Raw genomic sequence first — 72,089 nt, 5'->3', positions numbered from 1 at the left:
AGAGAATATTTCCATCTATATTTGCAGCTGTGAAGCATCTCCTCCCCATGGCACATACTTTTCTTAGATTGCACAGGAGAGTTTCAATAACTGTAAAATTCCTAAAACTATGTGGTTCATTGCCAAGAAGACTTTTTGGGCCAGGGTCCCAAGTGGGGGGCAAGGGCTACCTTTATGGGAGCCTGTTCCCAAATGGCACTCTTCCATTCTTCCTAATAAATGGATTGAACATCTAAAGAAGCCACAGAGATTCCTGGCATTTGCCAGAGGAGGAAATCCGCATGGCAGACCGAGAGACATAAAATCTTTGTTTTAGTCTGGACTCATTTAAAAACTGGAATGAAATTAATTTTTTTCTTTTGTGGTCATAGCATTTTCCTCTTATGAGGTGGGAATCCTACCAGGATATGACATGTAGGGAAAAACCACTCTGGAGTTTTTGTTTTTGTGATTTGTTTTGGAAGTAGAAATCTTCTAGATTTGCAACAATGACTTTTGAATTTCTTTTTTTTGGTAAGCCTTATTTTATTTAGCAATTACGAAAGTGGGGTATAGTATATGATCTGAAGATAAAGTCTGTTTAATTTAACAAGCACAAGTGGTTCATGAGTGTAATCCTAAACTATTCACAAAGCTGGGATCTGAGGATCATGGTTCAAAGCTAGCCTATGCAGGAAAGTCTCTGAGACTCTTATCTCCAATTAACCAGCTAAAGGCCAGAAGTAGAACTGTGCTTCAAGTATCACTACAGACTTTTCTGCCCAAAATGGCTTCAAATTGTTATCCTCAGATCTCAGCCTCCTGAATAGTTAGGATTACATGCTTGAACCACCAGTGCCCAGCTTATAAGTTTTATAGTATTCCTTTTGTACTGTGGGCTGCCTCTGAAAGCAGCTGTCCTTCCGAAAATGCCTTCAATTATATGCAGGCATTCTCCCCCACATTCTTAGGCTCATGGATTTTCTGTCTTTTGGAAACCAAGGGTTTATCCAAAACATCAGATCAGAAAAGTGTAACTTTCGGTTTGTGGTCTCTTCTGTCAATGTCCCTTATAAAAACACACAGAAACTCAGAGAGATCTGCTGAAAAGGGAAGAAAAGTCCTTGCTTTCCTGTTCCCTTGGTTGCTCTATTTTACACACATTCACTGGCAGCAGAATAGAAGTGCTTAGTTCCTGGATGATACTAAGACACCTTATGGCCAAGAAAGCAAAAAAGAGAAAGATAGAGGGTCTCATAGTCCCCACCAATTACCCAAAACCTTCCCTACCGGACCCCACTTTAAATGATTTAACACCTCCCAATAATGCTTAGTGGGTTAGACTTTTTCATAGACATTTTTGAGGGCTACTCCAGACATAAACCAAAGAACACATAGTACACATAGGCAGTAGCCAGAGCAGTTTAAACATTCGTGTTCTGTCAGAATTGCAGAAAGTAAGCACATACACAATGCTAGAACACTGTATTTTTACATTTGCCCTACAGTATGCAAAATAAGTTGCATGTAGTCCTAGCCACTCAGGAGGTGAAATCTAAGGATTATGGTTCAAAGCTAGCCTAGGCAGGAAAGTCCAGGAGACTTACATTTCTAATTAAACACTCAAAAGCTAGAAATGGGGCTCAAGTGGCAGACTGCCAGCCTTGCGTGGAAAACTAAGGGACAGTGCCTATGTCCTGAGTTCTAGCCCTAGTACTGGCATGTGCCTGTGAGTACACACACACACACACACACACACACACACACACACACACACCTACACACACACACACACCTACACACACACACAGAAGTTAGTTATCAACTTGTATCTATTCTAATTATTAGTCAAAGTTGTCTGACAAGCTTAATTGGTTCTTTCAAGAAAGAGTTATAAATTCAGATGTTTCTTAGTAGTGAAATTCACTCCACTAGCTTTCCAAATCGCTATTTTCCATCTTGCACAATGTAAACCAGTAAAACCTGCATCCTTTCCAACATTTCTTGGACAATATCTAGGAATAGCTTCACTTTTTAGTTTACCTCGGATTCTAAACTAGAACCATTCCTAGTATCTATTGGCTGTCTATAATGTATTTGTGTTGGTCTGATACTCAACGATAATGTGAATTATTCACTGTTGTTTATTGTCTCAAATGTAGAGAAGAAAGAAATACAGGATAAAATTGATAGTGAAAGTCAAAGTGTCCATTTTTTAGAACATTAAAATTCTTGAAAACAAGCAATATTTCCTAAGATTAAACACAAGCATTGAATATAACAATTGGATTGGTGTTCTGTTAAAAGGCTGATAAAAAGGAACAATTCTGATTAATCCCTATCAGAATTCACTTTAGATAAAATGGAAGAAGAAAATTGGTTTTCTTTTTCTGCCCTCTTTCATGGACGATATAGAAAATTTTTATTTTTTTCTAGACAGCTCCAGTATAAACTTATTGTGTCTGACTCCTATATCTTAATATCTGTCACAGGTTTCTCCCTTCTTCTTCTTCTTCCTCTTCTTCTTCTTCCTCTTCCTCTTCTTCTTCTTCTTCTTCTTCTTCTTCTTCTTCTTCTTCTTCTTCTTCTTCTTCTCCTTCTCCTTCTCCTTCTCCGTCTTCTCCTTCTTCTTCTCCTTCCTCCTCCTCCTCTTCCTCCCCATTTATTTATTTATTTAGTTGTGTTACTGGAGTTTGAAATCAAAGTCTTGCACTTGATAGGTATTCTACACTTAAGCTATTCTCCAGCACATTTTGTTTTAATTATTTTGGGGATAGAGTTTTATAGTTTTGCCTAGTATCAGTCTGGAACTTGATCCTCCAGTTAATCTTCCTCCATAGCTTGTGTCATAGATGTGAAATCCATACCTATTTTCTGATTGAGAGAGAGTTTTACTAATTTTTTTTCCTGGGCTGGCCTTGAACCATAATCACCCTAAACTCTGCTTTATGGGTAGTTGGAATTATACCCTTTGCTTCTTAGTAATAAAATATTATCAGTGATTGCACTGAAATGAGCTGAGAAAGATGTGAGATACTTTACTTCAAAGCCCCAGCTTTTGCCAGGATTTCATCGACACAAGAAAGTTGTGTCCCATAGAAAATCTACTGTAATGTGTAGGTGGGTCTGCAAGGTAACGAGTCTCTCTTTCCCAGACCTTTTACAAATAAAAGAATAACGAACACCTCCCATTCAGGGCAAGCATGTTAGGCCTTGTATCAATAAGGCAAAGTATGTTTAAAAAATGTAAGAATAAGGATAACTGGTTTCCTGGTCCTGCTGCACACTTTTCTGAGTGTCTTTACTTTCTCTTTGTTAAGTAAACTCTTCATTACCTTAATTAAAGCAACAAATACACAAATAAGGAATAGCCTGTGCTGTGGCTTAACTTGTCATCCTAACTACTCAGGAGACCGAGATCTGAAGATTGCAGTTGAAAGCCAGTCTGGGCAGGGACGACTATAAGACTTATCTCTAATTGACCACCAAAAAGCCAGAAATAGAGTGGTAGCCCAAGTGGTAGAACACTAATTTTGAGCAACAAAGCTAAGTAAGAATAAAGCTCTGAGTTCAAGCCCCAGTGATGGCACAAAATGAAGGAAAAAAAAACCCTCTAAGTTCCACAATCAGTTAACTCTTGAATTTTGGTGGGGGATTAGAAGCACGTGATGTTACTGCCCCAGTGGGTGTATGTCCCATGAAGTCCTTGTCCTTTGCTGCAGCTGAAGAATGTGTGAAGCCACTGACTTCAGAACTCAAGGGGAGTATGGCAAATTAGTAGGGGTATGTGAAATATAGGGCAGAAATCAAGGTGGAGCTGTCCTGCTGAATCTAAGCATTGTCGACATATTTATTGTTGTGTATCATATGGTATTAATCTACAGTTATTTAAAGTTATCCATAGTATTCACAGGGGAATGGCTCCAAGACCCTCAGGGTACCCAAACCACAAACGCTCCCATCCCTGATGTAAAATGTCATTATATTTGCCTAGAGCCTAAAAGGGCCTCCCATAGTACTTTAAAAGCATCTCTAGATGACTTATAATACTTAATACAATGTAAATGCTATGTCAGTGGTTGTTATACTATATGGTTTGTGAAATGATGACAGGAAGAAAGTTTTTTTTTACATGTTCAGTACAAGCAACTTATTCTCTGAATATTTTTAATCTGTAGTTCATTCATGCATACCCCTCTGCTGAGTCCCTAAATCTCAGGCACATCTTAGGAAAACCACAATCAATCAGAAGGAAGGCAGATAATAATAAAGGACATATGCCAGTTCTTTTTCTTTTTTAAATTGTTTTGATTCCTTGCTTGTGTAGGGGCTTGAACTCAGAGCTTGGGTACTTGTCTCTTAGCTTTTTTGCTCCAAGTTGACACTCTACCATTTAAGCCACAGCTCTACTTTGAGCTTTGTAGTGGTTGATTGGTTGTGAGTTTCATGTACTTCTCTGCTGGTGCTCATTTTCAACAGCAATCTTCAGATCTGAGCCTTCTGGGTATCTGAGATTACAGGAACGAGTCATTGATGCCTGGCATTAGTTGTTTGTTTTGAAATAGACTTTGTAGTTCAGAATAGTTTTAAATACACAACAACTTTGAGAAGATATAGATGTCCCATAAACCCCTACTGTCACCATTTTCCATCAGAGTCCTGCCTTTGTTAGAAGTAATGAATCTACATTGATGCATCATTATCAGTGAAATCCAGAGTTCACTCTGGAGTATCTTCTGCGGGATAGTCTGATTTATGACATATGTCCACAAATTATGTTTCATTGAGAGTAGTTTTGCCACCCTATTTTTTTTTAAGTTTTGCCTATTTCTATAGTTTTATTTCTACTTCCTCATTAGGACTTCACAGTTATTTTGTTAAAACCCTCAAAATTACTAGTGGGCTGGAATTCCCCACTCTGAAAGTGACTTGATAGCTTCCATCATCTAAGTCTCCTTCAAAATCTGAGTCCTCATCACTTTCTTCATTTCTTTTGCATCTTCTCCTGTGAGAACTTGGATCATTTTCAACATTTTCTGTCCTTTCGGGTTCTTTATTAAACGGAATAACAATGTCTTCTTTCTTTCCACATTGTGCGCAAACTTCTAATTCCCAAGCACATGGTCTACAAATTATGTGGTAAGAATCCCTCACTGGTTTCTGTAAACATTTAACACACTTTTTAGGTTTTGATAATGGTTTGTATTTGCTGTAGTGAACACGCCATTTAAGAACTTCTTTACAGTGCTGACATACTCCATCATGAAGTTTTGCATGAATTCTCTTGGTCACAACGCTCTTGTCAAACTTGTCATTTTTGAAGCTGAGCATATTCTGGGAACTCATCGCCGAACCCACGATTCCCCGGGAGAAGCCCACCGCAGACACCTTCACCGACCGGCTCCAGATGCTGGTTGGTGACCCGGAAGGCAAGGATCTGAAATTTTTTTGGGGGGGGGGGTAGTCGTGGGGCTTAAACTCAGGACCTGAGCACTGTCCTTGGGCTTTTCTTAAGGTTAGCACTCTGCCACGTGAGCCACAGCACCACTTCCAGCTTTTTCTATGTATGTGGTACCAAGGAATTGAACCCAGGTCTTCATGCATGCTAGGCAAGCACTCTTACCACTAAGCCAAACTCCTGGCCCTTGCCACCCTATTAAACATCTATGTTCCATTTCCTCACTGTTCTCTCCCTCTAAACACTGACACCCACTGATGGTTTTACTGACTGTAATTTTGCCTTACCCAGTGTTATGTAATTTGAATCAGACAGTATGTAACTTTATCAGATTGGTTATTTTATATTTCATAATATGCATTTGCATATTTTTTCAGAGCTTGATTGTTCCTTTCTTTTTAGCTCTGAATTATATCCCATTGTTTAGATATACATTGCTATATACTGCTATACACATTGTATATACTGCTATATACTTCCCCAAGTGGGGTTTTGTTATAGACACAGGCCTTTCACTTCTTAGGGTGAATATCCAAGAGCTTTCTGGAGACTGCGTGCTTGTTTTTGTAAGAGACCGAGCTAGCATCCAAGTGGAAATCCCATTCGCATCCACAGACAATATGAACATTTTTTTTTTTGCCAGTCCTGGGCTTCGGCTCAGGGCCTGAGCACTGTCCTTGGACTTTCTCAAGGCTAAAGCTCTACCACTTGAGCCTCAGCACCACTTCCGGCTTTTTTCTATATATGTGGTACCGAGGAATCGAACCCGGGTCTTCATGCATGCTAGGCAAGCACTTTAACCACTAGGCCAAACTCCCAGCCCAATATGAACATTCTTGTTGCGTGGCACCTTCGTACTTGCTGTTCTTATCATTTGGGATGTTGGGATGTCTACCACTTTAGTAGGGATGTGCTGATATTTCCTTATTTTCATTTTTCTGGTGGCATACGGAGTGAGCATCTTCCACACATTTATTTGTAATCTGGTGTGTTTGTGTGTGTGTGTGTGTGTGTGTGTGTGTGTGTGTGTGCAGGTACTAGGGTTGAACTAAGGGCCTTGCACTCTTGCTTGGCTTTTTTGCTCAAGACTGGCACTCTACTACTTCAGCTATGCCTTTCACTATTTTTTTTGTCAGTTATGAGAGTTGAACTCAGGGTCTGGGTGCTATCTCTGAGCTCTTTTGCTCAAGGCTAGTGCACTACCACTTTGAGCCACAGCTCCACTCCTGGTTTCTGTGTGGCTTATTGGAGGTAAGAGTCTCACAGACTTTCCTGCCTGGGTTGTCTTTGAATTGTGATCCTCAGATCTCTGCCTCCTGAGTAGCTAGGATTACAGGTGTGAGCCAAAGGTGCCCATTTACGTTTCTTTTCCTTTTTCTTTTTCAGTTGTTAATTGAAGACAAGAGTCTCATGGACTTTCCTTCCCTGTCTAGTTTTGACCTGCTATCTTTAGATCTCAGCTTCTTGACTAGCTGAGAGCCTAGATTAAACCATCAGCTTATGACTTGAACATTTTAAATTTAATGAAGTCCAATGAATTCCTTTATGAATTGTACCTTTGTGATTGTGTCTAAAAAGTTATTGCCACCCCCAAAGCCAAGATTATCTAGAAATTTTACTTGTATTATTTTCTAAGAGCTTTATAATTTTATTTTTATATTTGGATTAGTTTTTATGGAGGGTGGAAGGTCTCTACCTAAATTAACTTGTGGGGGGGGTGGGGGGAGAGAAAGAGACAGAAACAGAGACAGAGACAGAGACAGAGAGACGTCCAGTAATTCCAATACCATTCGGTGCAAGTGCTCTACCACCTGAGCCATGTCCAGTATTTTGCTGGTTAATTGGAGGATTACAGATTCAGACAAATTCTGTGATTTATAATACTTCTATTGTTTATACAAAATATAAATTATGACAGTTTCTTTGTAGAAATGAGTGCTTGAGGATAATGTCCCTCTTTTATCTTTGGCTGCATCTCATTCCAATTTAAGAACATTGTTTCTCTAATCTTGGAAGCAGCCATTATCCAAAGGCATTTTGTTTCTGAATCCACTTCTGCTAGCTCTAAAGAAACACAAATCTTTTGGTAACAGTTAACAGACTTGAATGCATTGTGGGCACTACGTTCCCAAATGCTCTATTTGCTCTTCTGGATAGATACTCGTTGGGCATGAATTTTGTCTGTTTCAGATACTGGCCCAGGTTTTGATAGGCAAAGCTTTGCTTTTAAAATTCATTATCATAACAAAAATGCCAGAGCAAACCCAAGTTCTTAAGTTGGAGGCCTGGAAACCACGTGTTCTCTATGTGTTGTTCGTGTTAATATTTAGAATTCCATTTCAGTTATGTGGAACATCAGTGCAGAAGCCATACACTTTTTGCATCCATCCACTAATTATTATCACACTTAGCCACAAGAGAGGCAGATTTTTCTAGGAAGAAAATTGCTAAAATAATTATAAAACTATGTGGGAACATTGGTCATTTATGAGAAGCTAATGTTGATTTTTTGAAGAAGTTAGTTTCTGTTAAAGTCATGCAGACACAATGTAGAGAGAAATCTATTAGGAATTCTTGATGTGGGTTAAAAAACATTTTCCTCTTCAAAAGATCTTGACCATGTACCTGAGTGTACCTGTCTTGCCTGGAAATGGAACATATGGTGGTAACTGAACATGAATGCCAGTCAACACATTAAGTTATGTAAAATTTAATTAATCCATCTGTTAAAATAAAGCCTATAGAGGAAAAAAATAGTCTTCTGGAAAGCTGTTTAATAAAGATATATAATCTACTTCTGGGGTCAGACTAAGCTGTTCTGAAACAAACCATATTCAGAGGAGAATAAGGTGGGGGACCAGTCTTTCCTGGCCAATCATATTGCCCATGAGTTGGCTCTTATGGCTAGAAATATGTGTTTCTCAATAAGTAGGAAAAAAGAACCTGTGAGATGTCTTAAGAAATGGCCGAAAGGTTTAAGCAGAGAAATAAGGCAGTTCGATTTTCTTTTCAAAAGACCCGAGAGTCGTGTGGTAGCATACTCCTATAATCTCAGAATTTAGGAATCTGAAGGCCAACCTGGAAGGCTCAAAAGTCCCAAACTAACAATTGTCAAGGTTGGTAACATCAGTCTAAGAGAACAGAAAAATGGTCATGAACATGTAGCTGACAGCAGAAGGTTGAATGTAGGGTGGACGTGAATGCAGGAGGGAAGGGATAAAGGTAGACCCAAGAGGAAATTTATGGCATTTTATAATCTACAGAATCAATGACCCCAACCCTTTTGCTTTGGCAGATGTTTGGGGCCAAAAAAATAAGAAATAATACTATTGAAGGCCTCTTTCCTCAAAGTATGGAAGCTCAATGGACAACAGACTGTTAGGTCTTCCCAGACCTACAGAATCTAAATCTACAGTATAAGATCTCAAGATTCATAAGAGTAACTTTTGAGAAGGACTGTTCTGTAGAACTTAATAACTTGTAGAGCTGATCTAAGTTTTTGCATATGTATTGAACATTTTGCCTACATATGAGTTAGGATTGATGTCCAAATGAATATAATTTTTGGATTGTCATACTTTGGGAACACTTTATTTAATGGCCAGAAGTCTATTAATGTATCATTTATAATAAAGAAGGGAAGTAGGGAGGGAGAGAAGGAGAAAGGGAGAAAGGGAAAAAGGGAGGGAAGAAGGAAAAGAGGCTGGGAGGAAGGGATGGATGTAGATAGAAGGAAGAGAAGGAAGGGAGAGAAGAAAGGAGGAGAAGGGAAGGGGAAAGAAAAAGAAAGAAGGAAGAAAGGAAAAATGAAGAAAAGAAAGAACGCCATAAAAATAGATGTAGGTAATGGATTATACACAGTTTTTGAATATTGGTTGAGAAAGAACTGGCCAAGTCAACTTGGCATTACATATTGTGGACACATGCTCCATTGTATTCCTTAAAAAACAAATCAAAATTCCAGATTCCTTTCTCTTACATGGGTTTCTTTTTTAAGGAAAGGATACGGGTCATGATTATGGATTTTCTAAGTGTTGCTGGAAAAAAAACTACGTTATGAAAACTTCATGTGAAACCAATGTTTTTGGTTATATGATTTATTAACCTCACTGGGTAAAAATTCTAGTGAGCACTATGCCATGACCAAATTTACCAATGTGCCTAGCCTGTTGTTGATGCTCAAATATAAAATTTTTGCATGGGCATGGAGTAGAGAAACTGCAGGTAGCAGTGTATAGGTAATAATATACCAAGACATTTTGTTTCCCCATCCATTGTGTTTTTTTTTAATAGCTTAGCACACAAATATTTCCTGTTCTACAGTTTCTGTGGGTCAGGAATTTGGATTTGACTTAACTAGTTCCCTCTGTCTTAAAGTTTTCTTACATTTGGTCTCAAAGATCACATGGGGCTGTGGTCTCATCTATTGGGTTGTTGGCAGGCCTCAGCTGTTTACCACAAGGACCTTTCCCTAGGGCTAGAATGCACCAGGATGAAACATGAAAGAGAAACTGAGGAAAAGTATGCCTTGGGTAGGATTCATCCTTTTTAAAATCCAGTCTCAGTCTTTATCCTTTCAACTTCATCATTATCTATTGTGTTCTGTTTTCTAGAAGCAAGTTGATAATTCTGGTCCACAGTCAAAGAAAGGTAATAACACAGGGCATGGATACTTCAAAGGATGGTGTGTGTGTGTGTGTGTGTGTGTGTGTGTGTGTGTGTGTGGTGTGGTAGTGCCTGTACTGGGGCTGAACTCAGGTGTCTAGTTATCACTTAGCATTTTTGCTCATGGATGGTTGTTCTTGCACCAGATCACTTCCTCATGGGGTAACTGTGACGTTCATCTGAGAGACTGCTTACTACACTGTGCTATTTCCATCTCCATGTCTGTTCTTCCTACAGTGATATACTTGGAGACTAGTTTCCTATGAACCTTTTCCAGACCAGCCCAGGGAATTGGTGCCTAATCCAATGTTCAGAGGAGTGCCTTCTGTGTTATACCTTTTAGTATAGTAACTTTGGTGGGATAAATGGAACTATACAGGAAAGCCAGTTAAGGTAACCTAAGGTATGAGGATAGGAACATAGGCAAAGGGAAAGAAGTAGCTAGGTCTAGATGGCGGGCTATCTACCACTCACAGTCTGAGAATTTATCTATAGCAGAAAGGCCTTCCCTTTGTCTCTTCTCATGTCTCTCCTTTTATATGGGGGGCGGGAGGTAAATCCTGTTCTTGGTCAATGCCTCTTCTTTCCTGAGAACATTCCTTGCATTTCTGGATGTCTAGCTTAGACATCGTCCATTTCCTTAGAACGATGTGTTTTCCTCTTGCCTGAATCCTGCTGGATGGACACCATATGAAGCAAGAAAGCTGGGCCCTGCTTTCCAGGACCTCACTGTCCATTGAGAGATATAGATGCTAATCAAATAAGTATACAGAGACTCTGATTCACCACTGCTACTAAAGAAATAGCCCAATAGTGTAAAGCCCTAAGTGAATCTTGGGGTTGAGGAAAGGATGTTGATGCAGAGTTTTGAGAGGAAAGTAGACACTGCTAGCAGAAGCAAGCTAACTATGGGTCTATTTGGTTAAAAATAAGCAACCTGCAAGCTTGGAATGAAGATAGGAAATGAGCTTCAAAGGGACGAGAGATAGCAGATCATTGCATGGTTTACAAAGTAGACACACACCGCTCAAGTCGGGCTTAGAGTAGGGAATCCCAGCCTTGAAGTGGGGACAATCCAGCATCTGTGGGCCTCTTCTCCTGCCTCAGTCCACACCTCTGCTCTGCTCTCCTCTTCCAGCACCTACAGTATAATACTTTCACGTCACTCTGGACTTCCTAGAGTTTGTTCTCTGCCCCTAGGATCTTCTGTCATTTTTCTATACCTTGTTCAGGTCCTTCTTATGGGGTTTCCATCTCTGTTCTCATTCTGTTCTGAGAAAATACCAAACTTGCTTCTAGTTCAGGGCCTTTGCATTTGCCATTCTCCCTGTCTGGAATGTTCTTGCTTCTGCTCTAGTCATAATCTTTTCAGAGCAGATCCAGTTTAAAATCTTGTGTTTAGATCACAGAACAGAACAGAAAGAGGAAAGGTGATTAAATGCAGTCATTGTATTCAATATATACATATTATCTAAAAAAACAACTATGGGGCCAGGAGTTTGGCCTAGTGGTCGAGTGCTTGCCTAGCATGCACAAAGACCTGGGTTTGATTCCTCGGTACCACACACATAGAAAAGCCGGAAGTGGTGCTGTTGCTCAAGTGGTAGAGTTCTAGCCTTGAGGAAAAAGCCCAAGGACAGTACTGAGGCCCTGAGTTCAAGCCCCAGGACTGGCAAAGAACAAAAACAACAAAAAAACAACTATGCACTTTGTCGTTAGGAACAGAAGGGGAGATTGGAATGGTCAAGAAGCACTGTATTCATAACCTGATTATGGAATTGTAACTATATACAACTACTTAACAATAGCAATAAAATAAATAAGTCACAATAAAATAAAGTCACAATAAAGAAGCTGGGCACTGGTGGGTCATATCTGTTAACCTAGCTACTCAGAAGGCTGAAGATAGCAGTTTGAAGTCAGTTCAGGAAATAAAAAATCACAAGATGCTTATCTCCGATTAACCAGCCAAAAGCTAGTGGTAGAGGCATGGCTCAAGTTGTAGAGTACCACCCTTGAATTTAAAAAATGAATAGAAGAAGAAGAAGAAGAAGAAGAAGAAGAAGAAGAAGAAGAAGAAGAAGAAGAAGGAGGAGGAGGAGGAGGAGGAGGAGGAGGAGGAGGAGGAGGAGGAGGAGGAGGAGAAGAAGAAGAAGAAGAAGAAGAAGAAGAAGAAGAAGAAGAAGAAGAAGAAGAAGGAATGTAAGGTCTGAATTAAGCACCAGTACTGGCAAAAAACCAAAACTAAGCAGGATCGAAGCCTTGTCCTACAGTTTCTTTTTTGATTGGCATGGCTATTTTTACTTGCTATTTAATTCTATGGTCACCCTCACCGGTGGCCTCCTATCCCAGCATGCAAGCCTTTGCCAATACAGAAGACAACAGTAGCTCAGTGCATGTCTAGGAGGGCATGACCAAGAACTGTTCCTGGTCACCCCTGGAACCCGGTCTGTCATCTTATCTGAAGCCATGTGGAAAACACAAAGTCTATGTTGGGTGCTGGTGGGTCACATCTGTAATCCTAGCTAATCAGGAGGCTGAGATCTGAGGATCACTGTTCAAATCCAGCCCAGGCATGGAAGTCTGTGAGATTCTTATGTTCAATTAACCACCAGAAAACTGGAAATGATGCTGTGGCTCAAGTGGTAGAGCAATAGCCTTGAGCTGAAGAGCTCAGGAACAGTGCCCAGGCCAAGAGTTCAAGCCCATAACTGACAAAAACAAAACAACCAATGTGGCCAGGAGGGATCACTACTACACTGTTGATGGGATTGCAAACTCATTCAACCACTATGGAAAGCAGTATGGCAGTTCCTCAAAACACTAAACATAGAACTCCCCTATGACCCAGCAATTCCACTACTTGGCATTTACCCAATCATCTGGAAACAAGGACATACTAAATCCACTAGCACAACAATGTTCCTTGCAGCACTATTTACCATAGCAAAGATATGGAACCAACCCAGATGCCCCTGAGTTGATGACTGGATCAACAAGATGTGGTATTTATACACAATGGAATTCTATGCTGCGTCAGAAAGAATGACATCGCCCCATTTGTAAGGAAATGGAAAGACTTAGAAAAAAATCATATTAAGTGAAGTAAGCCAGACTCAAAGGAACATAGGCTCAATGGTTTCCCTCATTTCTCATAACCAGTAGAAACCTTGGGCTCTCCTAGCAGAGATTTGCAATAGAGTAAAATCTAGATACATAAGGCCATATAGTATGACACTAAATGAAAGACCTCCAGGATATAGAAACAAAAGCTATATAATGAGTGATCGTTGTCCTTAGTGTTATCTCTCATCTCTTTTGCTGTCCCTTGGTTATCTCATATTGTTACAGTATTTCACCTTGTTAGCTGATATATTGTGTATATGCTTATTTGGTTATTTGAAATAGGATAGGGAAGGGGAGAAAACAAGATGAGGGGTGGGGGCCGGGGGAGGGAAATGGGGATCAAGACATGAGAAAGGGTATAAAAGTTTGTGAAGTAATGCACCTTCTATCTGGTGAATATAATGTGATCCTTCTATTAATTACAAAAAAATTTATGGAAAAACAAAACAACCAAAGTGAAAGAGGTAATCATGAATGTAATTGTAATCCCTCTGTACTTCATGCCAACAATAAAAAAGATAATAAAACACTACTTCTCGAAAAGAAAGAAAGAAAGAAAGAAAAAAAGAAAGAAAGAAAGAAGGAAGGAAAAGATGCAATCATTAACATTTTGTATCTGACTTCTACAGAATACTGGTCCCTAAGTACAAGAACACTTGAGTATGTGGTCTATATGGCTTTGTAAAGCTGACTTTATTTTAGGACTTGATTTAACCCCTTTCATCACAAATGGCTGTATTATAGCACCCTGCACAAATCATACCCTACCATAACACCCTATTTTCTTTTCATTTTTTTGATTGGTTGTGGGACTTGAACTCTGGGCCTGAGTGTTGTCCCTGAGCTCTTCAGTTCAAGGCTACCACTCTACCCTTTTAGCCACAGCTCCACTTTTGGTTTCCTAGTGGTTAATTGGAAATGAGAGTCTCATGGACTTTCCTGCCCTGATTGGCTTTGAACCTCTATCCTCAGATCTCAGCCTCCTGAATTGCTAGGATTACAAGCATGATCCACTACACCTGGCTAACACCCTCTTTTGTTTCCTTGAGCAATGATGTGTTCTGAAATTCCCCTTCCCTTTTTGTTTGGTGCCAATACTAGGGCTTGAACTTTAGAGCCTGGATCGTATCTCTGAGCTTTGTCAATCAAGGCCAGTTCTTTACCATTTGAGCTATAACTCCACTTTTGGATTTTTGCTGCTTAATTGGAGTAAGAATCTCACAAACTTTTCTGCCTGGATGGCTTCAAACTATGATCCTCAGACCTCAGCCCTTAAATATCAAGGATTACTGGTGTGAGCCACTGGCGACTTGATAAAATTATCCCTTTAATGCACTTTTTGTAGCTGGCATCTATTCTACTATGAGGATATAATCTTCATGAAAGCTTCCCCATCTCCAAACATGGCCCAAAAGCTGGTACATTTAAGACCATTGATATATGTTTGCTGGTTGAAGAACAAAATGCAAAAAAGGAATTTGTTACATACAGCATCATGTAAATCTGCTGTTTTTCCAAGTTCGTACAAGCTGGCAAATCCAAATCTGGATGTCCTTACTTATGTCAAGTTCACATGTAAAGGCCAGCTGCAGGCTTAACTTGACCTTGAAAGCTGTGCCTGAGTTGCTGGGGGGTCCTGACATTTCTTTCTGGGCTATTGGCAGGAGGCCTCCAGCTGAGAGGAAGTACAGCCAGGTCCAGCTCTGTTCTTTCAGAGTTCAGCAGCTGACCATCTGAAATCTTGTCCCTGCCCCCTCCTCTGTCTCTGTGCCCACAATTCTTGGGGTTCTGTCAGTCTGGGGCATCCAGCCAGCTACTGTGACAGCAACGACCTCCCATGGAGCTGAGCCACTGCAATTAGGCTGGAGTTTTGGAAAGCCCCAATGTGCGCAGAGAGTGAGGGCTCATGTTCCCAGGAATGAGTCTGGGCATTATCCCATCAGGTTGAAGTCTGTGGCGTTTACCCATTTTAGATTCTGAAACATGTATTATACAGTAAACATTGCTTTACAAAAATATACCATAAATAGACTCTATGAAGCTGTTGTAGGAGGTGATTTTGCCCTGAAGAGTAATGCAACCCGAAGTCCCTGATAGGAGCTAAGAAGGCAGGGAGGAAAAGAGGGAGGGTAGAGGGAGAGAGAGGGGAGAAAGCATGTAAACTGTAGTAGCTAACCCTTTCCAATAACAATGTTGTAGAAATGAGACAAAGAAATACAGATATGAACCAATATTTCCTAGTTTTTAGAAGCAACTGGGGCCTTACATTTTGTAACAAAGGTAACAATGTTTCAGAAAATTCCTAGTTAGCTGCAGTGTATACATTGAGTTTTTTAATTTAAACTATGTTGGCCTTCTTTGGAAGCTATTTGATCAGAAATGATGCCTTCAGAGTATATTACACTCTTTCCCTTCCTTTTCATAGAATTAGTGGCTTCTAATGTTTCTGAAGCAATTGATTAACTATTCCCTAGTAAAGTATAGGAATAAAAAATGTTGCGTGTGTCAGTTCAAGCCCTAGTACTGGCACAAGAAATACTATGTATTATTCAACTTTAGCAAAGCAGCAGAATTTACAAATCAACTCACAAAAATCAGTAGCTTTTCTGTATACCCAACAATGAAAAGATAAGGGAATGAAATCAAGAAAGCATCTCCATTTGCTTAAGAATTAAACTAACCAAGGGTGGGTCTGTACAAAGAAAACTACAAAACTCTGAAGAAAAAAACTGAAGAAGACATTAAGAAGTGTTAAGATTTCCCATGTTGTTGGATAGGCAGAATTAACATAGTGAAAATTGCAATACTGCTAAAGACAATCTACAAATTCAATGCAATATTCATTAAAATACCAGTGTCATTATTCATTGATATAAGAGAAACAATCCAAAAATTCATATGGAATCTCCAACGCCCTGAGTTGCAAAAGCAATACTGAGCAAAAAGAGCACTATGGGAGATATAATAATTCAACTTCAAACTCTACTGCAGAGCAACAGCTTGGAACTTGCGCAGAAATTAGATCTGAAGACCAATGGAACAAGACCCAGAAATAAACCCACAGATCTACAGCCATCTGATATTTGATAAGGAAGCCAAAAATATAGAATGGAAAAGAGATAGCCTCTCCAACAAATGGTGTCGGGAAAACTGGATATCCTCATGTAGAAAACTGTCGGCACCAGTAACAACTCAAAATGGATCAAAGACCTCAATGTAAGACTTGAAATGATGCAACTACCACAGGAAGAAGTAGGAACTTTGTGAGTAAAGTTCCCGAGGCTCATCAAATAGAAGAGAGAACTGACAAATGTGATTGCATCAAAATAAAACTTTCTGCAAGGCAAAGAACATAGTAAATAAGCTAAAAAGACTGCAGAATAGAAGATCTTTGCCAACTATGCATCAGACAATGGCCTAATATCCAGAAAGTACAATCTGCAGAAGAAATTACAGCTTGAAGAATCAAGAACCCAATTAATAAATGGGAAGATGAGCTAAATAGAGACTTCTCAGACGTAAAATAGGCCAATATACACATGAAGAAATTCTCAATATTACCTGACCATAAAGGAAGTACAAATGAAAACAACACTGAGATTCTATCTCATCTGATTACAAAATGATCATCATCAAGAATAAAAACAATAAACATTTGGAAGCTGTGGTGGGAAAGAAATCCTAATACTCAGTTGATAGAAATATAAGCTAATGCCACTATGGAAAACATTCCTCAGAAAACTAAGCATAGAACTGCCCTATGATCCATCAATACCACTCTTGGGCATTAATTCAAAATATTAAAAATCAGGATATAGTAAAGTACCAGCACAACCATGTTGATTGCTGAAACTATTCTCTATAACCAAGGTATGAAAGCAGGCCAGATTCCCTTCAATGGACAAATGGATCAAGAAACTGTGGTCTATGTATACAATGGAATTCAACTCGTCATTTAGGAAGACTGATGCTTCATCATCTGCAAAGAAATAGATAGACCTGGAAAATAATATTACGTGAAGTAATACAGGCCCAGAGAGAAGTTGGACCAATTTATAAATATATTAGTAAATATATATGGGGCCATATGTACATGTACACAAATGTATTAATTGAAGAATGATATACATGGGGGAAATCAACTGCTGTGCTTTCTTAGAACAGTTAAATTATAATCTAACAAAATGAATACCAGAAATCTGATATTTGAGGTGTGTATGGATAGAGGTCCAGGGAAGGTGGTTAAGATGAATGAAGAGAGAAAATAAGAGAAAAATGCAGTTAAAATATTCAATGTATTTTCTATGAAACTAGGAAAATAGAGTGGGGTAGGGAGGGGTGGGAAGAATAATAAAAGGGGTGACATTGATCAAACTGCATTACACTCATAAACTGACAAGTTGGATTATAAAATCTAGAAGTGCTCTTGTACCTCAAGTGGTCCAAGGCTAGGCTTAAGCACAGAAAGGCTCAGGGACAGTTCCCAGGCCCTGAGTTCAAGCTCCACAACTGACAAAAATAAAGTTCTATGTGTTATTTAGATAGAAGTGCTTAATTTTCAAATAGATGGTTTTCTAGATAGATGTTCTAAAAAAAAACAACTTACTGCTATTAATTCCTTTTTTTTAGCTGATTACCCAATATTTTATTCTTTCAGAAAAGTAAAAAAGAAAAAGATAATGCATATTTCCAGAGAGAACACATTAAATTAAACATTTACCTTACTGCTATTAATTTCTAATATTTCCATTATGACCAGACTTCATTCCACTAAAATTTATTGAAGCTTGTTCTGTTAACCTATCATGAAATATGAATTTTCAATGAATTGCCTCGTCTCTTTCTATCTCCTAACTTCCCGAACTCCTAACTCCTTTCCTTTTAAATTGAGTTGGAAACTAGAGGGAATTTTCTTGCTTAAAATGGAAACAAATAAAGCCAGTTTAGTCCCCAGCTCTGTTGGAAGACCTGTTTGGTTTGCAATTTGCAAAGATTGACAGGCCTTGCTGAAAGTGTTTCCTTCAGGGCAAAGATTTAAAATATTATTCCCTGAGATCAGGTGATATATATAGGAACAATGCAGTAATGTACTTTTCAGCAAATTATTTGTAGGGAGAAGAGGTCTGACTCTCAGCACTCTCATCAGTTGAGACTGCTTCTGTCACCTAGTATTTAAGTGTCTGTGTCAATACTCCATCACAGTTTCTAGTTCTTTGACTAGTGTTTCACAAGCTTGCATATGGCAAGCACTCAGGAGATTCTACTCAACTGAATGACAAGAAGATAGTAAGCAACTACCTATAACAAAAGCATAAATGTCAGTACTGAGTTTGCCAAGTTAAGAAAATGAGTTAGGAAACTGGTAACACTTGCCTGTAATCCTAGCTACTTAGGAGCTTAAGATCAGAGGACCAAAGTCCAAAGCCAGTCTGGGCAGGACAGTCTGTGAGACTCTTAATCTCCAATTAACTATCAAAAAGCCAAAAGTGGCTCAGACTAAATACTAAGGCCAGGCCCTGAGTTCAAGCCCCGTATCGGAACACACACACAAACACCCTCATACACACAAAAAAAGAAAGTGGAATTTCCCATTAAATCCCACATGGCTATCTTTTGGGATTCTGCCAAGTCACTTTACTTACCATTCCTAAACGGTAGCACTTCTGTGAAAACAGGATTCCCCCTTAAAAATATATAATTATTCAACACAAAAATCAAGCTCCAAAATCTCCACATAGATATAATAAGCATCATTCATGAATTAAAAAGTAAAAAAAAAAAGATTGTGTCTAGAATAGTAGATACGGACTATAATTCTAGCTACTTGAGAGGCAGAGATTGAAAGGATCATGGTTTTGAGACCCACCTGGGCAGAACTTGAAAGACTCATCTCAAACCATAAGAAGCTGGGTCTGGTAGTATGCACCACATTCTAGTTATATAACAAGTACAAAAGGAGGATCACAACCCAGGTCAATCACAGCAAAGAGTAAGACGGTATAAAATACATGAAAAAGGGCTGATATGGCAGGGAGGAGAGTGTAGAGAAAGGGAAGTAGCTTCATTTGGTGAGGACGGGGGTTCCTGAGATAAATAGACTGAATGTTTTTTCCTTTCCTTCCTTTTTTCCTGTTATTTTTTATTTTATTTTTATTTGGGGAAGCGGTTTGAACAGTTAGGGCCTCACAGTTGTTCATCTTATTTGCCAGGATCTGCTACTTGAGCTGTGTCTTCAGGCCCAGCTTTTCTTTGGTTATTTGGAGATGGTGTTTCTCAGGCTTTTATGCCTGGTCTGGCCTTGACCTTCAATGGTTTGGCTCTCAGTTTCTTGCAGGTGGGAGCCATCTAGCTACATTTAATCTTGTATGGAGAGTGAAATGCCAAGTACGTTGTTACGATCTCATTTACCAGATGCAGAAGCAAGTGTTGATTTAGTAAATTTGATATTCAAATCAATAGGTAACCAAAATTTGTGTAGAAAGTTTGAGTTCTGTTATTAACTGGTTATTTTTGAAATTTTTTTATTGTGATTAGTAGAAGGGTTACATTATATTCACCAGATAAAAGGTGCATAACTTCACAAACATTGATACCCTTTCTCATGACATGGTCCCCATTTCCCTCCCACCCTCCCCCTGCTTATCTTGATTTCTCCCCTTCCCTATCCAATTTCAAATAACCAATTAAGCACATACAAAATATATCCGATAACAAGGTGAAAAATTGTAACAATATGAGATAACCAAGAGATGGCAAAAGAGATAAGCGATAACATAGTATGTTAAGAACAACAGTCACTCATTATATGTCTTTTGTTTCCTTATCCTGGAGGTCCTTACATTTAGTGTCATACTATTTGGCCTAATGGCTCCAGATTTTGTTCTACTGTAAATCTCTGCTAGGAGAGCCCAAGGTTTCTACTGATTATGACAAATGAGGGAGACTATTGGGCCTATGTTCCTTTCGGTCTGGCTTACTTCACTTAATATGATTTTTTCTAAGTCTTTCCATTTCCTTACTAATGGGGCGATATCATTCTTTCTGACAGCAGCATAGAATTCCATTGTGTATAAATACCACATCTTGTTGATCCAATCATCAGCTGAGGGGCATCTGGGTTGGTTCCATAACATTGCTATGGTAAATAGTGCTGCAATGAACATCATTGTACTATTGGCTTTAGTAGTGATCCCTCCTGGCCTAGTGTATCTCCTATTCCTTCTTGTAAAGTTTTCAGTGTGTCAGCTTTTACCTCGAGGTCTTTGATCCATTTGGAGTTAATTCTAGTGCAGGGTGACAAAGAAGGATCCAACTTTAGTTTTCTGCAGGTGCTTAACCTAACTGGTTATTTTGATGATGTTTCATGACTAATACGTTTTTGTATAGAGTGGGCACTCAGTAAATACCTCTCAACTTTGAATGATTCGTTTGAATAGCTGTGATGGGATCACAGCCTGGCTAGAAGGAAATTTTTTCTTTTCTTTTCTTTTTTTTTTTTACTAGCTCAACATAAACTGTGAATTAATGGCTAGAAGACACTATCATTTTACCAACCCTAGTACTATTCTTGAACACTGGCTCAATTCTCACTGTTCCACTCAACCTTGCTCAAAACCTTATATGCTCTCCTGTGGATGTCTTGGGTGGCCCTGGTGCTTTTGTTTCTAGGATCCTAGATGACAGGTTGGAATTTGCATCTTGTTAAGGGAGTTAGACTAGGGGAGGAAGACTGTAAAGAGGAGACCTGTAAATAGGATGTTTACTGGGAAGTTCCTTGGTAGAGCACTCATGAATGACTGAGGGAAGGGGGAGGGAACTGAGGGAGAGGTGCTCTGGGTTTACAACCAAGATCTGCACTAACGTGAGCAAATTCTGGAGTCAGGATGGCTATTCAGAGTCATCTGAGATCAAGAAGAGGGACCAGGCTTTGGGGTTCCCATTGTTGACTCCATGCTACCACTGGAGATGGAGTATAACTTTGGATAGGCCAATTCCCTGGGATTAAGGGGAATAATATTCAGAAGGCAATTTAGTTGTGAGGTTCCAGCAGCCAGTGCTGTGGTCACTGGTGGAATGAGCGCCATCATCTCGAGAGCTGACATATTATAGTCCTTCCTATATGTGACGAGAATCAACAAAAGGGGTGAGGACAGATTGAAGGGAAGGGACCTGAAAGAGGGTCAGCTAAAGACAAGGTAAGAACAGAGTGCTGCAGCCTTCACTGAGCTCAAGAAACAATGCCAGCAGTGGAATTAGGAAGCGTTTCAAGGCTGTGAATAGAGCCTGGTAGCTCCCATACAGAGCCTGAGAGTACGCTGCTAGGAGGATGAGAGCAATGACAGAAAGAAGAAGGGTGGGGAATATCATCTTAAAAGTCAGCCAAATCACCCAATATTGTAATTAAACTTTATTTCTAATTTAAAAGCAACTTAAGCTCAGGAGGCTGAAATCTGAGGACTGAGGTTTGAAACCAACTCTTGACAAGAATGTAAAAAACAAAAAGTGTAGATGTGCCAGCCTTGAATGGAAAAAAAAAAGGTTTAGGGACAATGTCCAGGTCTTGAGTTCAAGCCCCAGTTCTGGCATTAAAACACAGACACACAGGCACACAATCCCAACAACTTCAAGAAAAAGAAGAAGAAGAAGAAGAAGAAGAAGAAGAAGAAGAAGAAGAAGAAGAAGAAGAAGAAGAAGAAGAAGAAGAAGGAGGAGAAGAAAAATGATAGATTTTTTTTCAGGCCTTGGGGCTTGAACTCAGGGCCTGGGCTCTGTCCTTGGACACTTTTTGCTCAAGGCTAGTGTTCTGCCACTTGAGCCACAGTACCACTTCCAGCTTTTTCTGTGTATGTGGTACAGAGGAATCAAACCCAGGACTTCGTGAATGCTAGGAGAGCACTCTACCACTAGGTCACGCTCCAGGCCCTACAAGATGAATTTTTAAAATATTATCACAATGCTTTAAAAATGATTCAGCATGCTTTTGTGTTGTTCCTATGTGAAACTATTTCTTTTTCTTCTTTTCCCCTTAAAGTTTATCTCATGTTGTTACTGTATCTGACTTTGGTACCTGGTATATTGTGTATACGTTTATTTGTGTATTTGAAAAAAGGAAGGTAAGGGAAAAACAGGATGAGTGGGAGGGGGCGGAGAGGGAAAGTGGGAGAAAAATATGAGAAGGGGTATCAATGTTGAAGTAATGTACCCACTACTTGATGAATGCAACTGTAACCCCTCTGTACATAACCCCAACAATAAAATAAAATTTGAAAAAAAGAAAACGAAAAGGTCATAGCATGGGAGAAAGATAATGAGTGTATGTTTTGCTTAAAACATGTCAACCTGTTTGATCCAGCTTTAAATCTTTAATGGAGACTTCTTAGACTAAAAAATGCCCATTTCCACTTGAAGGCTGCAGTCCTTGCCTTTTTGTAACTGGGCTGCAGCAGCATTGCAGCCTTGGCTTTCTCCCAGCTGTAATTCAATCCATCCAGACACTCTTTTCAGGTGTCTTTCTCCTTGGGAGGTACGTCCCTAACCAGCTGCATATGGCTTTGCCTACCCTGCTGCCTGTTCCCAGCCAGCTGTGGCTGCCAGATGTTGGACCTCCTTTCATAAAGACCAGCCACTTCTTCTGCCTGGAGGCTTTGTTCATTGTCTGGTGCTGGTGGTGACTTCTTGCTACCAGGCCCAAGCCAACTTTGATCATACTTCTCCTTGAAAACCTCATGAAAAGCCAACATTTTCACTCCGAATAAGAGTTTTGAAGTTTAATGAATGAATGTGAATGAATGGAATTCAATTTTAATTTTTCTTGAGTTTGGCAAAAAAAAAAATTCCCCTAGTGGACCGTATTAATATCCAGGAATTTAGATTTATTTGGACCCTATGCTTATTTCCAGTCTAGCTTTTTAATTGTAAATCTCATATATTAAGTTTTTGTTCCCCATATAAACTAGGTCTTTCTTGTGGATATTAATCTTTATTTCTCATTTTCCTCTTCTTCCTTCTCTTTAGTTTTATATTCTGATTTTTCTAATTACCTTTCCTGAAAATGTCTCCTTTAGTCTCTGTAAATGTTGTTATTCTCAAATTTTTTTCTTTCTTTTTTTGTACCTATCTTGGGGCTTGAACTCAGGGCCTTATGCTCTCAATTGGCTTTTTCACCCAAGCCTGGTATTCTATCACTTGAACCACGTCTCCACTTGCAGCTTTTTGTTGGTTAACTGAAGATAAGAATTCTTACAGACTTTCCTACTCCTGCTAGTTTGATCCTTAGACCTCAGCCTTCTGAGTAGCTAGGATTACAGATGTGAGCCACTCAAATTGATGCACATCTCAACTTTGTCTTAAGACATCCTATGGTTGTCCCCAAATGACACCAAAGCAGTATGGACTTTACAATTAGAAACCTACAGGCACTTTAAGGCTACCCTCTTGGATTTTGTTTTAGTCCAAGCAATTGAGACATTTAAAGAGCTGAAGTTCCATTTGTGCATGGAATGTGTGTTGCAAGAAATGAATGCAGTGGCTCCTTTGTTATTCTTGGGACATTATGTAGAAAGTCAGCAACAACATCATCAATCACCACAACCATGTTGAGATTCCTCAGTCCATGCAGGAAAGCAATAATATGTTAAAAGCATATACCAGACCCTAATCACTGCACTAACGGATTGGCATTATAATAGCAAAACCTGGTGTGAGGATTGCAAAAGCAGAGAAAATGAATTTGTTTCCAGAATTCCAGCACTTACTTTGCAAGTAGAGTTCTGAGCATATAAGTATTTTTCTTATTATTCAATTAGCTTAAAAATGTCAGACTGGAGGTCTGACTTAAGTGGTAGAGCATCAAGCAAGCAAGTGGTAGGCCCTGAGTTCAAATGTGAATATTGGCAAAAACAAAAGCAAAATTATGATAATTGTCTGATGAGGAAGTGGATAAAGTTAATTGCAGAAAAAAATAGAAAACAATGAAAAGTATAGGGAAGAAAATACAATTCACTTGTAACTATACTCATTAGAGAGAATTGCCGGTAATCACTGGGTTAGTCTTTTTCTAGTTTTTTTTTTTTTTTTTTTTTTGCTTTCTTTAATGTTACAAAGGTGTCATTTAGCTCATACAGTTTTATTGTCTAAACATTAGAGACAGTCCCCATATCTTCAAAAATGAGATAATTTAAGAATGACAGCATACTGCCACAGCAGCAGGCTAGCCATTCTTTATTTGTGCATTTCTCATTTGTTCTACAAGTTTGCTGTTTTAAATGCATTATTATCATAAGCAACATGGCATTAGACACTAAAAGTACATGAAAGTACTAGGTAAAGTTTTAGTGTATTGTCACTTGACAGAATCCTGTAAGAAGGTAAAGACAAAAAAAGTCAAATTTATGAAAAGTGTGACAATATCTGAAGTGATTTCATCATCATTCTGGATATTGTGTGAAGGACCTTTTTCATTCTGTCTTCATTACCCTATATGATTTTCATAAAGTTACATATTTTATTTTATTTTGATTTACTAAAATAAGATGTTTTTACTTGTACTTGAAGGAATAGAAAGTGAGAGCTGAGGGGGGCAGGCCTCTATGCTTTAACCAAGCTAACATTATCAGTGCAGTTATGGGTCCCAATAGCCATGGACTATTCCAGAAGCAAAATAGACTGACATCTTCAGTTTTGTGTCATGAAAATCCCAAGCTGTTGCTCTTCTCTTGTAGACAACATTTCACATCCATTTGTCACTACCTTCCCTGGGGCTACATTGACTTTTTTTTTTTTTTTGGTCGGTTATCAGGCTTGAACTCTGGGCCTGGGCACTGTCCCTGAGCTCTTCAGCCCTAGAATACTGCTCTATCTCTTGAGCCAAGTGCCACTTCCGTTTTTCTAGTGGTTAATTGGAGATAAGAGTCCCATGGTATTTAGTGTCTGGGCTGGCTTTGAACCATAATCCTCAGATCTCAGCCTCCTGAGTAGCTAGGATTGCAGGCGTAAGCCACCATGTCCTGCACTGCATTGACTCTTGACTAGAATCTAATGACCGGTTTTCTCATTTCAGCCATTGGAGTGTCTGAGCTCTCATTCATGGGATGACCTCAAGATGAAGACTTTGACTTTCCCCTTTCACACATTTTTCGTTCTTTCTTTTTCTGTGCCTGTACTGGGGCTCGAGGTCTTGGCACTGTGCCTTAGCTATTTGGCTCAAGGCTGGCTCTCTATCCCTTGAGGAACAGCTGTACTTCTGGTTTTCTGGTGGTTAATTGGAAATATAATTCTGATGGATTTTCTGCCAAGCCTGGCTTTGAACTGCAGTCCTGAGATCTCGGCCTCCTGAATGTCTAGAATTACAGGTGGGAGCCACCAGTGGCTGGCACATTTTCATTCATGAAGAGGTCACCTTATTCTTCTGGGATGCCATTCATTTACCCAGATAGAGTTAATGATTTCATTCTTCTAATTTCTCAAGATACAGCAAATTATCATGCAATGTGATTATTAGTTTATCTGCTAGTCATCTACATCAGAGACTCCTGGTTTATCATCTATATCTGCACAGAGCCTACTAGAGTATTGTGATACTGTGATAAAGGTAAGAATGAGTATGAAATGTGAAGCTCCACTTAGGGCCCTTTGGTTACAACACAGGGAATGTTTGAAAGGAAAATCAACTTGTGAATAAGATACTATATATGTATGTGGAATCATAATCCTTTGTAAAGTTTGTTTGAACAACCCAACTGCTATGGCTTGAATTGTGAGTATCCCCACAAAGCTATGTGTGTTTACGATTTGATTTCCCAGAGTAGGCCATCGGGAAGTAATGGCACCTTTAAAAGGTAGACCCTAATGAAACATCTTTAGGTCATTGGAGGTGTTATAAGAGACACATTCAGACCAAAGGGCATGTTACGTATCATTGCACACTAGACTAATTAACGGGAAGGTGTTTTTAGAATATTTATTTTTCACTAGGCATGGTGGCCCACACCTGTAATCCTAGCTACTCAGGAGACTGAGATCTGAGGATAGTGGTTCAAAGCCAGCTCGGGCCCTAAAGACCATGAGACTCTTACCTCAAATTAAGCACTATAAGATGGGAAGTAGGGCTATGGCTCCAAGGGTAGGGCAGAAGCCTTGAACTGAAGAGCTCAGGGATATTGATCAGCCCCCGAGTTCAAGCCCCACGACCAATGAAACCAAAGAAGTTTTATTTTACAATATTCAATTCTTCAAATTAAATGAAAGGAACATTTTTAAGCATGCAATCTATTCTAAGTTACTCTGATAAATAGAAACAAATATGAGTTTAAAGAATCATTTTATGTGTCCCTTTAGTCTTTTTAGACTAATGGTGTTGATAAACAAAAACATTGAGATTATATCATTTTAAATGATTTCTGCAATTTTGACCTATCCCAGCAAGTATCTAAAGATATACAGAAGTTAGGAAGTTAAAATGTGCCAACTAGAAAGCATGCCTCCCTGCTGGTTAGGAGCAAAATCTTTCTTATTGCTCAAAATGTACTGAAGAACTCTCCTTTTACATATAAAAATTATATATAAATGAAGAACAAGGCAGTGTGGAGCTTATATTTTATCTTGAATCCAAAGAAGGAACATTTTATAATATGAGACTAAATAACTTCTTCATTTAGTTTTAATTTTTAAGAAGTCTATTGTGTGCAAAAAATAAAAAAATTTACTTGTGTCAAAACTTGAAAGTTAGTGTAAAAATTGGGGAGCTACTGATTTTTTAGGGCTTCTTTCAGGAAGAGTCTAAGAGAAAGTAGATGATTTTCTTGTTTATTTTGAAATAAAAATGTTGAGTCACATAGACTAACCTATGACCTTAGAGAAGAAAATTAGAAAATGTCACCTGATTTTGTGTGTGTGTATGTGTGTGTGTGTGTGTGTGTGTGCGTGCGTGTCTATTTTTTCCACATTTGATGAGCTGATTAGCTGATCAGGTTCCAAAAGAGTGTGTTGTGACATGGATATGGTTTGAGTATGCCCTCCACATGCAGTGTGTTGGAAGCTTAGTTCTCACAAAGAAAATACTGTTAGATAGTGGACCTTTTAAGAGGTGGGAGTTAATGAGAGGTAATTAGATTATTGGGGATTTTGTTCTTGGTAGAAATGCATGTAGTTCTCATGGGACCTTGGGTAGTTCTCAGGAAATGGTTCTCATAGAAGAGGAGGACTGTCCTACCTTACTGAGTACTGGGGGTCTCCTGTCCCATCATGACATCTCTTCCTCTCACATTATTTCCTACCAGGATGCCATCATCATCGAATGATCACCAGAGGCCGAGTAAATGGGACCTTCCAATCTTGGACTTTTAACAAAATTATGAGACAAATAAATCTCTTTATGTTTACTCAGCTTCAGCTATTTTGTTATAGTGACAGGGTAGCAGCAATTGCTTCAGCTCAAAATCCTTTAATGTTGCAGCCATAATGCAACATAAGGAACATTGCACCTGCCAAGTTTGGAGTAACTCTTCTGTGTATGAAACTGATCTCCCTCTCATGCTAATGCAGCAGTTGCCATGTGGGTGTATATGACTGTCTGCAAAACTAGCTTGGCTAGTTACTCTGAACCACAGTGCCTGAGATCATGAAGGGGCTGTTGGCATCTGTTTCACAGCTGAAAAAGCTATGATGGGCTTAGAAAGACATCTGGTGGGAAGGAAGGTTATCATTACCATTCCTCCAGTATCCATGGCTATAGACTTTTGGGACCAGCGAGCTGGATGGAAACACACACATGTTTCCTCTGATAAGAGCTGTCTCCAAGTCATTCTCCATAAACTGACTGCACTTGATGGAGACATGAAATAAAGAAGGACACCCATTAATTATGGCTGTTAGACCCAACCACTGTTCACCAGGAAAATCACAATTAGAGCTGGATGCATTCCTGGACCTCCCTGAAGCAGGTGTTTGATGAGAAGGGTTGAGCAAGGTTGCAGCTTGTTAGTACTTGGCTTTGTGTACAGGCTTTTCATATAGTAAATTATGCATGCATGTCATCTGTACAGCATTTATGCCCCTCCAGACTTGGTAAAAAGTGGCTCTAAACAGGTATTTTTCTTCTCTTCTTCTAGACTATGTGTCCTCAATTTAAAAATTACTTGAGAGCCTGGGCACCAGTGGCTCATGCTTATAATTTTACCTACACAGAATTTTGAATTCTGAGGATCATGGCACAAAGCCATTCCAGGAAGACAAATCTGGAAGACTCTTATCTCCAACTAACCAGCAAAAATCCAGAAGGGAAGATGTTGCTCTAGTTGTAGAGTACCAGTCTTCAGCAGAATATACAAGTGAGACTGAAAGGCCCTGAATCCAAGCCCTAGTACTGCTACCTAAGGACTTGCTGTCTATATTGTGCTAGGCATTGAGTTGCTACATGGTTTCTTCCTTAACTTCAGAAATGGCTACTGAAATATATTAAATGTCTGTCTTAGAGGCCGACACAATAGACTTTCCTAATGTAATTTGAAAATAGACTGTAGTATCATGAATTTCTGATGGTGAACTCTGTTGGAATTTTTGGGATACACTCAATAAGTCACAGTGTGTAAGTATTTTATACATTGCTGAACTCTCTTTGCAAATATTTTATTACATTTTCTGCATTTGTGTTAATTTGAAGTTTTTTATTTTGAATTTATATCCACAAATGAAATCTGAGTATAATATTCTTTTGTATAATTTTGATATTGTTAGTATCTTACATCTGAAAAGCAACCGAGAGCTCTTCATCTTTTTGGTGACTAGATCGGCAGAGCCATGATCTATTTTCATAAATCACTGGCCAAACCTTGGTTTGTAATTAAAAGATAAGAATTGCAGATTTTTTTTCCCACCTGCGTTCTAGAATTACCACAAAGGTCTTGTGCCCAGCTTTCAAGCTCTACTTGTTATGGAACAATTGTTAAAAAAAAGACAACTCCCCCACTAATTATTATTATCCTAAATATAAATATTCAGTTTATCCAAATGCTTCAAAACTTATTTTTGCCAGTTGTGGGGCTTGAACTCGGGACTTGAGCACTGTCCGTGGACTTTTCTCAAGGCTAGAGCTCTATCACTTGAGGCACAGCACCACTTCCAGCTTTTTTCTATGTATGTGGTGCTGAGGAATTATTATTATGTGATGCTGAGTCTTCGTGCATCTTAGGAAAGCACTCTACCACTAAGCCAAACTCTCGGCCCCAAAACCTTTTTTTTTCAAAATTTAATGATTTATTTTGCATATTCTATTAGTTTTACTCATCAATCATGTATTTCCAATATCATCAAAAACAAGTTATTTCTACTTGCCATAAAATATCATGAGAGGAACATTTCATTAGCTATAAAATACTAGAGTGTTCTGATCTATTTTTAATAAACCATTGCAAGTAGCATGATTGAAACATGAATAATACTGCCACCAAATTAATTAAAAAGTACACCCATTAGAAGTGCTAAGAATAAGCTATTCATTCATCACAGAAAGAAAGATGATAAAATAAGACTTTGTATATCAAAAGGTGTTTTCCTTTTGGAAAAAATATTCATCTATGAACTCTTCATCAATTTATAAAGCCAATAGCCTTTATTTACTATGGAAGAACAAGTGAGAATAGAGACTCAAAATGACAACAGAAATGTCAACTACAATCAAAGTTAGAATGTACAGTGTTCATAAATGTGGACATTTGGTAAAATAATCTGGCTCAGTTAAGAACTGAAAACTTATATTTGGGTTATTTTGGCATGCTGAACAGATCTTCTCCACTATTTTATCTGTTTTCTTGTGTAGATACAGGATGAGCAGGAAATTTATCCACAAGATTTTTTTTTCTCTAGGTCAATGTAGATGCAGGAAGATTTATGTCAGCAAGAGTCATCATAACATAGGGAAGTGATATAAAATGCTAAGACTTAATATCCATTTGTATTAGAAATGACAGAATTACTCATTCTATTTCTCATATAAGCTACAACTTTCCTTGTAAGCATTAAGTCTTAGGGTATTATCATCTTAAGCCATCCTGATGGAGGTGGGTAGGTCTGAATTATTCCTATTTACTAACCTGGGGCCAAGACATCACCTCCATACATGGAACCTTCCCTTCATGTGGTAGATTTTAGGGCAGAAAGCATGATCAACCCTCAAATATTCTCATTTTGATGAATCAAAATCAAGGGAACAGTTTTCCTTCCCCTTTGGGGTTCTCTATACCCACAAGTTTATTTACTTGGTAAAAAAAATCATTTTCTAGATTTAATTGTGAAATGGTATCTTCTTTGACATAATTCTGCTGATGATCCTTCTGGCATTTTTTTTTGCCAGTCCTGGAGCTTGAACTCAGGGCCAGAGCACTATCCTTGAGCTTTCTCAAGGCTAGAGCTCTACCACTGAGACATATCACCATTTCTGGCTTTTTCTGTGTATGTGGTACCGAGGAATCGAACCCTGGTCTTCATGCATGCTAGGCAGTCACTCTACCACTAGGCCAAACTCCCGACCCCCAGCATTTTTTTAAACCATCCCCATTAGGACCCTTTTTGTACCAGATACACATCCATTTCCTGGTGCCAAAGGAAGTCATCTTTATACTCCTCTAATAGAACCTGGTATAAGACCTGGTATAAAAAAGCCTGTTTTTACAAAAGCCAGAAGCTGGTAACTCATGTGGGCAAGCCTAGGTATTTGAGAGGCTAAGATTGGGGAGGCTCAAATTCAAGGCCAATATAAATACACACAGGAGATCCCATCTCAACCGATAACTCAGTGTGGTGGTACATACCTATCATCTTAGCTGTGATGGCAAATGTACAATAGGTAGATAATGGTCCAGGGGCATTCCTGAAAACAAACAAAAACAAAAAGGTTGGGGAAAGCAAGATCTTACTCAAAGATAACAAGTGCCACAAAGGGCTGAAAACATGAATCAGCAGTAGAGTGCTAGCCTAGCAAGAACAAGGCCCTGAGATCGAATCCCAATACAGTCCCCTCCCCAAATTTTTTAAGCTTTAAATGGAATGAATGACCCACAGGCCAGACAGCAAGTAAGAAATGCTAACTCTTGCAAATCTTCATGTGCTTAAAGTAGATCCTGTGAGTGGAGGAACAACAACAACAAAAAAGCCACAAACCTGAACGGGAAGTTAATAGAGAGTTAAGAAAAGATAGAGTGATTAAAATTATAGCTGGAAAGAAATGGCTGAAACCTAACTAATACACTGCAGTTAATTAGAAACAAGTATGGTGACATAGAAAGAAAATTTCATCCTAAATGATTAAGGATTTTGTGCTTAACCATATCACTTTCTGGTATGTACTTTGTGTGTGTGTGTGTGTGTGTGTGTGTGTGTGTGTGTGTGTGTGTGTGTGTGCACGCATGTGGGTGAAGGCTGTGAGAGAAAGAAACCCAGCAAACACTGGTGATTCCACTCTTCATTTCAGAAAAGGATTCCAGGATAATCTACCCTGCCCCTCAGTCTGGTGAGGGCTCTCAGAAACAAAATATTCAAGTCCCTACCGCTCCCCTCACATCAAATGCTAGGCCAAGAGTTCTCACAAATTATCCCATTTCACTTGCCAGAGTTAGATACTGTGGTTCCCACTGCAGGGAAGGAAAAGGAAGCTTGGGAATGACTGAAGGACTTTGGGAGATTTGGAAAGTTTACTAGAACTCTGGCCAACCCAAGTTCTGGAGTTGTGTTATAAATATTGTTACTAGCTCTTGGGATCTCTGTAACTCTTCTACTTCCTGCATTACATTCAAAACATATTTCCATGTGAAGATGCCTTATGCTATCTCACATTTGCTAAACTGTAATTTGAGGATTCCTTTCACATGAAGTTGGAGAATCTGATTGTATTCTTTGGACATCTGATAGAAACCATATTTGGGTAAGGTGTTGTCATAGTAGTGGCTGACTGGTGTGTCTTCTAGAGTTTTCGAGAAGGGCCAGAAGCCATAGAGCTTCACATTGGTACACAGTTCCACTGCCACCCTTGCAATCATCAAACCGATGGACAAGCGGTATGCAGTCACCCCTTTTGTTCTCCAGAAAAGAGAGAGAGATGTTTTAGGTACTTGGGATGGAAAAAGAGAACCTTCTGTCTTGCTTTGGACTCTTTGAGCACATAGTACACTTTAAAAGAGGTGCCAGTGTTGGCCCAGAAGGAAAACGCAGGCAGAAGGAGGAATGCATCTCCGTAGGTGGCAATGTCCTCCAAAAACATTGCTTTGTTCACCTTTCAAGTTCCCATATTTCAATGTAATAATACTGGGGTTTACAGTCACAAGATTGGTTTTGCTGCCCACATCTTTGCTAATATTTCCTGTGGTTGGGGGCAGGTTTACATCTAAAAACGAAGTCAAATTTGTCTATTTCAGCTCCACAGAGAGACTTGTTCAGAATCCCCCCCCCATTTCCAACCATGGTACAGTGATTCTAGCGGCATCCACAAAGGGCTGGGACTGAGGTTCTCATATTCTTCTGCTTGTCATTTCCACGGACAGTTCTGTATATTTGTGATCCTGTGAAGAGAATCACTCTCTGAATACTAGGGTAGCCCAGTCTCCGTTGTTGGTCTCAGATCTCCAATTGAATCTTCTCCAAATTCAATGTCAAGCCGCCTTGTTTTGTTAGATAAAGACTTGAAGCCATCTTTCTGTACTTCTCTGTCAGATGATTTCTCATTTAGGTATATGCTGCTTGTGGCCCACTGTGGCAGGGTCGTGGGGTTCCTGAGCATCTTCAGAGCCTCAGATTGAACCCAGGGTCTTGTGTGTAGTATGCAAATAAATGTCTTTTTCTTTTCTTTTCTTTTCTTTTTGTGCTTGTATTGGGACTTGAACTCAAGACTTGGGCACTGTCCCTTAACTTTTTGCACTCTAATACTTGAACCATTCCTCCATTTCTGAATTGGTAGCTAATTGGAGATAAAGGCCTCTTGGGCTCTTATACATGGTGTATCTTAGCCTGGGTTGACTTTGAACTGGGATTCTCAGATCTCAGCCTCCTGTGTAGCTAGGATTACAGACATGAGCCACAAGTACATAGCATAAAGTAAATGTTTATAGCTGAGCTCCATTCCCATTTTCTGGCCCTATGTGTTAGATGCTGCCTTCAAATATCTGTCCTTCATCCTATTTCTGTGTACTTTAAAGGCTTGGGGAACTGGCTTGGAAATTTAGTATAGCTTATTTAGGTTTTAAGCCTTGACTCTGACATGTACTAGGTTTGTGACCTTTGGTTTAAGCACTGATTTTATTTATTTATTTATTTAGTCCTTGCTAAGTGAGATTGTCCATGGTCTACACCTGTAACAGGAATTCAATTAGTAATAGTAGGGTTTCCAATAGAAATCACTGAATGTGCTTAAGCTCAATTTCTTTATTTATGCAATAGGAACATCCTTATGGGTTGCTGTGAAGATAGAGATATTTTAACCATCTTTTTAAAAAGGAAACTGTAATTGTTAAAATGCATAGCTTGGAGCCTGGCAGAGAAGAAGCCTAAAATGAATTTTAGTTCTCATCATTACAATCAATAATGCTTTAGAGATTAATCCTGAATTCTTTGGGAGAGCAGGAATGGATAGGTTAGGCAGTCTGACAAAGGAAGAAGCTTATTGATACCCTGTCATTCATAAAGGGAAAATTTAATTCATGGCTTTCCTTTAGATGAAATTCTGACATACATTATATATGTTTAATTTTATATCATATATAGTAGTATATGATCTATAATTTGTCTACTAAAAATTGTGTGATCACCCCTCTTAGATAAGTGAGGAAGAATTTGGTGAGTTTATTTTATTTTGCTGCTCTGGAGTTTGAAATGTACAGATGCAGACATTTGAGAACACCTGAAACTATTCATTGTTGAACGAAGGGAGAAAATATACCTTGAAAATTATTTCTCCTAACTGTGCACCCTTCCTATTTCCTAATAGTCTCGACTGAGTCATATTTCTGAATTCATGGTCCCCATAGGTTTTGAAATGGCAGAAGAGGAAGCAGAGCAAGGAGGATGCTTTAAGCAAGGTCAATATAGTCTTCCAGAAAATAATTGTGGAGGGAATTGATTCTTATTCCCCAGTAACCCCAGGACATGTCATAGCATTTGCACTTGAGTAGAGCTGACTGCCAAGGCCAAGGTTGACGTTTAGATGTGTTTTTTAATGGGAGTTTTTACCTTAGCCCCAGCCATTGTGGTTGTTTTCTGGTTTATAAACAAGCCACCAGTGTTCTGAGCTTTAGTGTCCGCTCTGAGCCTTGCATTTATTCATTCACTGGCAAATGAAAATCATAGGCTTTGCATAATTAGCAGTCTAGAAAATATTAACAAACAAATGTGTCTTCTGTGGTCAGAGAGTTCTGTACCCAGGACACCCCCTGAATTCTCAGGGTTGTCTCATGGCTTCACTGTGCAGCAATTCATGGGGACAGAAGCACTGATGGCCACATAATTGCTGTTTCCCCCAACATTTTATGCAGTGAGCAAGGCTATTTTCATGTGGCTACGGAACAACCAAATGATGAATTTATCTACAAGGTATCCATGTAGACACATCAGACTGTGAATGCTTTTGACCTAGTAACAAAGCTGTTTTTTCAGGTTCCATGTCCACCTCAGTTTGGAAAGTTGGGAGTAATTTTCATGGTCACTTTGGCTGCATAAGAAAGATAATAATGTGTAAAAAACTCTCATGAATATTGCTTATTGCCTGTGAAAGTTGGAGCCAGCTGAGGCTAGCTCATGAGAGCTGACTCTGCCTCTCCTCCCAAACCCCAAAGTCTGTGTTGTCATGTTGCTCCCTTAAAATTGGCCATAGTGGGAATCTTTATTTTATTTTAGAAGTGAATATTTGACTTCCCATGTCCATTTTTCTTTTCTTGAATAATTTTCCCCCAGCTGTAGGCAAAATCCATTCCTGGCCTAACAAATAAATCGTGTTTCACAGGCCAAAGTCCATCGGGGCACTGTCTTCTTCTAGCTGGAGCTCTCCACACATGGGCCCATGATGATTGGTTTTGCTCTTATGAAGCATGTGAGACTTTGGCGGTACTTCTGACCGAGAGACATTTGCTCATTCTCTGGGAATTAAGTTACAAAAAATGTAAGAGAAGAGATACTGGAGCCATCTTACTACCCTATAAGCACAAGTGTTGAGAAGCAAGGCAGCCCCGAATGGAGCTGCAAGGAGGATGGCTGCATCTTGGTACCCTTGTTCTTCTTGTAATATCCTGATTAATTCCCAGTTTCCCTGCTAACCTGTTATTTATGTAATCTAGTATCTTTCCTTTTCATTGAAATTACTCTGGTATATCTCAGAATTTACCAGATAATTTCTTCCTGATACCGTAAAGAGTATTCTATTAACCTTTCTTCTAGTTTAACTTTAGGTTTCCATAATCTTGCATGAAATAGTACTATATTTTATACACTATACAAAAGGGCAAAAGTTGTTTTTAGATAATATCATTTATTTGTGGACATCTAATATTACTCCTAATTAGAACACAAATGGAAAAGATCTCAGAGAAAATCAAATTACGTGCTGCTCATTTAATTTGCTGCCTCAATCTTTAGAAATAGGATGTGGTTGCAAGAAAGAAATTTAGTTGCCAGCAAGAAACATTTGGACAATCTTTCACTTCATCAGTGGTGGTCACTCATGACAAACACTCATGATATTTGAAAAGTCATTTCTAGGGCAAGGAAGAATATAGGCTTTCTGCTGCTGCCTACATCTGTGTGGGTCATAGAACCTCAAGGGGGGAAATGTCCCTCTTTGATCTACAGAGGACACTGTGTTAGTAACCACAGCATAACCACTTACATGAAGAATTATGAAAGATGCAGTTAGCTCATTGGATTCACATCCTCTCCCAAATTCCAGTTTTACCAGCAAGTAAAATGGCCTAACCAGTGCTTGGACATGTCAGGTTCTAAAGAAAGGCCAATAAATGTGTTGAATGTATGACTGACAAGAGCAATAACCCCTAATGCATAAGTAAATTTCCTGCTTTGTCAAGAGTATAAAAGGTAATATATTTGTATTAGTCAATTTACTTAAATGCATTCTGAAAGATAATTATAGCCAAGCATTTGTTCTAGCTTTAAGGGATTCTCTTAGGACACAGCCTCTTTCATCGAAAATTTTATTTTGTCCAATGTTTAAAACTGGCTTTCAGAATTATAGGCTCTAGCTAGGCACGGGTGGCTCATGCCTATAATCCTAGCTACTCAGGAGGTTGAGATCTGAAGATCACGGTTCAAAGTCAGCTAAGGCATGAAAGTGCGTGAGACTTTTTATCTACAATTAACCACCAGAAAACTGAAATGGTGCTATGTGGCTCAAAGTGGTAGAACGCTAGCCTTGAGCTGAAGAGCTCAGGGACAAAGCCCAGGCCTAGAGTTCAGGCTCCATGGCAGAAGAAGAAGAAGAAGAGGAGGAGGAGGAGGAGGAAGAGGAGGAGGAGGAGGAGGAGGGAGGAGAAGGAGGAAGAAGAAGAAGAAGAAGAAGAAGAAGAAGAAGAAGAAGAAGAGGAGGAGGAGGAGGAGGAGGAAGAGGAGGAGGAAGAGGAGGAGGAGGTGAAGGAGGAAGAGGAGGAAGAAAGAAAGAAAGAAAGAAAGAAAGAAAGAAAGAAAGAAAAGAAAAGAAAAAAAAGAATTGTAGGCTCCAATGACTCATACCAGTAATCCTAGATACTTAGGAAGCTGAGATTGGAGAACTATGGTTTGAAAATAGCCTGGAAAGCAAATCTATGAGGTCTCCAATTAACCAGCAAAAAGTCAGAAAGTGACCATTTCAGTGCCAATGAGTTTGAAGCGGCAAGTTTACTGCTATGGTTTAGGTAGAGTTTGTATATGTCTCACAAGAGATGACATGTTAAAATTTAATCCCGAAAGGGAGGTGTTAAGAATATAGAAAGTTAGTTTGGGGATGATACTTAGAGATGGAGGTAACTAGGATTAAAGGAAGTCACGAGAGTGGAGCCCCACGATGGAATACTAGTGCTTCATAAGACGAAGGGTAAAGGCCACAACACACATATACACCACTATGCTACCTGTGTCCCTGGTCTTGTGATGCCTTGCACTGCCTCAGGACTATAACTAGCAAGAAGTTCATCACTAGATGTGATCCTCTACCTATAACCATGAACCAAAATAAACCTTCCTTTAGCTGCCTCGAGTATTTTGTTACAGTTATGCAAAACAGACTAAGTCACAGAAACCAATAACCACACTGGCTGTCCAAATGGAAAGCTTATTTTTTTTTTCTCACAAGTATCTAAGGCAGTATAGGTCGAATCCATTGCCATGTCCTCCTGATGAACTTTATGAATGGTGGTAGAATCTGTGGAATGATATTAGAAGAACCTACCACTGAAGACCAAAGTAACGATATAGCCTTGCCCATTTCCTTTATAATGTTAACATACATTTCTTTTGTTAGGCATTTAGGTATTTGTCTTTACACTTGAAGATCCACAGAGGCCTTCAAATAACAAAGAATTTAATGATCTCCAGATGAAGCAATTGTAAGAGAACAACATCATTACCAATTCAATAATAGTGTGTGTCACAGGATCTCAGATTTCTCAGTTCTCAGCTCACCTGGTTGCCTAGTAATTTTTTTTATGGCACTCTAGATCAAAAGCAATATATACACCCATTTATGAAGCAAATTCATGTACCTTCATAAAACACATATTCTTATAATCTGGTAGCCATTTGAAAAATATAAAACAAGTAGATTGAAAGATAAAAATACTTCACTTCATTCTTCAATAGACACAACTATTGCTAATGGGACATGTGTGACTGCTGGCACCACAGGAAGTCAGAAATCAGAAATCAGTACTGCTAAAAGATACAAATGGAATCCTTGAACCCTATGAGAAGTTGTACTGGGTTGGAGAATATTCTTCAATTTCTCCAACATGGCAGGAGTAGCAAATAGAGACATGGATTTGGCCTATACTATTAAGATCCTGTGGGTTTCTGTCGTGTGTGGTTTAATCTTTTAGGAAGTGAAGAGGCACTACATAGGGTAGGCAGATCTTCAGACCTATACCAGATAGGCCATTCAGGATGCGGGACTGCAGGGAGGAAAAGGCATAGTGGTGAATAAAATAACAACTAGAGTAGCCCAGAAAGAAAAGACAGATACTCTTCATGAGGTCTGAATAGGACTTTCTCTGGGAAATGTATTAATGTGAGATGACTTTCAAGCACTTTTCATTGGAAAATAATTTTAGACTTAAAAAAAAGTCACAAAAGAAGTAATATGTTTCCATACTGTATTCACTAAGTTTTCCCTAAAGTAAACATCATATATACTCATACAGATACCAAATCCAGGAAATTAATATTGGTAAAACAACAGTAACTAACCTATATGCCTCATTAGAAGTTGATTTTTCTTACTGTTTTTGTCCTATTCCAGGATTCAATAGAGGATCCCACATTATATTGAGTAGTTTCTTTAGCTCCTCTTTTCATGACTTTGATACTTTTGAAGAGGAGTTACTTTAAAGTATCCCTCAGATTTACTTTATATAATATGTGTGTATGTGTGCGCATGCATGCATGCTGGTACTGGGGCTTGAACTTAGGGCCTTGAGTTCTTTTTTTGGCTTTTTCAATTAAGACTGGAACTCTGTCATTTGAGCCATACTTCTACCTTTAGCTTTTTGCTGGTTAATTGGAGGTAAGAGTCTCAGGGACACACACACACACACACACACACACACACACACACACACACACACACACACGTAAATTCCTTTCCCTAAACTTCCTTTCATGGTATGCAGACAATAATGCCATTGTATACAAGTCCTTTTATTATAACAGCTTAGCCTACTCTCAGACACTTAGACTTAAAACTTCACAACCCAATGTGATATTCCTTTCCACAAAGGTTAAGCTATCATTTATATAAATGACTTTTCAAGGTTATTTCATTCTTCTTTAGGGTGGAACATGATAATAAGATGTCAAAGAAATTCTTCCATTTCAGATAAGCATAGGTTGGCAAATAACTATGTAAGACTTCTAAGTTCCCTCCTTCTAAACACAATTCAGACATCTCTTCTCCCAAGCCTGGCTGTTATCATTATCATTATTTCAAAGAAAAGGCCATGCAGAATCCTACTTATCTTTTGGAAGTCATCCAAAATATGACTCCCAATTGTGATCTTGGAGCAGTATTTTGATGGCAACACGAAAATACCTTGATTAGAATGTCAAACTTTCCACTAGCATGTAACTAGATCTATCATTTCACTATAACAGCAATAGAGTAGAGTTAGGCATAGATTAAATTATAACTGAATGTGTAAGACAGCTTTTCCCAGTCTTTGTTGCTCATGTTTTAAAGTAAAAATCAAACCCAGCGATACTGTTTAGGAGTACTGATTTGTTTCTCTACCCACTAAATAATTTAAAGGCAGGAAAGTGCATACGGTAAACAGAGCAAATGTATGGGAAAGTGAAAGAAAACCCGCTAAAGTAGTGAGACTCTCCATGAGGAAAGGGCTCTAAAGTACAGTCCCTCCTGGACAGGCCTTCCCTACCTCCTCTCCTGGGCTTTGCAATGGTTGCTTGAGAGTTTGAGAATACACCACCATGACTCTTGTATTTGGTTGAATGGGTGTTCAGGGCATTATGGGAAAAAGAAGTGTTTGAGCAGAAGCTTGAGGTGCTATGGAGCAAGTACCAGGATAGGACCCCTGGTATAGTTATGTGTTATCTCCATCACTCTACCAAACAGTTCTGCTTCCTTTCTCACCACCACTTTTCCCTCAGTTTTGAATATTCCTAGTTGAATTTACTGTTCAGCAGTGACTCTTTGCCATTTCCCATTGTTTTTATCTGGCTCTTTCCCTGTTTCCTACTACAGAGTGGCATACTGTCTGACCACCTGTATACCCTCAGAGTCTGGCAGTTGGCTAGTTACATCAAGAGTGTTTGTTACTAGTCAGTAGGGGCCTAAATTTGCTAGAATAACAACTCCTTTTATCTAACCAGGTTTGTTGGTTTGTTGATTTTGCCAAATTTATTTCTTGCTGAAAGGCTGTCTTCACAGAATTAACTCAGGGGCAGAGGTGCCATCTTGTATGGGCCTTCAAATAGTGGAGGCAGGGAGACAAGAAATGTGGTAAATTTCTTGCACTTGATTGGCTCTGGTAAATTATCTGGCCACACCTAACTTCGAACAGAGCAGTTAGGGAAGTTCAAACCCCCCTAGAAAAAGAGGAGGAGAATTCTAATGATTCCTACAGAACCCAGAGCCTATTTGTGAATTAAGGCAGTAAGATCTGTCTCTTTGGCTAAATAACTGGGATTGGAACCTCAGGAATCACACTTTTCTCTTCCCTGCATTGTGGAAAAAGCAACACAGAGAGAGTTGTGCTAAATAGTTCATTGTCAGGTCAGCCATGAAAATCCCCTTGATAATTTTTGTTTCTCTGATCAAAAAGAATAATTTTTTTTCTCTTCAAAGAGATTTGATCCTTTGAGCATCAGAAGAAACTAGAAAATTGGGCAAAGGTTTCTGTCTATTCACAAAATACTGAAGCAATATGTCCCCCATAATTGTTTCAGATTAATTTTTTCCAATGAAGACATGCCCATTTTTCTTCTTATAAAATCCTAAATGAACTGGAACTTTCCTCTGAGGAACATATTGTTTGTTTTTGTTTTGTCTTGTTTTGTTTTGTGACAGGATTTTTCTATGTAGCCTGGCTGCCCTTACATTTGTGCAATCCTGAGTGCTGGGATTATAGGCATGTGCTACCACAATTAGTTTAGGAACATATCTAAGTTGAGTACAGTGTAAATGTATTCATTAATTTTTAAGCATTAAATGTCATGTACTCACTGAAGAATTTTTCCTTCTCTCTTCTACCTTGCTTTCCTCCCTTTCCCCTCCCTCTCTTTTCTTCTTTCCTTCTTGTGGCACTAGGACCCGCCTTCCCTCCCTCCCTGTCTCCTCTTTTCCTTTTCCTTCCTTCCTTCCTTCCTTCCTTCCTTCCTTCCTTCCTTCCTTCCTTCCTTCCTTCCTTCCTTCCTTCCTTCCTTCCTTCCTCCTTTCCTTCCCTATGGTACTGGGATTTGACCCCAGGGCTGACTTGCTAGGCTCACACTGAACTACTAAATCATGCCTCTAGCCTCATTTTGGGCTAGTCATTTTTGTTTTTTGCCAATCCTGGGCTTGAACTCAGGGCCTGAGTACTGTCCTTGGATTTTCTCAAGGCTAGAGCTCTACCACTTGAGCCTCAGCACCACTTCTAGGGTTTTTTTTCTATGTATGTGTTATTGAGGAATTGAACCCGGGTCTTCGTGCATGCTAGGCAAGCACTCTACCACAACACCAAACTCGCAGCCCTGGGCTAGTCATTTTTAAAGTAGAGTCTCACATCTGGCCCAAATATGATTCTGGATAACAATTTGTCTATTTTAGACTTCCTGTCATTGCTGGGATTGGCATGCATGTACCAGGCTTCTATCTTCCTTTTACGGTGATGGAGTCTTACAGATCTTCCTGCCCAGGCTGGCCTAGAACTACAATCTTCCAATTCTCAGACTCGTAAGTAGCTAGGATTACAGGTATGTGCCACTGATATCTGACTTTCCCCTCTACTTCTCTTTAAGAAGCAGAGAAGTTTAAACATCATCTGAACCTAAGTTAAAAAAAATAAAGGAGAGAAGAAAATAAACTGGAGTCTGAAAATTCGAGAACATTTGATCAGAAATTTGGAGCCAATTATAAACTCCTTCTTTTTAATTTTTGTTTCTCAATTAGCCAGGAATATATTCATTCGGGAAACCTTATTTAATCAGGTAGTATTTTCAACAGATTATGCCTAAAAGTACTGAATTTGGGTGTTAATAATGGTACAAATGACTATTTTAATATTTAAATTTTGCTTTCCTTTACTTGGGTTTTATTCCTTTTCATTATGACTTGGAGCTTGATATGAATTACTTTTTAAGTTTCTTTGCCCACTTAGACTTCCTAGAACATGAAATGTCCTTGCTTTGTTGGATTTTGTTGTCCATCTTCCATAATAAGTATGGCCATATGGCCATTTTGGGCCTCCAGCGGGGATATGGTCTGTTTCCTTCCTGGACCAATTATCTAGTATGAGATGAGCCATACCAATCTGGGAACAGCTTTTGAGCAAACCTTCAATTCTCATGGCACAATGCCTAAGAGCTTCTGTGATTTGGCCCCAGCCCATGTTTCCTATCTTATCTCCTACTCCTCTTCTGAATAAACTCTCTCATCACCAGGATGGTGCCTATCTTGTTCAATTCTTAAATCCTTAAAGTTGAGCGGGGATAAACAAATACCTATTTGTTTATTTAAATATATCTATTTCAATGTATTTATTTAGTTAAATACTTATTTTTAAGTATCTATATACCTTTAATAAATACCTATTGGGGAAAGAACTCTGTTTTTGTCTTATGAGTCATTCTCATTTTCACCAGTCTTGGCAAGTTCGTGTGTGTGTGTGTGTGTGTGTGTGTGTGTGTGTGAGAGAGAGAGAGAGAGAGAGAGAGAGAGAGAGAGAGAGAGAGAGAGAGAGAGAGAGACTAGTGATAATCTGTAATTCTGATGTCTCCAAGGAAGCCCATGAGGCTACAGGACCTGAAGCTCCATTTTCCACTATCAACTTCATCAGAATGAACATGATACTCCAGTTCCAAGTTCCCACTCATGGGTATTCTGTATATTCCCTAACACACAAGCATATACCTTAAAATTATTTTCTTCTCTCCTTTCTCCTGCTCTCCTCTGGAGATTCTCCTTTAAGAATCTGGAGGATTCTTGGAACTTCTAAGAAAAAAATCATGTTTTGATTCACTAAATTTCACTCAAGAATTAGAGCCCGAAGGAATCAGTTAAATGTCTGGGATACATTTATCCAAAAGACTAAAGCTAAAGAAGTGAGTCTGTCTCCAGCTGGGGGCATTTCTCTCCTCACAAAGGCAGGGGTCCTCTCCACATATTCTTCCAACATGACCTCCCCAGCATGGTGACTTCAGGGTAATTGAACTGGTTCTATATCAGCTCAAGGCTTTGAAAGCAAGAACCCACCATGAATTTCTGGCAGTCCTGGACCCAACATACACAGATGGTTCCAGTAAAGCCCCAAAGTGTACAGAGAAGCATGAGATCACAGGCCTACTCAAAAAAGCACCAAACTGAGGCCGAGAGTTTAGCCTAGTGGCAGACTGCATGCCTAGCATGCATGAAGACCTGCGTTCGATTCCTTGGTACCACATACATAGAAAAAAGCCGGAAGTGGTGCTGAGGCTCAAGCACAGTGTTCAGGCACTGAGCTCAAGCCCAGGACCAGAAAAAAAAAAAAGCACCATACTGGAGAAGGCTGTAGTTTAGGTTCGCAGCTCCCAGAGAATATTGGTTTAAATGCTATCCTCTTGAATCTTGTATCCTACAGGCAAATATCACATTAAACATTGTAAAGTTCTGCCCATCAACTATTGTCCAAGACACATGCAAAGATCTGAACAATGTCACAGAAGAATGAGATACAGCAAAGGCAGATTCTCTGCTCAAGTCTCAGATTAAAGGGAGCTATAGTACAGCTGCGTAATGATGAGCTTGCAGACAGAGATGGTGACAAGAGAGGAAAAACACAGATGAAAGAGATGCCACATTAACAATGTGGATGGCTATTGCTTCTGATGCCCTGCTTCTGCAGCCAGTTGCTAGGGCACACGTTGCTTACTGCATCCTCTTAAAAGGGAGAGAAGGCTACAGTCAGCTCTGCACTTAACTCTCTGACTTGTAAGTCACAGCAAGGCTGATTGCTGACAGGAGGAAAGACAATGAGACAATGATTTTACACTTGACTAACAGTAGTAGGGTTCAGTGGTCTTGAGAATAACCTTATCCATTTCTTGCTGCTTTGAAGTGATCCCTAACCTTGGCTTTCATCACTACTATTTTTAAAAATTGTCTACTATGCTTTTACAAAATAATACTTCTATGAGCTCAATCACAGCAGAAAATGGATAGTAAAGAAATGAATGCCCAAACCATTATCATGCCAGGTGCTAGTGACTCATGCTTATAATCCTAGCTACTTAGATGGTTGAGATCTGAGGAATGTGGTTCAAAATCAGCTTTGCAGGAAAGCCTATGAGAATCTTATCTCTACTGGAAATGGAGCTGTGGCTCAAACAGTAGAACTCTAGCTTTATTTACAACAGATCAGGAACAGCATCCAGGCCCAGAGTTCAAGCCCCAGGTCTGGCAAACAAACAAATACACACACACACACACACACACACACACACACACACACACACACACACACACAAAACCAATCCTCCTTACATGGCTTTGACATCATAAAAGCAATGCATAATCTTCCACATGTGGTGTGGTAGAAAAACAAAAGTGCCAGTCTTGGAGGTGAATAGATATTACCTCACTTCTTGGTTCTTGCATTTGCTAGTCTATCATCTTGGGCAAAGTGATTTATGTCTCTCTACCTCAGTGTTCTCATTTGTAAAGTAGGAACAAAATTTATCTTGATTTTGTCCTGGAAATGAGAGAATAAGAGAGAGGATGTCAACAAGATCTGCCACTGTACCAAGCAAACATGAACTCATAAATAGAAGCTATTGTATAAAATCTAAAATGGATGGAAAGAGTAAAGAGCAAGGATTATCTTTGTTTAGGAATACTAGAGTATGAACTCAGAGACTTGTGCTTGCTAGGTAAGTACTACTTGAGCCATACCCCTGGCCTTATTTTTGCCTTAGTTATTTTTCAGATAGGGTCTTGCTTTTGGGTGGAAGAGTCAAGCCTTAGTCCATGCTCCTACGATATATGGAGATTCATATAGCTTGGGAAAGCACTCACATTTATGTACCACATCTAGCTTGTAGGTTGATACAGGTGTTGCTAACTTCTTTTGCATGGGCTAGACTCTTCTACCTCCCACATGAGATTATATCAATCTTGTCTTATTAATCTTGTTTGTACATGGTTGAGATTACAGGATAAATCTCTGTGTGTGTTTGCAAATACTCACTGTGTTTGTCATAGAACAAGTCGTAGCATTTCTTGTATTTTCTTAGTTTCTCAGAAACACTTCACAAATGTCATTTTTAATTACTGTGTAACAGGCATCCTGTGGCTATACAGGCTTTCCTTAACCAATCTCCTATTGTGGGCCCTTTGAATTCTTTCCAGTTCTTCTTTTCACAATTATAAATCCCATGCCTACTTTTAACTACTTTTCACAGGTTGCCAACCCGTTCGCATGCTGTCATGTGGAAGGAATGAAAGAAGGAAGTTTACAAAGCAAGCACCAGACCAATGTTCAGATTCTGACTTTAACCGAGGAAGTCAGGGAATAAATGGCTTTAAAAACACCAATTATCCATATGGTGGTTGACTCAGAAGAGAAAAATCTTCTGGGCAGCAGAAAGAAGAGCCAAGTCAAAGATACACAGACACAAGAGATACAGCAACTGCATGTTCAGGACAAAGACTTCAATAGACTTAGAGTTTGAGCCAGCGTATCTGAGCCTGGGAGGTAGGCACGCTCTTAAAGCTACTGAGCTGGCATGGAAGCACAGACTTAGCCAGCCCTCCATGAAGAGTATGAGTTCATGGGGTGTGCATGAGTTCATGTAGCATAGACCAAGGCACATGGTAGAGCTCTGAAGTAGTTCTTCTAAACATCTATCCTCTGAAGAAGATAAGGAGCCAGGAACAGTGGCCATCAGAGCTTTCCAATAGATTGTCCCAGTCAGGCCTCCTTAGCCTAGCTCACTGTGCCCGACTTTGCAGGGCTGCCTCCTCCTTATCTCTGATGAGATAAGACTCCTCGTCCTTATCTCTGATAAGACTCCCTGGGATTGAGCAATGAGAACAGAAGGTAACAAGTGGTTAGTAAGTTACAAAGCTTGGTCTGGGTCCCATTTAAAGTATTTGCCGCTGGCTGCTCCCAAGGCCACTCCAGTGAGCTCATGCTGTCAGCTTGACCATGGCTCCAACAGGGGATTCTCATCATGCAAGCAAGGAGCAGAACTTAGGGCTTTTGTTACTGTTCACAACCACACTATTCTACCCTCCTACAAATTAGGTGTTTCCATGAAAGAAGGGTATGCTTTTTAAAATGGGGAAAACCAACAGCAGAATGAGGTTTCTGTCTGTCAAAACTTTACAATCTGATAGCCTCAACAGCATCAAAATAAGCTATTGATGAACTCAGTTCTTAACTCTTAAGGCCATTTTTCTATTTGACACAAAGGGCAGTTTTCAGACAGCAACTTAGCCATGACTTCACCCAACACTATTGCCTGTCTTTGTTAGTTAGCTTTCTACTATACTAGCAAAACACCAGAAAGAGTCAACAACCAAGAGTTCTACTGGTTGCCAGTGACTAATGACTATAATCTTAGTTACTCAGTAAGCTGAGATTTGAAGATCCCAGTTGGAAGCCAGCCCACATAAAAAAAAAAGTCTGTCTTATCTCGAGTGATCCACCGGAAATAGAAAAAAACTGGAAGTAGAGCTGTGGCTCAAGTGGTAGACTGCCCGCCTTGAGTGCAAAAGCTCAAGAGCTTAGGCCCTAAGTTCAAACTCCGGTACTGGCATACTACCATAAAAAGAAAGAGAGTAAAAGAGAAGAAAATGCCCTGTAGATCACCACTAAATTCTGCTTCTTAAAGTTTCTACCATTGTTAGCCATGTCACATGCTCGGGTAGACATTTATCAGACGAGTCTTTGAGGGATATTTTACATTCCACCTATGGCAACCACCATCATTAGAATCACCATGAAACCACCATCACCACCACCATGCATACCATCTTTATAATCATCACCACCACCATCATTATCACCACTACCATATCCACCATCCTCATTATTCCCATCACCACCACCACTACACCCATGTAGTAATGATAGTAACATCATTATTATCCCTGTCAGTATCTATAGCGTGATTATTACCATCATCATCATCTCCACCACCAGCTCCACCACCATCAGTTTAATCACCACCATTACCACCGCCTTTACCACTACCACCATTTCCACCATTTCCACCATCACTGTCTAGCGCTACTATACCACCATTACCCAGAAGCCTTCAAGAACTAGAAGCTCTCAGTCTCCACAGACACCTGTGGACCATTATTTCTATATTGTCTAAAATTTCAGAACAATATTAAGTGGGCCTATTCTCTTTATTTTCTTTTTTGGTAAAAATGATGAGGTTGTCCTAAGGCTCACAAATCAGCAAGTCATATCTTTAAGCTTGAGGGGTTCCTGGTCAAGTGGTCTAGTCAGATGTGTTAAGATAAAAAGTTCTATAACTGATGCCTAAGTATATAATTCCAAGAGAGGAGGAGGAGGTGACTAATAGTCAAAGCGTGAGTAGAGTTGGGGTGTGGGGAGCTGTTATTAACATATCGGAGGAACCCACTCTGATCTCTTCCATATTTATGCATTTCTTGGTGGATAGCAAATGGCTGTCATCAACTACTAATAATGGTTGATGGCCTATACTCAGCTTATTCCTCTCTTGGAAACACTGAAGCACCTTTATTAAACTAAAGACCTCACATGCAAGAGAATGGAAGTCGAGCTGCAACTGGGGGTGTTTTTCTTGGAAGACGCTCTCCATTCGGATGGCAGTGGTGAGGAAGGTGAATTTTAGGAGATTCATTTTCCACAGCCAACATGTACGTCAGAAAAGTAGAACTGTGTTTGCTTTGTCTTCACGTTGTCATTGTGGGGTGGCAGACCTTCTCCCCCTCAATGAACAAAAAGCACATGTTCTTTCCATGCAGTGCACGGCTGCCTTGCTTTTCTCATTCAACCAGAAAGGCCTCTGACAAAAGGCCCAGAGAGCTGACAGCACAATCTTAGAGAAGTCATCAATCTAAGGATACCAGAACAGTATTCCCATGGTTAGTCAAAATATACACATACACTCAGCACACACACACAATTATGTCATTTAGATCATCTACATTAGTGGCTCCATTTGAGAAAGAATGTAGGGGAAATAGCTCCTCTCAGCTTCCATTCATGCAAAGAAAAATGTGCAGTTCTTCCTACCACAGAGAATGCTATTCTTCTTAAATCTGTAGGCTGGAGGCATCATGAGATAAAGCCAGGTATTATAGTTCAAACCTGTAATCCCAGCTACTTGGGGAGGAGACCAGTCTCAAGAGTCCATCTCAACCTTATCTATATTTGGTAGTACAGGTCTGTTATCCCAGACATTGGGAAAGCAAAATGGCTGGATGAGTGGCTTATGCCCATCAACTCAATGATGAAGCATAAATAATAGGTTTACAATCCAGGCCAGTGTGGGCCAAAAGCAAAATTCAATCTTGAAAATAATTAGTGCAAAGAAGTAGAGTGGCCAGATTATCTTAGTGTCTGCTTAGCAAGCATAAGGCCTTGAGTTCAAATCCCACTATCGCCAAAAAATAAAAAAATAAATTAAAAAGCTAGTTATAGGTAGCTCACACCTGTAATCCTATTCAGAAGGCTGAGATCCGAGGATAGTAATTTGAAGCCAGTCTTCCAGGGATGTCTGAGAAACTCTTATTATAATTAAACAACCAAAAGCCAAAAATGGAGCTGTGGTACAGTACCAACCTTGAGTAGAAAATGCTTAAAGATAGTGCCCAGGCTCTAAGTCAAGCCCCAAGACTGGTGTGCATGCGTGTGTGCATGCGTGCAGGCGTGCATGTGCTTGTACATGCACACACACACACACACACACACACACATTGTCATGAGATGTTCCCAGCAAAACACAGAGTAAAAATGGAAATAGAGTTCACTCTAAGTTTAATCAATTACTTCTGAAATAGTTTATAACATGGACATGTCATATGCAAATGTCTTTTGCTGGAACAGTTCATCAGAGCTACTCACTAAACATGGAATGATATATGGCTGAAGGGCTGGGTTTGTTTTTTAAATTTTATCTATGTATTTATTTGTTTAGTTTATATACATGTTTGCACATGCACATCTGTACGCGCGCGCGCACACACACACACACACACACACACACACACACACACACTACTATTAGGGCTTGAATTTAGGGCCTCATGTTGCTGCTTGACTTTTTTTTGCTCAAGGCTGACACTTTACCATTTGATTCACACCTCCACTACTACTGTTTCTCTGGTTAATTGGGCTGGCTTCAAATTTTAATATTCAGATCTCAGCTTCTTGAGTAGCTATAATTACAGTCACAAGCTACCAACCAGTACTTGGCCTTTGTTTAAGAGGTAGGATACTTGCCTAGCTATGCAAACCACTGAGTTCCACTTTTAGTATTGCAAAAAGAAGAAGAAGAAAAGGCATGGGCTATGTAGCCAATTATCTCTGCACTTAGGCAGCCCCATTGTTTTCTAGAAAATCTCCCTGGGTGATTTTTCTGTCATGACAGCTGATAGAACACACAAGTCAAGACTTGCCACAACAGTTGCTCTCCAGAAATATCACTGGAATGGAATCACAAGAGTATATTCTCCATCACATGCACACGTGTGCTCATTTACGGGCACACACATGTGTCCGCACCTATCTACACATGTACATATTTCCACAGTCGTATCTGCTCATCTTTTTCCAGCCATAAATGGCTGCTGATGAACTAAAAGGTAGAAAGTGTAGTTGGCTTTTTATAAGCCACCTTGAACTTGAAACTTCTAAACATGAAAGTTTGAACCAGAGATCACAAAACCAGAAAGAAAGAAAGAAAGAAAGAAAGAAAGAAAGAAAGAAAGAAAGAAGAGAAGAGAAGAGAAGAGAAGAGAAGAGAAGAGAAGAGAAGAGAAGAGAAGAAAGGTGGAGGGGCTGGCCTAGTGGTAGAGTGCTTGCCTAGCATGCACAAAGACCCAGGTTCAATTCCTCAGTACCACATACATAGAAAAAAGCCGGAAGTGGTGCTGTGGCTCAAGTGGTATAGTGCTGACCTTGAGAAAGCCCAAGGATAGTGCTCAGGCCCTGAGTTCAAGCCCAGGACTGGCAAAGAAAAAAAAAGAGAGGAAAAATGAAAAGTCCCTTCTGCAGAATTTCTTCCTTTCCCCACCTCTGGCTCCCTAAGGCTGAAGATTTCTCTTTCACATCTTACTAAGGTTGACCCACCATATGGGTGATTGTGTCCCAGTGGGTGGGCTCTGGGGAGGTGTCTTCACACGCCACTCACAGACAAGAACACTGAGAGGACATTCCTGAGTTGTAAGTAAGGGTGACAGGGCGTGATGGTGTGCAATCACACTTGACCATTCTTGCTAAAAGAGCTTAGATTTGTCCAGAAGTCTGACTGATGCCCACCCAACTTTATTTTTATATTTTGTCACTAAATAATTGCAAGCTGTTTATAACAAATTCCTCTTGCTCAATGTTTGCATGAAACCCTAAGAAGAAATAATTCAAAGGCTCTTTATAGACATGTTTCACATTACCAAGTGATTTAGGGCTCTACAAAGGATATAAAATATGTAAAGCAGTCTCTCAACTGCTCTTGGGGTAAAACAGCCACCCCTTACTGCTCTTGGGGTGAAAAAGACTATTATTAGATTTTCTATATTGTCATGAAATATAACAACTGTGCCCCAAAGGAGCCATCACTGCCAAAGAGGCCAAATACCCCTAAGCTATATGTCTGTGTCCCAAGTACAGAGAATCTGCCACCATCAGTCACCACTGTGACTTTCTTTGTCCTTCTCTTCTAGAAAAGTAGTCAGTATTTCAAGTCTTCGTCTGAATCTGTTCTGTGAGTGTTGGATCCTTCCTCAGATCATGTCATTGCTTCAGTGACTCCTAAAGACTTGATGTCTCAGGGGGGAAATGATTTCATTTTATTGAACATCATTTAATGTGACACCACTGGGATAGGAACTTATTGTTATGTATCTCATTTAACTATCTTAACAAATCTTTGTTTTATACTTGTACTGGGGCTTGAACTCAGGGCCTGGGTACCACTGTCCCTGCATGTTTTTTTATCTCAAGGCTAGTGCTCTACCAGTTGAGGTACAGCTCTTATACCAGTTCTTTTTGTTGTTGTTGTTCGCTGGAGATAAGAGTCTCATGGACTTTCGGGCCGGGAGTTTGGCCTAGTGGTAGAGTGCTTGCCTAGCATGCACGAAGACCCAGGTTCGATTCCTCGGTACCACATACATAGCAAAAAGCCAGAAGTGGTGCTGAGGCTCAAGTGGTAGAGTGCTAGCCTTGAGAAAGTCCAAGGACAGTGCTCAGGCCCTGAGCTCAAGCCTTTAAAAAAATAATAAACAACAAAAAAAAGAGTCTCACGGACTTTCCTGTCCAGACTGACTTTGAACTAGATTCGCAGATCTCAGCCTCCTGAATAGCTAGGATTTGAGGCATGAGCCATGGCACTTGCTTCAACACTCTTTAATGCAGTTATAATCAGTCCCATTTTGCAAGCAAGAGCAACTGCCATGTAGGAGGGAAAAAAGCCAGGATTTCAGCTCACACATACTAGATTCTAAGGCCTCTCTTCTTCCCAATCAAGAGGAACCATTTACTTTTGTCATATTCCTTTGGTATCTTTTTTGGGGGTGGGGTGGGGTCATGGGGCTTGAAACTTGGCCTGGACTCTGTCCCTGAGCTCTTCAGGTCAAAGCTACCACCCTATCCTTGAGCCAAGCCCCACTTCCCATTTTCAGAAGTTAATTAGAGATAAGAGTCTCTGGTCCTTTTATGCCCAGGCTGGCTTTGAACCTTGATCCTCAGATCTCACCCTCCTAAGTAGCTAGGAGTACAGGAGTGAGCCTGGCTTTGCTTTGACATTTTTTTATTCTTGTGCCTCACACTTTGTGGACCTTTGACAAATATTGAGTCAAACCGAGACAGTTAGAAATTGGAAATGACTAAGAAAGCTAAGTGTGACACAATCACAAACCTAATTCAATAGAGATCATCTTCTCCAAGAAAATGACTTATGTCAGTGAATTTTCACTGAATGTTTGAATGCATTGAAGGCTTCCAGAAAAAATTTTCTTCTCCTGGATTGAATGGGACACTTTGAAATGTAATGCAGAAGGCTTACTTTTGAGACCTACTTCAGACCCATCTTCTAAGAACAGAGTAAAACATCTAAGGTGCATCTGTTCACAGTAGGTAACAATACTCAAAGTTCCATTAGTTTCATTCTGTTTTTCCACTACTATTCCAAAATACCTGAACTGAGTACAAAGAAGAAAAAAAGGCTGGTTCAGATTACTGGAATCTGAAAGTCAAAAGAAAATAATGTTGGCTCTGGTGAAAACTCCCTCTGGCTGTATCACCAGATGGCAGCTGGCACCACAATGACAGAAATATGTACAAGAGGGAGAGATCACAAGAAGCCAGAGGAAGGGGAATGGGATAGCCTTGGAACCCATGATTCCCATCTCTTAAGGATTCCATTCCTGTCCAACACCACTATATGGAGATGATGTTCCCAGCATATTTTTTGGAGAACATTCCCACACAGTATTCAAGCCTCAGCACTGTTCAACACACCCCTGCCATTATTCATGATCTGTAATGAACTTGTCACTGTCTGAAGTTATCTCACTTGGGTGATTGCCTGCTTACTTCCTTGTTCCCAAATGTCACATGTCACTTTATTTGTAGGGCCCAGATTAGTGCCAATCAGGTGCCAGTTCTGCCACAGAGAATGTCTTGAGATCAAATCCTATGCCAATGGGAAGACCTAGTTGGCACATGCTTAGAAAAGACACAAGTTGACATGGAGCAATCTGCTATTCCTGGGCCAGGAGATTTAAACTCCTCATTCATGAACATTCATTGTCGATGAAAATGATCAAAGAAGACACCAGTAGTTCATGCTTATAATCCTAGCTACTCAGGAGGGTAAGGTCCGCAGTCATAACCCTGGGCATTAGAGTTCATGAGACTCATCTTCAAATAATTAGTAAAAAGCCAGAGCTGCAGTTATGGCTCAAGTGATAGAGTACCAGCCTTGGGCAAAAAAGCCAAGGGACAGTTCCGAGACACAGTTCAAGCCCTGAGTACCTGCACTGAGCAACAATAAACAATAAAAAACAAGTGATCAGGCTTGTGTCTGTGTGGAATCTCAGCCTTCTCAGCCAGTCTATGCATATTAAAAGAAGCTCTTAAACTTTTATCAGCCAGGCTCTTTATTAGGTGTTAGGAACACAGTATTTCAGCCACTGTGGGGCTCCCCTTATCATGATTTCTTTCTAGAGACAGGAAACAGGCAGTCAACAAGAACTGAAGAAAAAACATAGCAGGAAGCAATGGGAAGAGAAACAAGGCAGAGGAAGGAAATACAGGGGGCTTCCTGGAAGGAGGGGAAACTATTTTAACTGAGGGGGTTTGAGAGCCTGGCTCTGGCTCATGACCCAGGGAGCTGGGTCTGGCTCCTGGGAGAGTGACTCTGAACACACACATGTCCATCAGTTCGGTCATCCTGGGTCAGCTCAGCACTGTGGGTCTCTGCTGAGTCCTGGCAGATGAATTTCACCACCAGAAACCTCCAGAACACCATGTACTGGCCCAACACGTCTGGCTCAGCATGACAAGTCACAGACCCTTCTCTTAAATCCCTGCTGAAGGGTCACAGCTGGCCAGTGCCCCAGATTTAGGCATCAGAGTGGAAATTTGACAATGTTCCTGGAGCTTGGATAGCTCATCAAGGAGAAACAGAATCTGAGGAGAGGGATGGCACATGCCAGCTGACCTTTGGCCTTTCTTGACTAGGCATGAGGTATATCCTACTGTGTCCCTGGGGTTTCCTGGGCAAAGGGGGTGGAGCTTAGGAAATAGAAGAGCATTCCATCTACCCTAGGGAGGAATGCTTAGGGAATCACAGGCCTCCCTGGCTGATTTTAAGAGAAAGGCAAACCTGGCTGGGACACAGGCTCCAAATTTTAGTTCCTGGGGGCTGGTGCCATGTTAGAGAGAAGACAAGCTTGGTCCCTGGACAAAAGACTCCCCTCCAGCAAGGAGTGAGCCTGAGGAAAAGGCCTGCTGTGCCCAAAATGCCTCAGTGGTGGGGAGAAAGGATAGGACCTGGGAATTTACATTTAAAAGGTAACAAAGGAAGGCATGCAGTAAAAATAGCTTAACTGTGTGGAGGAAGCTGCTAAAGTCTCGTGACAAATGGGCCACCTTTGTCCTGCAGAGGCCAGACTTGAAATCACTAGCTGTGGCATTTACACAACCATCTTTAAGCCAGCCTGTGATCCGGGTTGATGGATTTACCTGGGATATTTGCAGTAGCTAGTGTGCCAACCCTTGCGTTCACAAGTAATGGTTCAAAAGAAAGAGCTTGTACCTTTTCCCATGGTGGGAGAAGCCGACTTCAATGTCCTAGGCCAGCCCCACCTTGTCTTGACAGCAGCCTCCTTTCGTTTGTATGAACTCAAGCTCTTGAAACAAGGCCTCCAAAATTAACAGGGGAACTGGGTGCTGGTGCTTGTGCGTATAACCTGCTAAGTAGCTATACTTGGGAGGCAGAGATCTGAGGATCATGGTTCCAAGCCAGCCCTGGCAGACATCTGAAAGACTTATCTCCAATCAACTGGTAAAAACTGGAAGTGGTGATGTGGTTCATGTGTTAGAGCACTAGCCTTGAGTAAAAAAAAAAAAAAAAATGAAAACAGAAAAAATCAAAACTGTTCACTTTCTTTTGTTGCTGTTTTTGTGCCAATACTAGGCTTGAACGCTGGGCAATGTCTCTTAGCCTTGTTAGTTAAAGATGGCACTCTACTACTTGAGCCACAGTTCCACTTTCAGTTATTTTGGTGGTTAATGGGAGATAAGAATCTCACAAACTTTCCTGCCCAGGCTAAGTTCAAACCTTGATCCTCAGCTCTCAGCCTCCTGAATAGCTAGGATGCCACTGGTGTCTGGTTCTTAGTTCCTTTGCAAATCATGAGACAAACGGTGGTCCTGAAGGAGCTAGGCTGTGGACTTGAGACCCACTCAGCTCCACCTGACAGGCTGACAGGAAGAAGGTGGCCCGGTGTCTCCACAGCTTTCGGAACATCAGAAAATCAGTTTCTAAGATGCACACTGTTGGCCCAGGACTGTTTATGTACTATGAATGGCCCTGCTTACATCTCCTGCATTGCTGAGATTACAGATGTGACTTGAAAGCTTCTGGTACAGAGGATTGTTTTAAAGGATGAACTTAAGCTTATTTCCCCTTGTCTTTTGTTGTTGCTGCCTGAGAATTTATGGTTACTTGATTCGGAAATGCCCATGAGAGCTGGGTATCTAGGAAGGGGGTTGTGAAGTGAAATTTCACAAGGAGAGGGTTTGTGGGGGCTGCTTGTTAGAGGAGCCCCTGAGGAAGGGAGAGGAGATAAGCTAGAGTTGGGAAGAAAGGAGCCACTTGTAGTATAGTCTATGGAAGACTTGACCAGCCTCACAGGAGCTCCCCCATTGGATGGATGGGGCAGGCTTAGTGGGTCAGCATTACTCTACCCTTGCCTTGTTCTGTCACATCTGAAGCTGACATGACCTGGCTGTGGCCTGGCTGTGCTCCTGGCAGGAGCTGGGGTGGGAAAGAACCAAGTCTTTCACTACAGGATGACCTGAGATCTGAGTTCGCTACCTTCATTATCCCTGCCAAAGTTGGTATCTAGAAGCCAGAAATGACATCCTTTCATAGCTCTGTAAAGATGGAGGATGTAAAGTTTCAGGTGAGTTTCTATGTTTAAAATGCAAGGCATTGGGCCAGGAGTTTGGCCTAGTGGTAGAGTGCTTGCCTAGCATGCACGAAGACCAGGGTTCGATTCCTCAGTACCACATACATAGAAAAAAAAGCCGGAAATGGTGCTGAGGCTCAAGTGGTAGAGCTCTAGCCTTGAGAAAGCCCAAGGACAGTGCTCAGGCCCTGAGTTCAGGCTCCAGGACCGGCCAAAAACCTTAACAACAAAGAAAGCAGGAAGGAAAGAAGGGAGGAAGAAGAGAGGGAGGTTAAGACAGGCATTCTAGTGCCATATGTCTGATAATAAGTAGCACAAAAGACTGCCAGAACCACAAGGTTGCACAAAAACCACGGCAACTTTCACAGAATAATTCTGTAAGGATGTCTGTCTGTTCAATCTTGGCTGGGCACCCTTGTTAGTGATCTTGTAGCCAAGGGTTATTGTTTCAAAGCAACTTACATAATCCTCTTCCTTTTGCCTTTCAAATTTTCTTTTTTATCCTGTCTCCCTGTAGATATGTTCAGTCTCAGTGCCGTGTGTATTGCTCATTGACCTATTTACTCTCAGATAAAGCGTATTCTTTAAAGAGTCTCTGTCTCTCTGTCTCTCTTTCTGTGTTTATCTCTTTCTGTCTCTCTTCTATTCCCTGCCCCCAGTTGCTAGCTGCTTAGACTTTATTTCCCAGCAAATATATAGTATATATCACTGGACTCTGAATCAGAACATTCTAGAATCAGACAGTGCGTGAGCCACACCCAAGCCTCTCCCCTTTACTATGATCTCTCTTTGACAGTGGGATTCAGATGCAGCATTGAGAAGTCTTGAAGGCCTTAGGGCAGGCCAGAGCCATTAGAGAGAAGGTGCTTGGATCCCTGAATGACTGCACAGAACAATTCCCTCCAACCAACTTAACTTGGCTTGTGATACGACAAAGAAATAAACCTTTACTATGTTATATCATTTGAGAGTGGAGGTCATATCACTTAGCCTACTCAAATGCAAAAATCTGTTGAAAAGAAAGCCTTAGTTGAACTCAGATGTGTAGTAATATTTGTGTGGGAAAGCAAAATGCTGCTTAACTTCCAAGCATCCAAGAAAAACTAAAAGTGATCACAGTTTCCTTTGGGTAGAATACAATTGAGCTGTCAGGGGGATTTCATCCCAGTGGGAAAGCACTGTCTCTCTCCTGGGGCTCAGAAGCCTGATTCTAGTGAAGGTTCCTGGTATTGGAGTTGTGCCTCCATTAGGACTGGTTTCAACCAGTGTGTGTGGCACTGGTCTGGAGCTTCAACTCAGGGCCTTGGCACTGTCCTATAGCTTTTTTGCTCAAGGTTGGCATTCCACCTTTTGAACTATAGCTTGACACTTGGCTTTTCGGATGGTTAATTGGAGAGACTTTCCTGCCTGGGCTGGCTTCGAACTTTGATCCGCAGACCTCAGCCTCCTAAGTAGCTAAGATTACAGGTATGAGCCATGGGTCCCTGGTATTCATCAGTTCTTTCCTCAGTCACTTCTCCCCTTTCCTCTCTGTGTCCCCTTCATTTCTGTGTCCTGAATAAGTGGCCTACTCCCCTCCCCAGCCCTTCTCTCACCATCTTCATTTAGGGAAACACAAACTAGGATGCCAGTTGAGTCAGCTGTCTTTAAAGGACATTCCTAGGAACCCATTCTAACAAACTCTAACTGATCTCATGGCCAAAATCAGATTATAGGGTCATATGCTTTTTAAGTGTGCATGATGTTGCCTGAAAATATATTGCGACTCTTTCCACGTAGAAGAAAAGGATGCATGTTTGACTGGCACCTAACCTGTTCTAAGATCAATCTATATTAACACTTATCTTTGAGTAATTTCACGTAATTCAATTGATAAAGATTAAAATCTGGGAAGTAAAACACCTCAAGGATCAGCAGGAACAAACAGTCTAAAATATGTGAGAGGAATTTCAGAAAGTGGGAAAGTTTAGGAGTGGATTACATCCCAAGAACCCATGTGTTAACAGCTGACTTCTTATCGTGGTGCTTTTGGTGATAGAAACGTTAAACCATAAGGCTTCATAGGAGCCTTAGCTCATGGAAATACACCTTTGAAGGAGATATTGGAGCCTGACCCCTTCTTCCTATCTCCTCTCTATATTTTTGTCACAAGTTCCCATCATGATGTACTGCTGTGTCACAGGCCCCAAAACAATGGGACCTGACCATGGACTGACATCCAAAACTCTGAGCCAAAGCAACATTTTCTCTTTTTACTTTTATTATTTAAAATATTTTATTACAGCAATAAAAAGCTGGCTAATATAGAACTAAACTGTTAGCCATTAAGGACCCATTAGTGAGAAATAATATCCTGTTTTTTCAACCTAACTGTTTTTCACTTATAGCCCCTGGTTTGCTAGTGTGATTAGTTTTGGCTTTTGGAGCTTTTAAAAAGCATGTCAAAATAAATGTTGTCTTTCTTCGCTAACAGCCCCTGATTTGCCAGTGTGATTATTTTTGGCCTTTGGAGTTTTAATTATAAATCATGTCAAAACCATGTTGTCTTTCTCCCTTATCTACATATTATCCTCCTTTCTCCAGAAAATTTGAGGTGGGTTGCAACAGAGCACTGTGAATAAAATAATAACAAAATGAAAACCAGATCATGGAGAACAGTGAGGCAAACATAGAGCTATTCAGGGGCCGTGGGCTTGTTACATCGGTGGCTCAAGTTCAGATCTGCATTTCCTGGGACTCCAGCCTAAGAAGCTGGGGCCCTTGCTTTCCATTATTTATGATAGCCATAAAAAGATAGCATTGCCAGTTTTGCTAGAACAAGTAAATCTTTCTCAGCTCTGCATTCTGAGAGAAATCTAAAGCAGAAAGTGATGCACAGAAACTTTCTCAACCATCTACTTAAAAGCAAAACCCAAGTGGGTCTCATAGGTTTGGATCTTAAAGCATAAGAGATGTCATAAAAGTTTAAAACGCAGCATTATTCTTTGACAGTATTTCTAAAAGAAACACCTACCCTAGGACCTACCCCTTAGTTTAATAAAGGAGTCCAACCTTCGTTCTACTAATATGTTTTAAAATTATCACATGGTTAGCTGATTATTAAGTGGTTAGCACAAAATTACCACTGTGAGATGTCATGCTTTGAAATAAAGAGATGGTGTAAGAGAAGAATGGAAAGAAGAGAGAGGAAGGGAGGCATAAGAAGGACATCTACCCTTTAATAATTCCAATATTCATCAAGGCTAGATCTCAACATTTCTCACTGACTGAAGAGAATGTGCAGCCTTCATATAAGCCTGAGGACAGCTGAGAAATAGATGGCCAAGGAGATGTTCTCATTAAGCCAAGTAACCTCAGAACTCTGCTTATTAAGAAGCACCCTCATTGACTGGCTAAACAGCAGCTACCAGCTCCATTAGCCCAGCTAGTCTTTTCCTCTGGTAAGCCTGATGGTCAATTTGCAGTATTCCTTCTAGCTAGAGATGCCTACATGACTCAGATGTGGGCCATAAAGACTTAATGAGAAATTGTCTTGGACAGTGTTGACTTCTCTGATAAAATACATGCTATGGAAAGTAAGATATTGATATAACTTCTTCCCATCCTTCCTGTTTCAAAAGCAGATGTGATGCTTGATACAATAACAGCTATCATAAGGCAATGAGGCTAACACTGAAAAGTTAATGAGCTAAGGAAAGTCAAGAGGAAAAGTAGAGAGAACGTTGGTTCTTGCTGATATTCAGCTGTCATCAAATCTTTTTTAACATTTTTTTATTTTTAAATTGTAATTAATAGAAGGATTACAGTTATATTCACCAGACAGAAGGCACAACACCCCTTCTCATGTTTTTGTCCCCATTTCCCTCCCCTCATCCCTTCATCTTGTTTTCCCCCTTCCCTTTCCTATTTCAAATAAACAAATAATCGTATATACAATATGCCAGATATGAGAATAAAATGGACAACAAAAGAGATGAGAAACAACATAATACATTAAGAACAACAACCACGCATTATATGACTCTTGTTTTCATATCCTTTCCTTTAGCCTCATCCTATATGGCCTTATGTATCCTAGGTTTTGAGCTAGCAACATGAACATTCTTGTATCTGAATATTTTTCTTAGGATTTTGCATACTTGCTGCAGTATCTATGAAAACCAAATTTCAAAACTAAAAATCTAAGATTTTCTGGACAAGGTGATCTTAGCTACTCAGGAGGCTGAGATTGGAGGATCAAAGCCAGCCGGGACACTGGAAGACCATGAGACTTATCCAATTAACCTCTAGGAAATAGGAAGTGGCACTGTGGCTCCAGGGGTAGGGCCATAGCCTTGAACTGAAGAACTCAGGGACAACGCCCAGGCCCAGGGTTCAAACCCCATGACTCACCAAAAATAATCTAACAGATTTGAGTAATATCTAATATTCTCTCCTTCTTTCTTTCTTTTCTTTTCTTTCTTTCTTTTTTCCATATTTTTATTGTAATTAATAAAAGGGTTACATTATCTTCACCAGATAGAAGGTGCATTACTTCACAAACATTGATACCCTTTCTCATGTCTTGGTCCCCATTTCCCTCCCCCTACTCCTCCTCATCTTGTTTCCCCCTTCCCTATCCAATAACCAAATACAAATATATCTAATATATCAGATAACAAAGTGAAATACAATATGAGATAACCAAGGGACAGCAAAAGAGATGAGAGATAACATAGTACATTAAGGAAAACAATCACTCATTATATGGCTTTTTTTCCTATATCCTGGAGGTCCTTTCATTTAGCGTCATACTATATCGCCTTATGTATCTAGGTTTTGTTCCATTGTAAATCTCAGCTAGTAGAGCCCAAGGTTTCTACTGGTTATGACAAATGAGGGAATCTATTGAGCCTATGTTCCTTTGAGTCTGGCTTACTTCACTTACTTCACTTACTTTCCTTACAAATGGGGTGATTTCGTTCTTTCTGACAACAGCATAGAATTCCATTGTGTACAAATACCACATCTTGTTGATCCACTCATCAACTGAGGGACATCTGGGTTGGTTCCATATCTGTGCTATGGTAAATAGTGCTGCAATGAACATCGTTGTGCTAGTGGATTTAGTATGTCCTTGTTTCTGGACATTTGGGTAAATGCCAAGTAGTGGAATTGCTGGGTCATAGGGGAGTTCTATGTTTAGTCTTTTGAGGCACTGCCACACTGCTTTCCATAGTGGTTGAACGAGTTTGCACTCCCACCAACACTGTAGTAGTGATCCCTCCTGGCCACATCCCCTCCAGCATCTGTTGTTATTAGTTTTCTTGATCCTGGCCATTCTAACTGGAGTGAGGTGGAATCTTAGAGTTGTTTTGATTTGCCAGAGATGTTGAGCATTTCTTCATGTGTCTATAGGCCATTCTTATTTCTTCTTCAGAGAAGACTCTCTTTAAGTCTTTGGCTCATCTTTTAATGGGATGGTTGTTTCTTTGGAGATTAGTTTGGGAGTGATTCAATTTTTGAGCTGTAGATATATTTTAGATATGAGGTCTTTGTCTGTTGTATGGTTAGTGAAGATCTTCTCCCACTCTGTAGGCTTTCTAGTTAATTTGCTAGCTATGTCCTTTGCCATACATGTCATCAAATCTTTTTTGTTTTGCTTTATGTTTTGTTTGGGGTCTAGGGCTGGAACTCAGAACATTAAGCTTGCACTTGACTTGCTTGCTTGCTCTCAGCTGGTGCTATACCACTTGAGCCAATACCTCTGGCATTTCTCTGCTACCTAGGTTGGCCTCAGTTAGGATTATAGGCTATGAACCACTGGTGGCTAGCACAGTCCAACCTGACTGAGGTAGTTTTGATCACTAATAATTTAAAAATAGACATAACCACCTTTTAGAACCATATAACCTCAGTTGTCCTGGGGAGACATGGCTTCCCAGTGAAGCTACTGAGATGAATGAGTTTGAGAGGTGTCCCTAGGTTACTAAATTAATTCCTCTGCAGCTTCATGTTAACCGATGTAAACAGCTGTAAAAGTCTGCGAACTTATAACTAATGAGTTTTAGATTTTAGAGAGTTAATGTAATTTTAATGTCATTACTTTGAAAATAGAAATCAGCACTGATGCTTAACCATCAAAATTCTGCCTCATGGAGATAACATTCATTTAATTTCTAAGGAATTTCAAAGAAAAAAAGATGATTTCAAACACTCTAAGCTTGTTTAAAATGAATTGGAGTTATTTGGGCTATGAATATTCTGTTTTCATACTCCTCTTGATTTCATGATGCCTTGAGTGAGTGTCAGGACTGGAAGTTGTCCTCATGTAAACTGGCCATCCAACTAGTATTATTAATGAATGGATTGTGAAAAGTATTCTTTCTTGTGTATGTACTGGTACTGGGGCTTTTTTCCCTAGCTTTTTAAATCAAGGCTGATGCTGTACTCTACTTTCACTTGCAGCTTTTTGGTGGTTAAGTGGAGATTAGAGTCCCATGGACTTTCCTGCCCAAGCCAATTTTGAACCATAATCCTCAGATCTCAGCATCTAGAATAGCTAGGATTGCAGGCATGCACTGCCAATGCCTAATAGAAAGTATTTCTATTGCTGTCTCCCATGGTTAACATTCATAAAAAAAAGACAACCACACTGGTGAGTGAATACACAGGAAGGCTATTATACTTCCCGTTTGTCTCAACAACAAAATGATTGTCATTTGTGAAAATTAACGTATCAAAACTGCTGGGTGCAGGTGGCTCATGCTTGTGGCTCATGCTACTCAGGAGAAAGATCCGAGGACTGAAGTTCAAAGCCAGTCCAGGCAGGTAAGTCCAGGAAATTTTATCTCCAATTAGCCACCAAAAAAAAAAAAAAAGCGGGAGAGAAACTGTGGTTCAAGTGGTGAAGTACCAACCTTGAGAAAAATGCTAAAGGACAGCACCCAGGCTCTGAATTTAAACCTCAGTACTGATACAAAGACAAAACAAAACAAATGAAACAAAACCCCAAACCAATAAAGTAACAAAGTAATGGGAGAAGGTAGATATGCATTCTTTATATAAAATTAAGTAGTGAATGCAAAGCTGGAAGAGACAAACTGTTCTTTCCAAGTGTTTCCAATTATAAGAGGAAAATTAAATTGTTTTTATAATTCTTGGGTGTTTTTTTTTAATTTCAAGTCTCTGGCGTTTTTGTGAAAATATGGGAGACAGAGATGCAAATAACTATTTTCTTTACAATTATCTGTTATGAAACCCTGAGTTTCTCTTTTGTTTTTTTTGGGTGTAATTTATCATTTCTTCAGCTCTGTCAAAAATCATTGCTATAAGACACGTGGTGGAAAGTCTCCTATGGCACATGAAATAGTAATTCAGCTTGTCGTTGTTTGGGTCATGGTGTGTTGTAGAAGACCACATTTTCTGGATCACCAGCAACATAAACAAAGGGTTTATCACAAAATAAATAAATGTAATCTACAGTTTTCCATTTAACTGTATCAAAAAACATTTGGAGGACATGGCCACATGTTCATTCAATTTAGTTCTGATAACATTATTGGCATGACAAGGCCAAAGGATACTGCCAAAGTCAATATGGGAGGTCAGGAGTTGCTGGGTAGTTTTCAAGAGAGTGGTGAAACTTCATGTCAGGAGCCTCAGTGTTCATCCGACCCTGTTCTGTTTCTGGGTCTCCCATCTGAGAGGGTCCTCAGGTTTTCAATTAGATAAGTCTTTGGGAAGTGGTGGAAACACAGAAAGGCTTTCAAAGAGAAAAGGGATGATTGAAGGGACTGTTTAAGTCAGTGATAACCTTGAGAGAAGATGGGTGAAAATGAAGACTTAGAAAGATCAAAGAAGAGCCTGGCGCCCGTGGCTTATACCTATAATCCTAGCTATGTATGAGGCTAAGATCTGAGGGTTCTGGTTCGAAGCCAGTCAGGCAGGCAAGTCTGTGAGACTCTTATCTCCAATTAATCACAGAAAAAGCCAGAAATGATGCTGTAGATCAAGTGGTAGAGTGCTAGCCTTGAGCAAAAGGAGCTTAGGGACAGTGCCCAGGTCCAGAGTTCCAAGGTCCAGCATTGGCAGAGGGAGGGGAATACAATCAAAGAAACATCAGGAAAACTTAATTTAGCTTGAACTTCCATTAGGTGCTTTGGTTGTTACTGCTTTACATTTGTTAGATTTGTATCTGGAGGACTGATGCGTAGAATAGGCACAAAATTAAAAGTTAAAAGTTAATGTGAAATGTAAGTCCTAGCAGTTGTGGTAGCAAATATCCATAATCTCCTGCACTTAGGAGCCTGAGGCAGCAAGAATGTGAGTTCAATGTCAGTGTGAGCTACATAGTAAGACCTGTCTAAAAGAAGAAAGGAAAGAAGGAAGGAAGGAAGGAAGGAAGAGAGGGAGGGAGGGAGGGAGGGAGAGAGGGGGAGGGAGGGAAGTTTTCTTCCTACCCTATCTTTTACCTCCACATACCTTCATCCTTAAGGCAACAACTCCTAACCAGTTTATTATTCTGTAAGAAATATCTTATGCATTCAAATTGTACATACAATAGTAACATTCTCTTTTACTTAGTGATATAATAATGTTTTGTATCTCAACATATAGATGCCGACTTCACTCTTGCTAATAACTACAGTGTATTCCAGTCTTCTATTCTTGGACATCTAGGTTGTTTCCTTATTTTACCATCACATAAGGCATAGCAGCAGGCATCCCTGGACATATTGTAATTCATGAAGGTTCAAACATACAGAATTATTGGGTCAAAAGGTTTATTAATTTGTAATCCTCAAAGCTTTTGCTAAATTATTTTCTCAAGAGGTTTACTAGTTTTCCCCCCTAGAAACGTATGAGGACTTCTCACAACTTGCCAGCCCAGTACATTGTCAAATTCAGTCTAAAATTTGAATGGTCTCTTTTATTCAACCATGAACAGCAAATCAGAGTCACACTATTTTAACAGCTTCTTTAGCTGTTCGGGACTAGAACAGACCAAACAGCCTTCCATTCATCCATGTAACAAATAGCCATTGAGTTCTTATTAATTCATTCAAGAACACCTTCTATGTACCAGGCAAGATGCCAGGTCTGGGGATACAGTGAGAATACAATAGTGCCAGATTTTATTGACAATGGGACAGGAAGAAATAATGACATCCAAGAGCTCAGAAGGAAAAGCACAGGGGCTATATGACATGAACAGAAGAGTTGCTCTGGCCTGGATTGCCACAAAAGCTTCCTTGAAAACTCCTGTCTGAACTGAGTATGAGCATGTGTGCTTCTTTTTCTGCTCCGACATGAGTTTGCACGTGTAAGTGCACAGAGCTTCACAGGTAACTTAAAAAAGGCCAGGATGTGGAAGAAAAGGACAGAGAATGCAACCAACTGGAATCTAAAGCACTATGGGAGAAGCCCTCCTACCTCAAAGGACTTGCTATAGAAAGGAGTACAGGACGCCCAGTCCTAGCAAGTCAGAAAGAAGTGAGGGATACCCACCACTAGACAGGCAAAGATAAAGAAGGAATTAGGAGTGAGCTCCCTGATAGAACTCCTAATTGCTTGATTTATATCCCTTATTTATTCTGATAAAATAATTACTGTAAATACACTGTAACTCTTTATTTACTGTCAATTTTTTCCTGGTCCCCTCTCCTTATCACTTTATCAGAAAGAAAGAGCTGAAAGGTTGAGGGGTTTAAACCCAGGAGTATCTCCATGTTTGTGTGACTTGATTAGAGCAGGGTCCAGGCAGATGGTCCATGCTACCCCAGCTAGGGGTCATGTGACAGTGTTTGCTATACTGAGACCGATTAAATGGCACAAAGCCCACGTGTTCTACACTATGTAAGAAAAGAAGTTAAGGAGCTGAAATTATTTGTAAAGCATGGAAACCTCAAGCTTTGCTAAGAAGCAAATCTCTAGATAGAAATTGCTATCATGAGTACAGTATTTCTACTGTACCATAAAGCTATAGTGTTTGCTATATGAGTGCAATTGTGACTATCATTTTTTCTGTTCATTGTCATATACTTTTCAAAAGTTATAAATATGTTTCATACTAATGTAATATTATATACTTTTCAAAGTTGCATGCAACTTTCTAGTGAGGAAACAAGTAAAATAATAAGACCAATTCAAAGGACAACATGAAACACATATTTAGTCACCCAAACAATGCTGAAATAATTTTGCTAACAGATGGAAACTAGACAATATTTTACAATACATTGAAATATTGAAGGTTACTTAAAGTTATCTATACTTAGCTGAAAGCAAATTACACCTCTGTGAGTTAAAATTAATGTGTACTGTAATGATCCAGAATCATCTGCATTGCTCTCAAACAAAAATTAATTGAGTTTGTCAGCCAAGCACTGGTGGTGCATACCTATAATCCTAGCTACACAGGAGGATGAGGTCCGAGGATAGCAGTGTGAAGCCAGTTTGGCAGAAAAATCTCCAATCAACCACTGCAAAGCTAGAAGTGGAGCTGTGGCTCAAGTGGCAAGGTGCCAGCTTTGATGAGGGGGAGAGAGAGAGAGAGAGAGAGAGAGAGAGAGAGAGAGCGCTAAAGGACAGCACCTAGGCCATGAGGCCAAGCCCCAGGACCTGTACCAGAGACAGAGAGACAGAGAAAAAAGACACACAGAAAGAAGTCTTGTTATCAGTTTCTGTTTCCTACAGGTTGCCCAGAAACACTGCCCTGATTTTAAAAACAAACAAAAAAAACCCAAACACCTTATAATCCTCTCTCCTTTAAAAAAAAATACTGTGTTCAGGGCATTCATTCAGAAGCCAGAGCCCTCATTTGCTCCCAAACATTTTACAACCATATGATCATCCCAAGGATGATATTTAGAAGCTAGCATTCTGCCATTGCACTAAGATTGTAGAGTAGGGTTCTTAACATCCCATGTTATTAAGAGCTAGAAATTAGCACCTAAAGCAAGTTAAACTACAACCTATAATTAGGTGTTCCCATAGCCCCAATTAGAAAGATCACTGCTCTTTGAACCACATTTAATTATCTTTATTTCTACTACAACCCCTCAACTTTAAGTTTCCAGCCACAGAAAGGAAAGCTTCTTCATATAGCCATTAAATTCTGTAGTAGTATGAATATCTTCTTTGTGACTAGTGACTTCTGTCAAATATTGGTAAGAGAGTTGGATAGGGAAGGGGGGAAAACAAGATGAGGGGTGGGGGGAGGGGGGAGGGAAATGGGGACCAAGACATGAGAAAGGGTATCAATGTACATGAATTAATGTACCTTCTATCTCGCAAATATAATGTAACCCTTCTATTAATTATAATAAAAATATATGAAAAAAACCAAATCCAGTCAGTTTACAGAATCACCATCTATGGTGTATTTGTTCTCCTAGAGCGTTTTGTAAAAAAAATAGAGTAAACCTTAGGATGTAGCAGTATATAAAGACATCACTTCTAAGATAGGAAGTTTATTTATTTCATTTTTCATTTTTTAGGTTTTTGCTGGTCTTGGGGCTTGAATTCAGGGCCTGGACACTGTCCCCGAGCCTCTTTGTGCTCAAGGCTAACACTCTACCATGTGAGCCCCAGAATCCACTTCCATCCTCAGATTTCAGCCTCCTGAGTAGCTAGGATTACAGGCGTGAGCCACCAGCATCTGGCTGATCAGGAGGTTTCAAGCAAAAATGACGGATGGAGAAGAAGCCAGATGGCCTTGCTATTGGTTGGCTCTAAGAGGTTCATAGAGGAAAGATTTTTGTCTAGAGCCTGTGGTGCTATTGGAATGTGACCTAATGTTTGGGAGGTAGAGCCTAGTGGAAGGATGTTAAGTCCTTGAAAGCATAACTCTGAGGAAATATCAGAACTCTCTCTTTCTTTCACACACACACACACACACTTCCATCCTAGGGTGATATGAAGTGAACAAGTTTCCTCCACAACTTGTTCCCACCATGATATACATGCACTGCACCATAGGCCCGCCCATGGACTGAAACCTCAGAAATCAGGAGTCAAAATATCATTTCCTCCTCCTCAGTTTCCATCCCAGGTGCACGTCCCAGTGTTCAAAAGTTGACTAACACAGTCAACAAAAAAGAGGGAGGTGCTACCTGAATTAGATATTAGAGCCTACATTACCATAGGAAACATTAGAATCTGAGCCAAGGAACATAAGAGAGCCTGGACATGGGAGTTGAAGATGTGCAGAAGTCACTACTTGGTCCTGGTGAAGAGTAGTTTATAGGAAATGGTGAATGGGAAGCGCCTGGACAGTGAGGAGGGGGTGGCATGGATTCCACAGCCCTGGTCTCTGAAGCATCTTCTGTGCATCCTCACAGAGCCCCTGGTGGTGGGCCTGGCTTTGTTGTTGGACATTGGGACTGGTGGTTGAAAAGAATGGGTAGATAAGGAATGGGAGGGGCATGGAAACTGTGATCCATGACACACTAGAAATGACTTTTGGCCTGTGATGCCTGTGGTTTTACTTCTCTCTCCCAGCTCTTGTGCGACATCACTTTGGAAATGGGTAGGAATAAAGATTTGGGGAAATGTCATTGATAATAGAAGAATCCAGTAAATCCCAAATCCCAAAATCGTGGCAACTCTGAAATCATTTAGTAGGAATGGACTCCAACTTTTTAAAAGCATGAATGCCACATAATATGATGTCTTTAGATACCCAAGCACTTCTGAAAGGTGCTTTGACAGGCTAACTTGCTTTGAAGAATGTAAACCTGCATCCACTCCCACCAACGCCCACAAGTCCCCATCACCAATGGCATGTCTCCAAGAATCCTGGGCAGTGACATTTATCCCTCCCACCCATACACTCAAGAAATAGGTGCCTTGCCTACATTGGTGTGCTTCCTCCGTGCCTTAGTGGTCAGATATGGCTCATCACAGAGGTCAGCTCCAGTGACTCACTGCTTGAGAAGGGAAACATTAAAAGAAACCAGATCTCTCTCTATGTGGTTGCTTTACTTCTAACTCTCCACTTCAATATTGATGTGACATTCTCATTGCGACTTCTCTTTTTTTCCCTCATTCATCTTTGCCTTTCTTTGACTCCTGCTTTCCATCCCCACCCCCACTTTGACATCTATTCACACACCAGAAAATGGTAAACAGATTCATGAAGACCAGAGTTGACAGTAATGTGAAATGAATTTAGGGTACATTATAGATCAGGAAGCAAGAGAGCAAGAAGCAGAACACCCAAAGGTGGGAACATGTCCTATGACTGAGAGTAAAAGTCCATAGATCAGACTCTCCCCCATGACCAGAAAGAAAGTTTGTGCTCTGAGAAGCTCATTTCACACACCAACTAAACACCTTAATTCCATAAAGGCCCTTTTTCTTTTGGCAGTGGGGAAAACCTGATGCCTAAGGTAACTCTTTCACTTCTCTAATATTCTAAGCCTTTCCACTTTCTTTCATAAGCCTTGAATCCCAATATAAACTGAAAGACCAGGTAAACCCTGATTCTCTCATGATTATTTATTTATTTAATCCCTTTATACCAAGAGCTGGATTAAGAGGCCATATAGCAGATGCCTTGGTCATGTGAATGGCAGGCCATCTTGATCTTGATGTGTCCTGTTTAAGAGGTACAAAGTTTATAATACTGGTTTCCAGATAATCACAGACAATAATTCCATTTGGGGGCATTGTCTTTGAATTCTAATAGCAGTGTGGAGAAAAATATTCCCCTCTAAGTTTGGATCAGGCCATATCAGATTTTCTAAATCTGACCAACTAGAATCCTAGTCTTCCAGGTTCTTGAGACTTCAGCTAGCTTGGCCTGAGGTTATTAGTTCAGGCTGATGATTAAACCTCAATTGTCTTCCTGTATTGATCCTGTTACCTTTTGTGTTGACCACTAGGGGTCACTAAAGAGAGATAGGAGATAGGCTCAACATTTTTCAATTACTCTGGGTTTAGCTCCTAGCGCCTAGGTGCACCCTGAACAATTTAGAGTGTTTCGTTTTATATGGATTTGTTTTGTTTTGCTTGCCGATTCTGATCAGGGTAGAGCCTGAGAATCTACATCGCCTTTTCTTTTTCTTTGTTGTGCAGAACTGGTGTTTGAATTTAGCACATACTGCTTGCTAAAACAGGCATTTTGCTGCATAAGCCATGCTTCCAGCCCAGTTTTTTGGTTTTTGATTTTGTTTTTGTCCTTATTTTGGAGAGGCAGTCTCATAGACCTTTCTGCTCCAGCTGGCTTTGGACCATGATCCTCCAGATTTCAGTCTCCTGGGAGAGGGTCTACCTTTCTAATCAGCTCACAGGTGAGGACAATGTGAACTGAGATATTATACTAGAGGACCTTAGAGAAACTTGACACCTCAACTTAGCAGCTCTTGGAGCAATACAGCCTGCCACCTGCTGTCCTTTACTTCCCCTCTGTGTTTTCCTTTTCCTCCTTCTTCCTCCCCTCCCCTCACCCCTCTGTTCCCTCTGCTTCCCCTCATCTTCCTCCTCCTCCTTTTTCTGTCAGCTCTACTTCAAGCTCAGTCTTCTCCAGGGATACCTTTCCAACATTTGTTCTTGGAGATTTCTTCATGAAATCTAGCTTGGTGGCCTTGAAACTCTTAGGAAATGAGCATTGGAAAGCTAGAGACATTGAATATACATTTCTTCTGAGCGATTTCTCGTTTGCATGTAAACTGATGACAGTACTTTTGAGTAACTCTGGTTCTGGCTGAGCTAGGTCAGAGAAGATGAGTAGCATTATATAGCTTTGATATTGGAAGCTGTTTGCCAGCACTCTGCAAAGTTATTTCAGTCGGGGAAAAATGTATTTCCTCATGTAAAATCCAGAGACATATTCTCCCCCTATGTGATAATTGATAAGGAATGAAAGTAGATGATTCTCTTTTGGAGTGAGAGATTTGAGAAGAGACTTCCATGTAGATTATAAATAAGAAAGTTTTCTTAATTTTTCTAATTATAATCCAGAAAAATCTAGAAAACATAAAATTTCCTTCAATAAAACAAAAACTGGCTGGTGCTGGTGGCTCATACTTATAATTTTAGCTACTCAGGAGGCTGAGATCTAAGGATCGCCGTTCAAAGCTGGCTCAGGCACAAAAATCCATGAGACTCTTATCTCCAAATAACCACCAGAAAACTGGAAGTGGCACTGTGGCTCAAGTGGTAGAGTGCTAGCCTTGAGCTGAAGAACTCAAGGACAATGGTCAGGCCCAGAGTTCAAACCCCATAGCTGACAAAAAATAAATAAAAGTAAATAAAATGAAAACTACTACCTACTTAATGACATGAGATAGTACCATGGTAACCTAGTATAATCCTTTTTTCCTGGCTTTTTACATTAGATGTACGTTTTCTTATGATTGTAGAATGCTTTAAAATCGGATGTTTCATTTAGCAAAACACATTCAACAGTCTCCATTATCCCTCTGCCTTGTTTGTGATAATCTCTCCTAAATATATTCCACAGTATACTTCATTAAGCCCTAATTGTCGGTTATTCGGGTTATTCCTAATTTTTGACATTAATACAAAGACTATGGGAACACTTTTAAGTATGTATACTAACCCACACTTTTCACTGTTTGGGTTGGAGTATATCCAAGGATTAGAACTGCTAGGCCAAAGGTCTTTGGAAACATCTAGTAAAGGGCTGTGGGAAATCTGCGTGCTAATTTCCCAGAAGCAGCGGCACTGGGGAGAGGTGGCTAGGGCAGCTGGGACCTAGATGACTATGAAGGGGTTTGGCAGTCAGAGTGCCTAGGGTCCTTAAATACCCACAATCCATGACTCTAGCTTCTGTATTCTCCCTAGGAACATGTCTTCAATGGGAGCAACCCTGTCCCAGAACCAGAGCACAAGAAAGCCAGCCACAGGAAACTATCCTTAATGCCAGCACTCACCCTTTCCATTACACCAGTGACCCGTGAGAAGGCAATCCATCAGGAGACAGCTGCTACCTGAGGGTCAAAGTCAACGTCTGGAAGGAAAGGATGCTAAGAAACTGGGAAAGGAGAGGACAGTGGAGGGAAGGGGGTGGGGGGAACGTGACTCTTGTTTTCAGTCTCTGGGGAACACTTGGAGTGTCACTCAGGATAGTGATTA

General features: G+C 40.1%; 2 pseudogenes; both read right to left on the bottom strand.

Moving 5' to 3' along the window:
* Positions 1 to 4,848: 4,848 nt before the first annotated feature.
* LOC150064869 (uncharacterized protein C9orf85 homolog pseudogene) lies at positions 4,849 to 5,325 on the bottom strand (annotated as a pseudogene).
* A 26,712-nt stretch (positions 5,326 to 32,037) lies between these two features.
* Positions 32,038 to 47,370, bottom strand: LOC150064868 (alpha-2,8-sialyltransferase 8F-like; annotated as a pseudogene).
* Positions 47,371 to 72,089: the final 24,719 nt, after the last annotated feature.

Source organism: Megascapheus bottae, chromosome 3, assembly GCF_031878675.1.
Source record: "Megascapheus bottae isolate mThoBot1 chromosome 3, mThoBot2.hap1, whole genome shotgun sequence".
In the NCBI taxonomy this organism is placed as follows: Eukaryota; Metazoa; Chordata; class Mammalia; order Rodentia; family Geomyidae; genus Megascapheus; species Megascapheus bottae.
Note: the sequence above shows the minus strand (reverse complement) of the source record. Positions and strands in the feature narration are given on the sequence as shown.